We start from the raw sequence: 70,258 nt of genomic DNA, 5'->3' as shown, positions 1-70,258 counted from the left end.
AACAGATGCAACGTCTAAGGTCGACCCAACATGAGCATTGAAGCGAGGGTCGATGGTGCAGCTGTATACCACGCCTCCCAAGGTAAAATCATCTTCTACCTACTAATTGGTCTCAGCACTCAATTGTGGTACGATGAAAGTAATATTTCTTAACAAAGCTCATACAAGATATCCCAACAAAAAATAGACTCATAGCAACAAACGAAAATAGTTACCAATACCTAAAGAAATCATGATCTAGGCTTGTTGCCAAATTGTGGACTAAGTTTAACTAGAAACCATATCTAACATGTCCAAGCCCAAATCTGGTCCTTGAGAGGGCCGTTAAAACAGACAAAAGGTGTCGTCATGGGCCCTACTACCAATTCAACACTATAAGGCCCAATATGAGACGACCCGCCCCGGATTTCACTCTCATGAAATCTGTAGAAAACACTGCCAAAACCCGTAAAAAGAGACTACTCAAAACCTGTAGAAAACACATTTACACTTCTAAATAAACCACCCTTATTCTCTTGGAGCCACCCTGCTCCTGAAATCACAACAACTCCAGAATAGTCAACTGAAATCCGAACTATAACATGTTCCAAATACATAAATATCACTCCCAAATTATGACTTTATCCCACAGGTTATCAGAGCAATTTAAAAGAAGAAAATGAAATCAAAATACAAGTAGGTTAAAAAAGTAACCTACAATATGGAATACAATAGCAGCAAATGTTGTACCCCGAATTCTACTAGGCCGAAACAGCTACTCTGCAGACTTAGCATTTGAAACTGAAGGGCCCAGGGGGAAAGCATGTAAAACGTTAGCGTGAGTGGAAAAAAATAAATACTTGTAATAACTGAAATAAAAGAAGAATTTATACTTTCCCACATATTTAACTTATAAAGCCTCGATGCATGCAACATTTAAAAAAAAAATTTCTTTAAATTAGAAAACTCATAAAAGCAAACCAGCCCCGCTAGTTAAGTAAAATCGGACTAGCCTCGCTAGTCAAGTAACAATAGAGTATGGGAAAGAAGAAATTACCATATGACAAAAGAGCCTCCCACGTTCTATCCTTGACTTCGACCCACAAACACAAAGTAAGTAAGGAGAAGCCTCGATTGCAACTCATGTGAGGAGGAGAACTAAACTAAAGCAACCCAAGTATGGTGAAGAAAAACATTTGAAAACAGAAAAATCCATAAGGCTTCCTCAAGATCTCGCGATAAAGGCACACGTACTATTCCCAACCGTACCTGAAAAATCTCATGAGAGATCAAATAAATCAACATGTCACACACACTAAAAATATTCTCAATTCAATAAACAAATAGGCGAGATTAAAGTAAATTCATAATTCCAGTAATAATAGTATCAAACAAAATAGTAACACAAATCCATTTCCGAAATCATAGCTGAGATAAAATCACAATCCATGAGATAAATCATCATTGAAGCAATCCACGAGATAAATCGAAATCGAATTCCAAAAACGAATCATATGCTCAAATTATAATTAAAATCAATCTTTTAGGAAAATAATTGCATGCGTATAATTGTTAAAATAAAAATTCACTCACAATATACAGCTAATGTAGCCAACTGTATGGATTCTCGTCGAGTGATGGATCAATACCTCGTCCTGTACAAAATTATAATTTGTAAACGATGATTCAAAATTAAATACAATTCTAAAACGAAACCCGAAAATCCCTCCCACAAGTAATTCTTCGAATATCCTAAATCACATTGGAATCAACCCACACTTCAAGGGTTTTGCCAACTTAATTATTCCAACATGCCAATGAAAATTGAAAACGATCCAATGGTTAGATCTCCATCACAACCCAAAAATCTGAAACTTTAAAAATTCCGATCAATTCCCAAAACTTCACCAATCCCATCAAAAAGCATATCAACACTTCATAACATTAAGCTCTATCCAACATACTAAGGCAGACTACCAGAAAAGGCCAGACGTGCCCCCACGCGCCACAACAAATGGCTGAGTGTAGGCCCCACTTGCCGCCTAGTCAACCCCCAAATTGGGTCACAATACCTATGCTAAAATCTTCCTCTCAACAACCTCTTCCATTCCTAAAACTACAACAAAGTCCAGAAACTAATGAATTTACCAGAAATTACCTCGAAAGCTGGAGAAAAACCCTAGAATCCTAATCTTTGATTCTTCCTCCACCCTATGAATTGGTGCAATTAAGAAACTTGTATGGCTAGGAAGAGGATGTTGGCAGCTCCAAAATTTGACCGGTGGCGCAGCTGGAGGTGGCCGGAAAACAGATAATCGGTCAGAGAAAGAGTGGAGGCGTATGGGCCCCATGTGCCGCCGGCCAACACCCGAATTAGGTTACAATACCTATGTCAAAGTATTTCTCTCATCCTCCCAAACAACATTCACAAATACCACAAAGTCCAATTTGAAGCACAAAGACCGGAATTTACCTCAAAAGTAAAAGAGGGAGATTTGAAACCCTAGATCATCAATCCTTAGATTCAGCCTCCACACTTCAAATTGTAGTAAGAGGCTTGAAGGGATTGATGTGTGTTCTAAAAGCTCCAAGACCCACTAAGTATTATTGCCGAAGGTGGCTAGGAACCCCAGTTCCGACCAAACCACCCTAGAATTGAAGAGGACGGTAAAACATTTCCAAAGGTACCATCGGCGCTCAAATTCATAGCCGAACGGAGGAGAAATCGCCGGAAGAAAATAGACGAGGTCAAGGTTGATTTGGTTTGGGGAGAGAGAAAGTGAGCAGGGTAAATGGTAGTTTTGAAAATAGTAAGTTTTCGTGGACTTGGTTTAATTTCCTTTACAACTTTCATAAAGAAAATTTTCTCAAATTATTATCCCATAAAAAGTCAACTCTTAGGACTCTTAATTGGTAAAACGAAAATCGAGAAAAGTAAACACTATGCCAATAATAGCTTCAGACGACAGATATCATATGTCGTCTGATATGCAAATTATCTGTAGTGTATCTAGCTGTCATCTCTTATGGCATCAGATGACAGATATCCTCCGTCGTCTGTCCTCACTCAGACTACAGAAGTTCGCAAGGCTCTGTCGTCTGAACAACCCAACTTTGAAGGATTTGGAACTTTCTGTAGTTAGTAATCACATACAACGACACATTAATGTTGTTGAAATGAGGTACAAAATACAGTTTTAATAAACCTCTATCATCTGAAAATAAATAAGGAAACATCTATATGTTGTCTGAAGTTACCAAAATAAAGACTTGTTTGACAATCTATTGTCTGAATGCATTTTTAAAAACATTTAATTGTTGTTTGTAAATCACTTATAATTGGGTAAATTATGCTCATCTGTCATCTAAATAGTTGTAAGACTTTATTTTTATGTCTTCTGTCTTGTATTCCAACAACAGTTTTAAGTTTTTATGTTGTCTGATAGAAAATAAAACTATATGTAATCATGTAGTTATGTAGTTTGATTGAGTTCAGAAATTCACTCTTCTGTTGTGTGATAATTAAATGAACTTCGCGTTTCTGTTGTTTGATAGTGAAATAAACTTCAGTTTTCTGTTGTTACTATATTTGTGATACAACATTCATAAACCTGCATTTGTTGGATTTGAACCATAGCAAACCTCATTCTGTACAGTAGTCATCAAAAAGGCAGATTAATTATAAGATCTGAAATCAGCAAATTCCTCATTGCATAAATTAACCCACCAAAATACATTTCCATCAGTAGCATAATACTAAACTAGCTAGCATGCTAGCCTTTACATTAACTAATTTTAATTAGAGCCATTGTTGCACGGATCCTAATCTAACTAAGACAAAAACCTAGTAGCATCCATAGAGTAGTTACAGCAACTGAATGCATTTGTTCAACACTTTCCATCAGTTCTGTCAAAATGCACAAAAGCAGTTCCTAGACACTACTACTGCTCATAACCTACCAGAAACAAAAGCATATATATAGGCTGATCGATACTTAATTTTCTGGGAACTTCAAAACATGCTTAGCCCATTCCGCTCGGATCTCATCAATATCCTTGTCTGTGTAAACCAAATTTGACCTCGTTCCCCACTGTAATAAGGAAATGCAGCAAATTAAATATTAAAGTTATATGCACAGAGCATGTACTATATCATTAAACTATAAAGTCCATAGGTAAGCAGTTGATCAATTAATGCAGCAGCAATGACTTGGTTAGAAAAGAAATATCCGCTTTGGAAACCTAAGATTAAGCCCACCCCATTTTGGTCCAAAGGAAAGTCTCCATGGTAGTCTAAGGGTCTTGTCAGGTTAATTTTCAGTTTTATGTAGAATAATTATGAGCCTAGTGCTTTTAAGAGTATTAAAATCTTAGGGTGAGTATTCAAGGGTCTTGAGTGTGTCTTTATGTCTATTTAATAAGTATTGAAGAGTCTTATTATTAATAAGTCTTTAGTAGTCTTTTGGTGTGCTAGGAGTCTAAGGGTTGTGTTTGGAGCCTATAAATATGGTTATCTATTGTAAGCCAAATCAGATTGGAATGAATTAAAGTTACATCCTTTTTGAAGGCTTGTGCCTTGGTTTCTCTCTCCCCTTACCCTCCTCGCTCTATTTCTCCCTTCTACAGCTAAGATCCCTCTGTTTCTTCTAAAATCATTCTGCTTTCTGATTCTCTCAACTCTCCTAAACCACCCAAATCATACTCTCACCTACTGTTGCTCTCTGCTGCATCAGTTTTGGTATCAGAGCAAAACATCCTAACTGCTCATTCATATCCCTACACTTAGATCTACAATGGTTACCAGCGCAGAGCTTTCATCCAAACTGGACAGTTTGTCTCAAGAATTTGAAAGTTATAAGAAGATGTTCAAAGAGATGCTTGAAAAATTGAATTCCTTGGAACATGGTTTTCAATCTATGTCTGCTTTGGTTAAAGAGAAGTCAAAAGATGGTGAAAGCAGCATAGGCCAGCATTCATTTTCATATTCTAGGCACGAAGACTCAAGACGATCTGGTTCAGCAAAGGGTGTGAAACTGGATGTTACTGATTTTAATGGAGACAGCAATCCTGAGTTGTTCATTGATTGGCCACATAGTTTGGAAAGTTACTTCAAATGGCATCAGTTGGCAGAGGAGCGAAAAATCTCTTTTGCAAAAGCTAAAATATTGAAGGGGACAGCTAGAGTTTGGTGGGAAAAATACCAACAAACTCATTTTGCGGTGACTAGAACTTGGGAAGACATAAAGATGACTTTGACACGTTTCTTTGTGCCACCTAATTACAAGCAATGGGTACACTTGCAATTTGTAGAATTGGTGCAAGGAAGCCTATCAGTGGAAGAGTATACAAATAAGTTCCTTAGTTTTGCTGCAAAATCAAATTTTCCATGGAATGAAGACATCATGATATCGATATACCGCAAGGGCTTGAATCCTCATACTTCTTCGGGATTAGCAGCAAGTCGAATTCTATGAATGATGCTGTCCAGATTGCATGCCAAATAGAGGAAGAGTATAAGAAGAAATCGTCCATGTCAATTTCAAACAAAGGGAAGACACTTGACAAATCTTCTGGAGGATTCACATCTACAACTAGCGATTCAGATGAGAAAACTCATGGTGGTTCCTCATCTTCCAACCAGTTAGTGAGTTCTACTCTTAAGAGTGCACAAAAGGCCGCTGGTCCTGCCTCTAATATGAGGAGTGAAATTAGATGCTGGAAATGTAAAGGCTTTGGACACTTGATGGGACAATGGCCAAATCGGTTAGTTGCTTTTGCAGATAAGGAAGATCCTATTGCATCCGCCAACCCTGAACAAAAGGCAAATAAAGTTGTTGAATTGCAAGCTGAGTAAGAGATGTATGTAGAAGTGTACGACCCATGCTTAGTACTACGTCCGGTTCTCACTACGCAAAAAGAGCATGAGGAAGATTGGAGAAGGAGTAACATTTTCCAGACCCGTGTTCGGTGCAATGGTCAGTTGTGTACCCTAGTTATAGATGGAGGGAGTTGCTCTAATGTCATTTCTGAGGAAGCTGTTCTCAAGCTTGGTTTGCCTACCGAACCATATCCAAGTCCTTACAAAGTGGCATGGGTAAATAACACAAATCTCAAGGTCAATGATCGTTGTTTGGTGACATACTCTATTGGGAAATTGGTTGACAGCGTGACCTGTGATGTGCTGCCCAGGAAAGTGTGTCATATTCTTCTAGGTCGACCATGGTTATATGATAAGAAGGTACAGCACTGTGGCTATAACAACACATATTCCTTCAAAGATGGAAGTTCTGAGTTCAAATTCGTACCAACTAAAGGTTTGTCAACCATAAAGCTTAAGAAGACAGCTGCCACGTTCCTCTTTAAACAGACTGAAAGTGATGATTCTATACTTGGTCCAATTCCAAACTCGACTAAGTCGAGTTCTTTTCAGAGGGGGAGAATTAATGCAGTAGCAATGACTTGGTTAGAAAAGAAATATCCGCTTTGGAAACCTAAGATTAAGCTCACCCATTTTGGTCCAAAGGAAAGTCTCCATGGTACTCTAAGGGTCTTGTCAGGTTAATTTTCAGTTTTATTATGTAGAATAATTATGAGCCTAGTGCTTTTAAGAGTATTAAAATCTTAGGGTGAGTATTCAAGGGTCTTGAGTGTGTCCTTATGTCTATTTAATAAGTATTGAAGAGTCTTATTATTAATAAGTCTTTAGTAGTCTTTTGGTGTGCTAGAGTCTAAGGGTTGTGTCTGGAGTCTATAAATATGGTTATCTATTGTAAGCCAAATCAGATTGGAATGAATTAAAGTTAAATCCTTTTTGAAGGCTTGTGCCTTGGTTTCTCTCTCCCCTTACCTTCCTCGCTCTATTTCTCCCTTCTACAGCTAAGATCCCTCTGTTTCTTCTAAAATCATTATGCTTTCTGATTCTCTCAACTCTCCCAAACCACCCAAATCATACTCTCACCTACTTGCTGAACCAATCCAATTGCGATGGCAATTCCCATTTGAGAGGTAAGTTTTCAACTGTTCAGTGATCACAATGAGTTCTATTTATATGCTTTTGTTAAATAAGTGTGATATTAAATGCTTTTTTGGAGATGTAGGAAGATGCATAATTTTAAGGGCTATGTTAGAAACAAAGCTCGTCTAGAGGGTTCAATAGCAAAAGGGTATTACGATAGTGAATGCCTTACGTTCTGCTCTATGTATTTTCATGGTATTGAAACAAAGTTTAACCAGGCAGACCAAAATTTTGATGGAAGAACTGAAAGAATGGAGTCAGGCTTATTTGTTTTCAAGCAAAATGTTAGGCTGTTTACAGGAGGAGTTGATGATGTGCTTAGTCCGACAGACTTTGAAATGATTAAGTGGTATGTGCTACACAATTGTGATGAAGTGCTACCATATATACAGTAAGTGAACTATTTCATTTAAAAGCATAATTTATTTAACTTAATTATTTTCTGAAAATTATTAGGGCTGTTATCCATTTACATGTAGGGAACATAAAAAGAAGCTAGAGAGGCAAAATATTAGAACTATAAGCAAGGAGCAAGAAAAAACATTTGCCAAATGGTTTCTCTGGCGGGTAAGTATCCATATATTGTATAGCATCCTTTATAATTATGTATTATTGATATCAATATAAATTTCATCTATATGATTTTTCTAATAGTTCCAAGTATATATGACTAGGTCCAACGGATGCACCAAGAAGAACCAATCAAAAATATTGAATCCTTATTAAACTTGGCTACTGGACCCTATAAGTCAATTGCTAGACATAGTGGCGGTATTATTAATGGAATAAAGCTTCATACTCGAGATCTTGATGCAAACAGAAAAACCCAAAATAGTGGGGTGGTTGTTAAAGGAGAGCATCGTGGTAAGAGTATCGATTTCTATGGCGTTTTGATAGACATTATTGAGCTATCATATCTTGGAAGAAATCAAGTTGTTGTTTTCAAGTGCGATTGGTTAGATTTCACTCAAAAGAGGGGTATCCAAGTTGATGAACATCAATTCATTAGTATCAATATCAGTAAAACATGGTACACAAACTATCCATTTTCTTTGGCATCTCAAACCCAACAAGTGCACTATTTACCAGATATTAATGTGAAAAAAGAATTTGATATTAATGTTAACAGACGCGGATATCTTTCTAACCATTAGATTACATCGAGGTTGGAGATTGTTGATGTTTAAAGTTCAAAGATAGCTAAACCTTTGTTAACGCTGATCCGGTGGGTGGACCGCTATCTATGATACTCCTTGGAGCTCCCGTTACCTGTCAAGTGAAATACAGAGAGCGTCAAAGGGAGACCATGTTGGGTGGTCTTCTCTTCTCCGATGCCTAAGTTAGTCAATGTATTTATGTTGACAAAGTAACAGTAGGTAAGTATTAAATGCGTAATTGATGAGGAGAGAGGACAGAACCTTTTATAGGTGAGGAGAGAGCTGATCTTCTCCATGTTTTCGATGTGGGACTGATAAGTTTTAGTCCTAGCTTCTGGAGCTTCTGGTGCTATCTTGGCAACGCGCGTGGCGGCGTGTCAAGGGTGATCTGGGTGCACGCCGGAGCTCAGGAGGTATCTTGCTTGGCTGTGTTCCTGTGTGTCACTCCCTTGGTGGGAGTTGGTACCACTAGCGATAGCATGAGCGTGGCTCATTATAGCTAATTATGCTTGCAAATGCCTATGTAAGTACAAGTCCCCCAAGTCCCTAGTCAAGGAGGGCAATCTTGGTTGGGGAGTTGCCTAGCTGTTCGAAGCGTTGCTTCCGCCAGTCTTGCAAAAGCATAATTAGCGTCAGTGCATTTTCAACCATGGACCTACTGAGCAAACACTTTATACCCTTCCGGGTGGGCCCCTGCTAGGCCCCCTAGGGAGTCCCCCACTCCCCGGCTAAGATAGACCTCCGTTTGGCCGGTGTATTGTTTGTTGAGGGGAGCTGCACTGAGCAGAGGGTGTTGGGTAGCGAACCCAATCTTTGATACCCAAGTGGCGGGGGTCAACATGCCTGATCAGGGCCGTCGAAGACTGTTGACACATCCCCCTACCTGTCCCGGAGGACCATGTTTTGACTGCAGCGCCGCGTTGTGGTAGTTGTCAAAGTGAGGTGTTGCCTCGGGAATCTCCGCTGGCGGAATTCCCTCCGCTGATGATAAGTGGCCGGCAACGTCACAAGGACCTGCCTGGCGGCAGCCTGGTGTATGGCGTTGCGGTCAGCGGTGATGATCTTCCCAGGTGTTTGAGGGAGAAGTTCTGCTAGCAGAGTTGTGCTAAGTAGAGACCATCTTGCTTGCAAGATGGAAAGAGAGAAGTTCCGCTAGCGGCGTTGCGCCTAGCTATGCTTGTAGCTATGCTCAGTATGCCTAAGTAAGTCAATTGTACCGCTATCGGTAGCATGAGCGTGACTCATTATAGCTAACTATACTTGTAAATGCCTATGTAAGTACAAGTCCCCCAAGTCCCCAGTCAAGGAGGGCAATCTTGGTTGGGAAGTTGCCTAGCGGTTCGAAGCGTTGCTTCCTGCAGTCTTGCAAAAGCATAATTAGCGTCAGTGCGTTGTCAACCATGGACTTACTGAGCAAAGGCTTTATACCCTTCCGGGTGGGTCCCTGCTAGGCCCCTAAGGGAGTCCCCCACTCCCTGGCTAAGATAGACCTCCGTTTGGCCAGTGTATTGTTTGTTGAGGGGAGCTGCATTGAGCAGAGGGTGTTGGATAGCCAACCCATTCTTTGATACCCAAATGGCGGGGGTCAACATGCCTGATCAGGGTCGTCGGAGACTGTTGACGCATCCCCTCCCTGTCCCGGAGGATCATGTTTTGACTGCAATGCCGCGTTGCAGTTGTTGTCGAAGTGAGGCGTTGCCTCGGGAATCACCGTTGGTGGAAGTCCCTCAGCTGATGATAAGTGGCCGGAATTGTCGCGAGGACCTCCCTGGCGGTATCCTGGTGCATGGCACTATGGTCTGCGGTGACTGTCTTCCCAGTTGTTGAGGGAGAAGTCTTGCTTGCAAGATGGAAAGGGAGAAGTTCCGTTAGCGGAGTTGGGCTTAGCGGGGACTATCCCGCTTGCACGATGGAAAGTGAGAAGTTCCGCTAGCGGAGTTGCGCTTAGCGGAGACTCTCGCTTGCAATATAGAAAGGGAGAAGTTCAGCTAGCAGAGTTGCGCATAGCGGAGACAATCTCACTGAGTGCTTCAATGATTGACGATTTTCCTTTTCGATGGTTACCTTGGACAGACGCTTCGTGTGATGGTGCCAGACGTGTCGCCTACATGTATTGGATTAGCGTGTGCGATAACGTCTCCTCAGCACGCCCGTCGCCTCGCCATTAATGTGGATAATTATTGATTTTGTAACTGAGGTGTTGCCTCGATTAATCCGGAGAGTAAGTGCGCTTGTGAAGCACGTGTACGGTTGTAGCGTGTTGTCATTTTTCAGCGGAAGGCCTAGATTAGTTTGACGTTGACATAAAAGAGAGGGAAACCTTATGTTTTGGCACTTCGTACTTTTTTACCTTGTGTCGTCGTCTTCAAGCTTCGCTTTGCGTTCTGAGGAGTGCTGCTGAGATTCCGTGAAGATATCCCGTTTTTGGAAGCACGAAAATCTTCTGCCGTGAAGAGAAGTTTTTTCGGTCACACTCTAGTCTTCATCGTTGTGGTTGGTACTCTGAATCTCATCCCTATTTTATTGGACTTTTTGCGTTTGCTTTTTGTCGATTTCTGGGTTTTTTATTTATTTATTATTTATTTGTGGTACTGTGTTCCTCCCCTGTGTGCTCTGAGGGTGTAAAGCAAGTTTTAGGGATGGGTTTCGGTGTTTGGTAGAGGGTTGGGGTCTGGGGTCTGGGGGTTTGCTGGATGGTCGAATCTGGGTTTTTGAGTATATGGGTATTCTGTTCTTGTTTTGGTGTTTTCTGGGCAAGTGTTCTTGATGCTTCTGGATGTAACCAATAAAGGGCTAGCCTAGATCCTGTTCGAACTGACTAGTTTAGTTTTAGGGTTTTTAGGATGGCTAGCGTCATAGAGATTTCAAGCGGTGAGGATTCTGGGTCTAACGAGTCGCTCCACGTGGCAGATAGGGTTTTAACTGACTCGTTGCGTCCTTCTGCCCTCGCAGGAATTTCCTGGTCCGAACCGCTAGACATTGCACCGCTATAAACCATACCTTGGGAAGTTGCCATGGGTCGTGCTGGTCGTCCCGAGAGTTTTAGGGCAGGGGAGGATGCCGCTGCTCGCAAGAGGCAGGAGGATAGGCTGGCGAGCAATAACGCAGCTAGCGGCTCCGCTAATGGGGTGAGAGAGGCTGGCTGGGAAGAAGTTGAGTCGGCCTGGGTTCTCCGTGAAGGTACCGCTGTAACGAGGCGGGAGGGCCGATGACGGTGGCCGCCATCAACCGCGTGAAGCGGGTGTTCCGCCTGCCAGGCGTTGTGAAACTGCGACTGCCGCTGAAAGATGAGAGAGCCTCGTTCTTGCCAGCGGGGCATGCCGTCACGGACAAGGCGATCTTCCGCCAGGGAGTGACAATCTCGCTGCTGTCAAACCTCCAGATTTTAGTTTGTGAATTTGGCATCGCTTTTGGGCAGATTTGTCCTAAAATGTGGCGGTTGCTGATGGCACTCAACTTACTTTAGTGTCTATCCAGTTGTGAGGGTCAAACCATGGTGGAGGTGCTGCACTTCTATGAGTTGGTGTACGTGAAGCGCTAAGGATGTAGCGGGCATGTGAATCTGAGTCACCGCCAGGGGGCGCCCAAGCTAATCGAGAACTTGAAGGATTCCATGTCACCCTGGTGGGGAACCTTTTGCGTTGCTACCACCGGCTGGGAATATCAAGCGGGGATGAACGATGGGGAACCGACCTTCAGGATTAAGTCGGAATTCCAACCTATCCGAGGTTGTCGGTCTGCTGCTGCTAGAGTTGATTTTTGTTGCGTAATGCTTCCCTATTGTAATGACCGCTTCATTGTTGTTTTTTTTTTTTTTTTTTTTGTAGCGGGCCTGCGCTATAGCTTGACTCGCAATGAAGAGTGCCGCTTGGCAAGGATCCGCTGTTGCTAGCAGAACAGCAACTTGCTAGATCTCCGCCTATTTACCGACTGGGAGCTGCTGGTCTATAAGCAATTGACATGAGCCCTTGATAAGTACCTTCTGTTGATGTGTGCCCTAGTTTGATTTCCGTCAAGCTAACCCGTTGCCTTTGTACAGATTATCTGCCGGGAAACAGAGCGACCCGCGAGGCATTTGCGAAGGCCATGGATCGCGCTGAGATAAATAATTTCCTGGAAAGCATGTATGCCTCTGGGCTAGAGGCCCAAAAGACCACCGTCGACCCTCAGACACTAGCGCTGAGCCCATCTGAGGTTCCTGTGGTGCTGCCGATGCCTCATCATTCGCATCTCGGCCCCGACGGCTCGCCCTTGGTGCAGGCGGGAACTGGCGGAGGCAATGTCCCTACTACGCCAGTGCAGCAGAAAGAGAGAGTGTCCGCCATTAGGCGTTGGTCGAAGGAGAGGGCGGCGGCCGCAAAGGGACCGGTGACCATTGCGGGGCTGGAGCCGCAGACGGGAGCTCTCCCCGTCGCTGCTGGTGTGGCCATGGTGGTACACCAAGGGAATAGGCTACAAAACAATCCAGTCGATGAGGCTGACGCGGATGATGTAGAGACCATTGGGGTCCATCGGCGGAAGAAGGCAAAGCAGGCCTCTTGGAAGGCGACAGTTGCTGCTGGGCCAGAGGTGCTGATGAGAGACCTCAACTCTTTTGCCGCATATGCTGAATTTTTTACGGAGCCTGAGTGGGAGTTTATCTTCCACCTCCACAAGCTGCTCAGGTTTGGCAGCTTGGAAGGGATTGTGCACTCAACCACCGTTAACCAATCGTCCTTCAGCTCGGCCTTTGGACATTTCTCGGTTGGGCTGCATGAATTGTTCTTGGTGGCGTCGGCACAGCCCCAGGTTGAGCGGGAGCTCAGGGAGGAGACCAAGGGCCTTTATGTGGAGCTAGGGTAGGCTAAAGATAGACTGGCCGATGTGGAGCGATGCCTGGCCAAAGCAGACTGTGATGCGGCGAATGCCCGTGGCAAATTGGCTGTCGCAGTTGAGCGGGACCTGGAGTGGAATGATCTCATCTCCAAGCTAGAGCAAGATATAGCCTTGCTGCGGGATCGCGTGGCGGCTAAGGATAAAAAAGTTGAGATCCTTCAGCTGGAAAGTGCCGGTAGGTCCGTTGAGGTGAAGAAGCTGGAGAGCGACGTCGCTCGCCTGGGAGCTGAGGGAGAACGTGCGGCGGCCGCCGCTGTGGAGACGTTTAAACAGTCGGTGGAATACAAGGCCATGACTAAGGCGGCGAAGGCCGGTGCCATGTCCAATATGGAATTGCTGAACCAGAAGGGAGCTATCGATTAGGTCAAGGCATTCCAGCCCGCGGGAGGTGTGGTTCCCATTGAGGCTGAGGGAGCCCGCTCAGGTAGCGGTGAGAGCAGTATACGTCCGGCGAACGACTCTCAGCAAACCCCACTGCCTACTCAGTCTTAGGTCTCCCGTGCTGGCTTCCTGAGTGCCCACACCAGCGAGGACGGTATCATTATAACGCTGAGCCCTATCGCTCGTTGGTCGGATCAGACGAGCCTTCAGTCTGAGCAACAACCACCGCCGAAGGGCGAGACTGTAGTTGATGCTCAGCCATGAAGATACTTCCCCATCCTACTGTAGTCCGCTGAAGGCTTTGGTCCCTCCTTTCTTGTTTTTTTTTTTTTTTGGCCCCTCTAAGGCCTATTATAACTGAACAATATTCTTGGGCGGGGAGTCCTGACCCTTAATATAAAGTTGGTATTTTGCTTGAGATTTTTTTTTTTTTTAAGTATGGATGCCTTTGCTGATTGTATTGTTTGAATACTTATGAACCGGTAGAGTTTTGTCTGCTGTTTTGCGACTCAATGAAACATTAAAGGGATTAAAATTGTTCCAAGTGCATGATGTAACGGACGTGGTCCGCTGAATATTGTTGGCATTGCCAGTTGATTCTTATGCTTGGACTTGGCGATAATGGTTTGAATAATTCCTCGTTTCATTGATAGTTTATATGTCAGCGTTTACAAAAAGCAGGGTTGTACCCATTGGGTAGCTTCCCTTAGCTAAATATGGAGTCAAAAATTTAGCTAAGTCAAGATGCTCTAGGGTAGCAGTATGACTATTTGTAGTAATACCGAAGGTGTTCAGCATTCCAAGGGTGGGTCATTGTGATACCATCTTTGTTCATCAGGTAGAAGGTGCCGGGGATAGCGACTTCCACTATTTTGTATAGACCCTCCTAAGTGGGGAGAAGTGCCGTTGGCGGTGGAATGACCTCCTTCATTACCCAGTCCCCCAGCTAGAGGTTCCGGGCCTTGACCCAGGCTTTGTAGAAACGCGATACTCACTGCTTGTTTTGCAGATTGTGCAAATGGGCCTTGTGTTGTTTTTCCTCTAAGAGGTCTCTGTTGAGGTTGACGCCCTCACCATTGGTCTCGGGGCAATAGCTCTCGACCCTAGCTGTAGGTTGGGTTACCTCAATGGGTAGGACAACCTCAGTTCCGAACATCATGCATAATGGCGTTTCACCGGTGGTAGAAGTTAGGGTAGTTCTTATGGCCCACAAAACTTCCAGAAGCTTCTCCACCCATAAACCTTTAGCGTCGTCGAGTTTCTTTTTTAGCAGTTTCTTGATTATCTTGTTTGCTTCTTCGACCTGGCAGTTGGTTTGTGGGTGAGCGACAGATGCAAAACTCATCTTGGAGCCCAAGTTAGCGGTGAAGGAAATGAGTTCCTTGTTATTGAACTGTGTGCCATTGTCTGTGATGATGGTGTGGGGGGCACCATAGCGGCAGTAGATATTCTTCCAGAGGAAGTGAGTTACCTTGGCGGTGGTTCTGCCTCGATCCACTTGTTATTGTATCGACAATTATGTACTTGAACTGGCCTTTGACGGTTTGGAATTTCCCATCAGGTCAAGGACCAATGATGATCGACAGTGGTTCCGCCGGGGCATGTGGGAGATCAGCATATTGTTAACATTTGTGGCAAGATCTTGATATCCTCCTAGCGTCGTCGCCGAGCATGGGCCAAAAGTAGCCTTGTCGCATTGTGTGATTGGCTAAAGACCTGGCGCCTGAATGGTTGCCACATTCTCTGCCGTGTATCGTTGCCAGCACGATCTTTTCCTTTTCTGGGGTTAGGCACCAAAGGTTGGGGTGGGTGAACCCCTGGCAGTAAAGCTTGCCATTCTAGATGTTGTAAAGGGTTGCTCTCCGCTTGAGCTGTAGTGCTTCGACCTTGTCTTCTGGCTATGTTCCGTTGCGCTTGTATTCGATGATCTCGTCCATCCAACTAGGATTGACCTCAATGTTGAAGATTTCCGCTAGGGGTTTTGTGATGTTAGGCTTATCAAGACATTCCACCCTTGTGTCCGCTGGACTTTGATGTGGCTGGGCTGTTACTAGTCTTGCCAGTGAATCAGCCTTGGCGTTCTTATCCCTGGGGATCAGAGTGATTGTGTGAAATTTGAATTTTTTGAGGAGCGCTTTGACATGCCCTAAGTACGCCGCTAACTATTGGTCCTAAGCCTAGAAACTGTCATTGACCTGGTTAACGACAAGTTGGGAGTCGCTGAATATGTTGACGCTGTCAGCTCCTGAGTCGATGGCGAGGATTAAGCCGGCAATGAGCGCTTCATACTCTGCCATACTGTTTGAGGCTTTGAAATTGAATTTTAACGCATATTCTACCTTTAGTCCCCCTGGCCCTGTCAAGATGACTCCGGCGTCGCTGGCCTTGGTGCAAGCGGAGCCGTCCACGTATAGGTTCCAGTCTGCTTTCTGGGGGCAGGCTCTTCAGTGATTATCATTTCTGTGCTGGGCTCTGCCTCTATATTGGTTCAACCTGCCGCTCAGTAAGCTCAGCAATGAAGTTTGCCAACGCCTGGCCTTTCATGGCGGTCCTTGGTTTGTTAAAACTTGAATTGTGTGGACCTGAAAGTACTGGCGGAGGCTCCTAGCAGCCACGGTGAGTGTAAGAGAGAGCTGTTCCATGAGTAGATATCTTGTTTCTGCCCTGTTCATGCCTCTGCCAGCGTAGAATAGGGGGAGCTCCGTCCCGCCGGACAATGGCGCAGCTTACCGCTGACAGTGATATCGCTAGGTATATATATAGTGTCTCCCCCTGGAACGGAATGGAGAGTCTACGCAACTACCTAACCTCAAAACTTAAGATAAGCCATGGAAGTCTCTTTAGTCTTAAGGTCCTGCAGAATTCATTTCTGAAAGAGATAGCAAGAGGGTTGGGGACAATACCCAGCATGTCCTTTCTATTTGGGGGTGGGAAGGGGGGAGGGGTCGAGTCTACGCAGCTACCTAACCTCGAAACTTAAGATAAGCTATGGAAGTCTCTTTAGTCTTAAGGTTTTGCATAATTCATTTCTGAATAAGATAGCAAGAGGGTTGGGGACAATACCCAGCATGTCCGTTCTGTTTTGGCAGGGGGGAGTCTACACAGCTGCTTAACCTCGAAACTTAAGATAAGCTATGGAAGTCTCTTTAGTCTCAAGGTTCTGAATAATTGTTTTATAAAGGAGAGAGCAAGAGGGTTGAAGACAATACCCAACATGTCCTTTCTGTTTGGGGGGGTCGAGTCTAAGCAGCTGCCTAACCTCAAAACTTAAGATTAGCTACAGAAGTCTCTTCAGTCTTAAGGTTCTATAGAATTCTTTTCTGAAGTAGAGCAAGAGGGTTGGGGACAATACCTAGCATGTCCTTTCTGTTTTTTTTTTTTTTGGAGGTTCGAGCCTAGGCAGCTGCCTAACGTCGAAACTTAAGATATGCTAGGGCATAATTCTTTTCTGAAAGAGAGAGCAAGAAGGTTTGGGACAATACCCAGCATGTCCTTTCTGTTTGGGAGGGGGTGGGGGTCGAGTCTACGCAGCTACCTAACCTTGAAACGTAAGATATATAAGCTATGGAAGTCTCTTTGGTCATAAGGTTCTACAGAATTCTTTTCTGAAGGAGAGAGCAAGAAGGTTGGGGACAATACCCAGCATGTCCTTTTTGTTTTGGGGGGGGGGGGGGGGGGGGGGGGAGTCTACGCAGCTGCTTAACCTCGAAACTTAAGATAAGCTATGGAAGTCTCTTTAGTCTTAAGGTTCTGCATAATTGTTTTATAAAGGAGAGAGCAAGAGAGTTGGGGACAATACCCATCATGTCCTTTGTGTTTACGGGGGTCGAGTCTAGGTAGCTGCCTAACCTCAAAAATTTAGATCAGCTATAGAAGTTTCTTCAGTCTTATGGTTCTGCAGAATTGTTTTCCGTAGTAGAGCCAGAAGGATGGGGACAATACCCAGCTTGCCCTTTCTGTTTTTGTTTTTGGAGGTTCGAGCCTAGGCAGCTGCCTAACGTCGAAACTTAAGATAAGCTATGGAAGTCTCTTTGGTTTGAAGGTTTTGCATAATTCTTTTCTTAAAGAGAGAGCAAGAAGGTTTGGGACAATACCAAGCATGTCCTTTCTGTTTGGGTAGGGGTTGGGGGTCCAGTCTATGTAGCTGCCTAAACTTGAACCTTAAGATATATAAGCTATGGAAGTCTCTTTGGTCATAAAGTTCTACAGAATTCTTTTCTGAATGAGAGAGAAAGAAGGTTGGGGGGTGGGGTCGAGTCTACGCAGCTGCCTTATCTCGAAACTTAAGATAAGCTATGGAAGTCTCTTTAGACTTAAGGTTATGCAAAATTCTTTTCTGAAGGAGAAAGCAAGAGGGTTGGGGACAATACATAGCATGTCCTTTATGTTTTTTTAGGGGGAGGCGAGTCTACACAGCTGCCTTTTTTTGTTTTTTTGTTTAGGGTACTAAAGATATATAAGCTATGGAAGTCTCTTTGGTCTTAAGGTTCTGCATAATTCTTTTCTGAAGGAGAGAGCAAGAAAGTTAGGAACAATACCCTGCATGTCCTTTCTGTTGGGGGGGGGGGGGGGGGTTGGTTGAGTCTACGCAGCTGGCTAACCTCGAAACTTACAATATATAAGCTATGGAAGTCTCTTTGGTGTTAAGGTTCTGCAAAACTCTTTTCTAAATGAGAGAGAAATAGGGTGTAGCTGCCTAACCCCTAAACTTAAGATATATAAGCTATGGAAGTCTTTTTGGTCTTAAGGTTCTGTAGAATTCTTTTCTGAAGGAGAGAGCAAGAAGGCTGGGGATAATACCCAGTAGGTCCTTTCAGTTTGGGAGGGGGGTTTAAGTCTACGCAGCAACCTAACCTCGAAACTTAAGATAAGCTATGGAAGTGTCTTTATTCTTAAGGTTCTGAATAATTCTTTTATGAAGGAGAGAGCAAGAGGGTTGGGGACAATACCCTGCATGTCCTTTCCGTTTGGGGGGTCGAGTCAACGCAGCTGCTTAACCTCGAAACTTAAGATAAGCTATGGAAGTCTCTTTAGTCTTAAGGTTCTGCATAATTGTTTTATAAAGGAGAGAGCAAGAGGGTTGGGGACAATACCCAGCATGTCCTTTCTGTTTAGGGGGGTCGAGTCTAGGCAGCTGCCTAACCTCAAAAATTTAGATCAGCTATAGAAGTCTCTTCAGTCTTAAGGTTCTGCATAATTGTTTTCTGTAGTAGAGCCAGAAGGATGGGGACAATATCCAGCATGCCCTTTCTGTTTTTGTTTATGGAGGTTTGAGCCTAGGCAGCTGCCTAACGTCGAAACTTAATATAAGCTATGGAAGTCTCTTTGGTTTGAAGGTTTTGCATAATTCTTTTTTTAAAGAGAGAGCAAGAAGGTTTGGGACAATACCAAGCATGTCCTTTCTGTTTTGGTGGAGGTCGGGGGTCCAGTCTATGTAGCTGCCTAAACTTGAACCTTAAGATATATAAGCTATGGAAGTCTCTTTGGTCATAAAGTTCTACAGAATTCTTTTCTGAATGAGAGAGAAAGAAGGTTGGGGGGTGGGGTCGAGTCTACGCAGCTGCCTTATCTTGAAACTTAAGATAAGCTATGGAAGTCTCTTTAGACTTAAGGTTATGCAAAATTCTTTTCTGAAGGAGAAAGCAAGAGGGTTGGGGACAATACATAGCATGTCCTTTGTGTTTTTTTTAGGGGGAGGCGAGTCTACACAGCTGCCTTTTTTTGTTTTTTGTTTAGGGTACTAAAGGTATATAACTATGGAAGTCACTTTGGTCTTAAGGTTCTGCATAATTCTTTTCTGAAGGAGAGAGCAAGAAGGTTAGGAACAATACCCTGCATGTCCTTTCTATTTTTTTTTTGTGGGGGGGGGGGGGGGGGGGGGTTGAGTCTACGCAGCTATCTAACCTCGAAACTTATAATATATAAGCTATGGAAGTCTCTTTGGTGTTAAGGTTCTGCAAAACTCTTTTCTGAATGAGAGAGAAATAGGGTTGGGGACAATGCCCAGCATGTCCTTTCTGTTTGGGCGTGGTGGGGGTCAAGTCTACATAGCTGCCTAACCCCTAAACTTAAGATATATAAGCTATGGAAGTCTCTTTGGTCTTAAGGTTCTGTAGAATTCTTTTCTGAAGGAGAGAGCAAGAAGGCTGGGGATAATACCCAGCAGGTCCTTTCAATTTGGGAGGGGGGGGATTTAAGTCTATGCAACAACCTAACCTCGAAACTTAAAATAAGCTATGGAAGTTTCTTTAGTCTTAAGGTTCTGCATAATTCTTTTATGAAGGAGAGAGCAAGAGGGTTGGGGACAATACCCAGCATGTCCTTTCTGTTTGGGGGGGTCGAGTCTAGGCAGCTGTCTAACCTCGAAACTTAAGATAAGCTATGGAAGTCTCTATAGTCTTAAGGTTCTGCAGAATTCTTTTCTGAAGGAGTGCAAGAGGGTTGGGGACAATACCCAGCATGTCCTTTCTGTTTTTTTTTTTTTTTTTTTTTTGGGCGGGGGGGGGGGGGTTAACGTCGAAACTTAAGATAAGCTATGGAAGTCTCTTTAGTCTTAAGGTTATGCAGAATTCTTTTCTGAAGGAGGGAGCAAGAAGGTTTGGGACAATACCCAGCATGTGCTTTCTGTTTGGGGGGGCTCAAGTCAAGGCAGCTCCCTAACCTTCAAAACTTAAGATAAGCTATGGAAGTCTCTTTAGTCTTAAGGTTCTGCATAATTCTTTTCTGAATGAGTGCAAGAGGGTTGGGTACAATACCCAGCATGTCCTTTCTTCTTCTTTTTTTTTGGGGGGGGGGGGGGGGTGCTTAACGTCGAAACTTAATTAAGATAAGCTATGGAAGTCTTTGGTCTTAACGTTCTGTAGAATTCTTTTCTGAAAGAGAGAGCAAGAAGGTTTGGGACAATACCCAGCATGTCCTTTCTGTTTGGGGGGGTCAAGTCTAGGCAACTGCCTAACCTCGAAACTTAAGATCAGCTATGGAAGTCTCTTCAGTCTTAAGGTTCTGCAGAATTCTTTTCTGAAGTTGAGAAAGAGGGTTGGGGACAATACCCAGCATGTCCTTTCTATTTATTTTATTTTTAGGGAGGTTCGTGCCTAGGCATCTGCCTAACGTCGAAACTTAAGATAAGCTATGGATGTCTCTTTGCTTTGAAGGTTCTGCATAATTCTTTTCTGAAAGAGAGAGAGCAAGATGGTTTGGGAAAATACCCAATATGTCTTTTCTGTTTCGCGGGGGGGGGGGGGGGGGGGTGGGGGTCGAGTCTATGTAGCCGCCTAACCTCGAAACTTAAGATATATAAGCTATGGAAGTCTCTTTGGTCTTAAAGTTCTGTAGAATTCTTTCTGAATGAGAGAGAAAGAAGGTTTTGGGGAGGGGGTGGGGTCGAGTCTAAGCAACTGCCTTATTTCAAAACTTAAGATAAGCTATGGAAGTCTCTTTAGTCTGAAGGTTATGTAGATTTCTTTTCTGAAGGAGAAAGCAAGAGGGTTGGGGACAATACACAGCATGTCCTTTTAGTTTGGGGGGGGTGTTGAGTCTACACAGCTGCCTAACCTCAAAACTAAAGATATATAATCTATGGAAGTCTCTTTAGTCTTAAGGTTCTGCATAATTCTTTTTTGAATGAGAGAGAAAGAGGTTGGGGACATGCCCAGCATGTCCTTTCTGTTTGGGCGTGGAGGGAGCCAAGTCTACACAGCTGCCTAACCTCGAAACTTAAGATATATAAGTTGTGGAAGTCTCTTTGGTCTTAAGGTTCTGCAGAATTCTTTTCTGAAGGAAAGAGCACGAAAGTTGGGGACAATACCCAGTATGTCCTTTCTGTTTGGGGGGAGGGGTCGAGTCTACGTAGCTATCTAACCTCGAAACTTAAAATAAGCTATGGAAGTCTCTTTTGTCTTAAGGTTCTGCAGAATTCTTTTCTGAAGGAAAGCAAGAGGGTTGTGGACAACACCCAGTACGTCCTTTCTGTTTGAGGGGGGAGGGTCGAGTTCTGGCAGCTGCCTAACCTCAAAACTTAAGATAAGCTATGCAAGTCTTTTTGGTCTTAAGGTTCTGCAGAATTCTTTTCTGAAGGAGAGAGCAAAAAGGATCGGGACAATACCCAGCATGTCCTTTCTATTTGGGGTGGTGGGGGTCGAGTCTACGTAGCTACCTAACCACGAAACTTAAGATATATATTCTATGGAAGTCTCTTTGGTCTTAGTTCTGCAGAATTCTTTTCTGAAGGAGAGAGCAAGAAGGTTGGGGACAATACCCAGCATGTCCTTTCTGTTTGAGGGGGGGGGTGTCAATTCCACACAGCTGCCTAAACTAGAAACTAAAGATATATAAGCTATGGAAGTCTCTTTGGTCTTAAGGTTCTGCAGAATTCTTTTCTGAAGGAGAGAGCAATAATGTTAGGGATAATACCCAGCAGGTCCTTTCTGTTTTTTTTTTTTTGGGGGGGTGGGGTTCAAGTCTACGCAGTTGGCTAACCTCGAAACTTAAGATAAGCTATGGAAGTCTCTTTAGTCTTAAGTTCTGCATAATTCTTTTATGAAGGAGAGAGTAAGAGGGTTGGGGACAATACCCAGCATTTCCTTTCTGTTTGGGGGGTCGAGTCTAGGCAGCTGCCTAACCTCGAAACTTAAGATCAGCTATGGAAGTCTCTTCAGTCTTAAGGTTCAGCATATTCTTTTCTGAAGTAGAGCAAGAGGGTTGGGGACAATACCCAGCATGTCCTTTTTATTTTTATTTTTTATTTGGGGGCGGGGGGGCGGGGGGTGGGGTTCGAGCCTAGGCAGCTGCCTAACGTCGAAACTTAAGATAAGCTACGGAAGTCTCTTTGGTTTTACGGATCTGCCGAACTTTTTTTGAAAGAGAGAGAAAGAAGGTTTGGGACAATCCCTGCATGTCCTTTCTGTTTTTTTTTTTTTTTGGGGGGGGGGGGGGGGGGGGTCGAGTTTACGCAGCTGCCTTATCTCGAAACTTAAGATAAGCTATGGAAGTCTCTTTAGTCTTAACGTTATGCAGAATTCATTTCTGAAGGAGAGAGCAAGAGGGTTGGGGACAATACCCAGCATGTCCTTTCTGTTTGGGGGGTCGAGTCTAGGCAGCTGCCTAACCTCGAAACTTAAGATAAGCTATTGAAGTCTCTTTAGTCTTAAGGTTCTGCAGAATTCTTTTCTAAAGGAGTGCAAGTGGGTTGGGGACAATACCCAGCATGTCCTTTCAGTTTTTTTTTTTTTTTTTTTTTTTTTGGGGGGGGGGGCCTAACGTCGAAAGTTAAGATAATCTATGGAAGTCTCTTTGGTCTTAAGGTTCTGCAGTATTCTTTTCTGAAAGAGAGAGCTAGAAGGTTTGGGACAATACCCTGCATGTCCTTTCTATTTCTTCTTTCAACCATAAAGACACCGCCTAATAGTTTGAAATCTTTAATTAGGGCTAAGAGGCGTAACTAGGTTTAAATACAATTAAATATTTATATATAACATTAGAAACTGTTCACACCCTTTGGGTGTAGAGAAGTGGGTGGTGACATGTATAGAAGTGGGTAGTTAGTTTATGAAAATAATAGACTTTCTTATTAATTATTTTTTTAAGGTTTGACTTTTTTATCTTCAACAATTAGAAAGATATATAAAGTTGTTTAATATTTTAGGGATATAATATATATGAAATTTTCTTTGAATACCAATTGTAAAGAAATCTATTAATAGGTTTCAGAAAGATTTCTAGATCCGACACTGATTTTATGTGTTTTTTTTTTTTTGGGGGGGGGGGGGGGGGGGGGGGGGTGTCGAGTGTACACAGCTGCCTTATCTCGAAACTTAAGATAAGCTATGGAAGTCTCTTTAGTCTTAAGGTTATGCAGAATTCATTTCTAAAGGAGAGAGCAAGAGGGTTGGGGACAATACCCAGCTTGTCCTTTCTATTTGGGGGGTTGAGTCTGGGCAGCTGCCTAACCTTGAAACTTAAGATAAGCTATGGAAGTCTCTTTAGTCTGAAGGTTCTGCAGAATTCTTTTCTGCAGGAGTGCAAGAGGGTTGGGGACAATACCCAGCATGTCCTTTGTGTTTTTTTTTATGGGGGTCGAGTCTACGCAGCTGCCTAACCTCGAACCTTAAGATATATAAGCTATTGAAGTTTCTTTGGTCTTAAAATTCTGCAGAATTCTTTTTTGAATGAGAGAGAAAGAAGGTTGGGGACAATGCCCAGCATGTCCTTTCTGTTTTGGGGGTGGGGTTCGAGTCTACGCAGCTACCTTATCTCGAAACTTAAGATAAGCTATGGAAGTCTCTTTTGTCTTACCGTTATGCAGAATTCTTTTCTGAAGGTGAGAGCAAGAGGGTTGGGGACAATACCCAGCATGTCCTTTCTGTTTGGGGGGTCGAGTCTAGGCAGCTGCCTAACCTTGAAACTTAAGATAAGCTATGGAAGTCTCTTTAGTCTTAAGGTTCTGCAGAATTCTTTTCTGAAGGAGTGCAAGTGGGTTGGGGACAATACCCAGCATGTCCTTTCTTTTTCTTTTTTTTTTTTCTTTTTTTTTTGGGGGGGGGGGGGGGGGGCTAACGTCGAAACTTAAGATAAGCTATAAAAGTCTCTTTGGTCTTAAGGTTCTACAGAATTCTTTTCTGAAAGAGAGAGCTAGAAGGTTTGGGACAATACCCTGCATGTCCTTTCTGTTTCTTCTTTCAACCATAAAGACACCGCCTAATAGTTTGAAATCTTTAATTAGGGCTAAGAGACGTAACTAGGTTTAAATACAATTAAATATTTATATATAACATTAGAAACTGTTCACACCCTATGGGTACAGAGAAGTGGGTGGTGACATGTCTAGATGTGGGTAGTTAGTTTATGAAAATAATAGACTTTCTTATTAATTATTTTTTTAAGTTTTGACTTTTTTGTCTTCGACAATTAGAAAGATATATAAAGTTGTTTAATATTTTAGGGATATAATATATATGAAAATTTTCTTTGAATACCAATTGTAAAGAAATCTATTAATAAGTTTCAGAAAGATTTCTAGATCCGGCACTGATTTTATGTGTTTTTATTTTTTGGGGGGGGTGGGGTGGTGTCGAGTTGGGCAGCTGCCTAACCCGAAAACTTAAGATAGGCTATGGAAGTCTCCTTGGTCTTAGGGTTTTGCAGAATTCTTTTATGAAAGTGAGAGCAAGAAGGTTGGGGACAATACCTTACACATCCTTTCTGTTTCTTCTCTCCAATACAAACGCTACCTGGTAGTTTGAAATCTTTAATTAGGGTATGAGCCATAACTAGGTTTAAATACAATTAAATATAAATAACATTAGAAGCTGTTCACACCCTATGGGTGTAGATAAGTGGATGGTCACTAGGAGTGGGTAGTTTTAGTTTATGAAAATGATAGACTTTCTTATTAATTATTTTTTTAAGTTTTGACTTTTTAGTTTTTTTTATCTCCAACAATTAGAAATATATATAAAGTTATTTAATATTTTAGAAAATTTTCTTTGAAATCTAGTTGTAAAGAAATCTATTAATACTCTTGAGAGAGATTTCTTGATCTTCCACTGATTTTATGTTTTGGGGTCGGGTGGGGTTGAGTCTGGGCAGCTGCCTAACCTCGAGACTTAAGATAAGCTACGAAAGTCTCTTTGGTCTTAAGGCTCTGCAGAATTATTTTCTGAAGGAGAGAGAGCAAGAGGGTTGGGGACAATACCCTGCATGTCCTTTCTGTTTCTTCTCTCTACCAATAAAGACGCCGCCCCATCTAGAAGTAGGTTGCTAGTTTATGAAAATAATAGACTTTCTTATTAATTATTTATTTAAGTTTTGACTTTTTTTATCTCCGACAATTAGAAAGATATATAAAATTATTTATTATTTTAGGGGTATAAGATATAAGAAAATTTTCTTTGAAAAGCAATTGTAAAGAAATCTATTAATAATCTTGAGAAAGATTTCTTCCGCCACTGATTTTATGTGTTTTTTGTTTTGTTTGTGGGGGAAGGGTTGGATCCAGTCTAGGCAGCTGCCTATCCTCGAAACTTAAGATAAGCTATGGAAGTCTCTTTGGTCTTAGGGTTCTGCAGAATTCATTTCTGAAGGAGAGAGCAAGAGAGTTGGGGACAATACCTTTCTTCTCTCCAATAAAGACGCCGTCTGGTAGTTTGAAGTCTTTAATTAGGACTAAGAGTCATACTTGGTTTAAATAAAATTAAATATAAATAACATTAGAAACTGTTCACACCCTATGGGTGTAGAGAAGTGGGTGGTCACCCATCTAGAAGTAGGTAGTTAGTTTATGAAAATAATAGACTTTCTTATTATTATTTATTTAAGCTTTGACTTTTTTTTTATCTCCGTTAATTAGAAAGATATATAAAGTTATTTTATATTTTAGGGATATAAGATATAAAAATATTTTCTTTGAAAAACAATTGTAAATAAATCTATTAATAATCTTGAGAAAAGTTGACCTAGAAACCACTGATTTTATGTGTTTTTTTTTTTAGGGGAGGGTGGGGGGTGGGGTAGTCGAGTCTAGGCTACTGCCTAACCTCAAAACTTAAGATAAGTTATGCAAGTCTCTTTGGTCTTAGGGTTCTGCATAATTTGTTTCTGAAGGAGAGAGCAAGAGGGTTTGGGACATACCCGGCACGTCCTTTCTGTTTCTTCTCTCCAATAAAGATGCTGCCTGGTAGTTTGAAATCTCTCTGTTTTTTTTCTTTCTTTTTTTTAAGTTGAAAAAGGTCATCCATTATGCACTTCAGCAAGCAGTACAATGCTAACTTGTTGGTAAAGACAGTCAGAAAAAGCCATCACAAAGAGTACACATCAAAATACACCCACAAACGAGCATACAACTACGCACACCCCTAGCACACCCACGTTTTAGGATTATGCGCAAAAATAAGAGAAAAAACTACACCAAGAAAGAATAAAGTAACCAAAAAGAAGTTTAAACTCTTGTCGATCTCTCTCACTCAAATAGAAATTGAAACTACAGATATGTCCTCAGAGGAAGTAGTGACATCCTCAGCTAGAACAGAATCAGATGCCTCCACCCTTGGATCACACACCTCTGCCATACCTATTGTGTCATCCTTTTCAACAGATTCATTGTTCAAACCCATTAAATCCTCGGCTACCATTGGAACTCCAAGTGGTTAGCTTCTCCACGAGCATCCTCCTCAAGCAATCTGAGAAATCTTTTCCAACCTTTCACCTTGGCCCGACTCTTTGCCACAGTCTCTTCCTTCTTTGCAGATTTGTGTTTATTCTTGGAACCCTTAGGTCGACCAAGCTTGGTCTTCTTTAGAGAGATTAACAGGCGGCCTTGCACCTGGGGTAATGCTAACTCAATATCTTCATTCACCAATAACGCAGGTATAGGAGGCAGCAGAAGACGCTTACCCGGTTTCAGCAACACACTATCAGTAGACCTTTTGTGACCACTGATCGGTGCAGATATCGCTGATGCCAAGGTCAATAGGGATCTGTTCTTCAGAAGCCCTAAGGCCTAAAAGCTAGAGTTCAAATGGGAAAAGAAAGTGGCTTGGTTCCTATGATTGAGCGCATGAGCTGCTGCATTTTGGGATAGAAACCCTAGATCGCATGTGCGTCTAGGGTTGTTGGAAACCCTAGGATTGCCAGACACCCTAGTTGCAGTAGGACGAGATTCTTCCACCACAAGTACAAGGGAAAGCATCGCCATCTCACAAACCGGACCCCTTGCCTGCACCTCTTCCTATTCCTTGACAAACTTGAGGTCACATCCCTCTACATCATGAATGAACAATCCACAGTTCTTGCACAGGCCTTTCACCTTCTCATAAACAAATGATCGATCAACCACCACAGTAGGGGAGAAAGAAAACTTACGATACAACCGAAATCGACGTCTTGTATCAATCACCAATCTGATGCATTGCTCTTCATCCTTACGACAAATTTCGACCTGATCAAATTTCTCCACTTTCCCGGTTACATATCCAATCATCGACAAGGCCAGTTTGTTGCACAATTTCGAAGCAATCCTCGTACTGCCATCCAGATCTCCATGTATTGGAGAGGAACCGAGTCAATGGGTGACACCCCATCATACGGCGAGGAGGAGCATCGTGTTTCGATAAAACCAAGGACCGCCATGGAGATATTTGCTCTGATCTGATTCACGATCAATTGGAATACGAATCTATCCCCAATAGCATGGATAGAGAGCCCTTGTCGCATCCTCCAAATGGTAGTGATGGATCCAACCAATCCAGCAATATTAGGGTTTCGAGTAAGAAGTCTGCCCACCATATAGTGGTGTTCCGCCCCCAGATCAATATGCGCCTCATCAGATAGAGTGAAAGGCAGCAGCCATCGTAGAGATGGAATCAACCATGGAAAATGGTAAGAATTGTCGAAGACGGAGCCGTCAACGATAAAACCTAGTAGAGACTATGCTAGGTCAGAATTTGGTAATAATAAATGTGCGTTTGGACATTAGCAAGAATCAAGTGATTGGATAAATTGCTCTTGTAGTTTGAAATCTTTAATTAGAGCTAAGAGTCATAACTAGGCTTAAATACAATTAAATATATATAACATTAGAAACTGTTCACACCCTATGGGTGTAGATAAATGGGTGGTCACCTGTCTAGAGGTGCGTAGATAGTTTATGAAAATAATAGACTTTCTTACTAATTATTTATTGGGCAAATTAATTATTGGTCACACCCTCATCTTTTTGGGATTCGACAATTCAGTCCCTCGTATCGTAATTTTATAACTCTTCAGACATTCAAATTTCACACAATTTGGTCCAAAATGACCATTTTACCCCTCACTTCATTTTTTTTTTTTTAATTCTTCTCTCTCTGTGTGATACGAATCTACAAACCCCCTATGTGATACGAATCTACAGACCCCCTCTAAAGCTCCAATCTTTCTTTCCCCAACTATTTCTTCTTCGAATTGCAGCAATTGATCCCTATTATGAACAAAGACTCAGAGACGAAGTCATTTACCTCCACTCTCTCTGGCACCAAGGTCCCCCTAATCGCCGAAACCCCATTCCCATTCCCTTTCCCAATTCCACAATCCGAGCCACCCCAAATGGCGGAAACCCCCAATTGTCATACCCGATCGCCGCCCAAGAAGGGCCCACCACCAAGAGGAAAACAAGAACCGAAATTGAATTGCCCAGCAGCAACAAGAAGCCCTCCCAACCCGAGCCGCGTTGGGAATGCCCAAGTCCGGCCTTGAACGATGACTCAACCTCTGAGTGGCCCTCGTCTAGGTGGACAGTGACTTCAGCCAAGCTCAATTTGGCTCCGGCGTCAGCGGAAGAGCAGTTGAGGCACCACGCGCTTCGGCTACACAACAAGGCCTTGGAGGCCTGCAACGGATTCTTTAAGGGCAATGCCGGGTCGGGTAGTGGGTCCGAGAGTGAGGAGGAAGAAGAGGATTGCAAGGTTGGAGATGAGGAGAATGAGGAGTACAAGTTGTTGTTGAATTTGTTTGTGGAGGAGAGTGGGTTGAGGAGTTATTACGAGGGGAATTGGGATAGTGGTGATTTCTATTGCTTGGTGTGTGGTGGGTTGGAGAAGATGAAGAAGATCAAGGGTTGTACCGGGCTTGTTCAGCACGCGGTTTCGATAAGCAAGATGAAGAAGAAGAGAGCTCACAGGGCTTTTGCTCAAGTTGTGTGTAGGGTTTTAGGGTGGGATTTTGTCCGGGAAAAAAAAATTAGAGAGAGAGAGAGAGAGAGATATAGAGAGAAGAATTAAAAAAAAAAAAAAAAAAAAAGGAAATCAGGGGTAAAATGGTCATTTTAGACTAAATTGTGTGAAATTTGAATGTCTGAGGAGTTACTTGTTAAAATTACGATACGAGAGACTGAACTGTCGGATCCCAAAAAGATGAGGGTGTGACCAGTAATTTGCCCTTATTATTTAAGTTTTAACTTTTTTATCTCCGACAATTAGAAAGATATATGAAGTTGTTTAATATTTTAGAGGGATAAGATATAAGAAAATTTTCTTTGAAAACCAATTATAAAGAAATCTATTAATAATCTTGAGAAAGATTTATGGATCCGCCACTGATTTTTTATGGGGTTCATTGTGATTAATATTTTCTGGTTTCAGCATGTGTGTGTGACTCTGTAATGCACATGAGGGTAGATAATGAATTCTTTTTTCTTTTCTTTTTTGGGTACAAATAAGGAAAGGGACTGGGAAGTTTTAAATTTTAATTTGTCTGCATTCAGTTTTGGTGGGTAGGTTAGCTAGGGAGGAGGAATGTGTTGCCTACTTTTAATTTTTTTACTAAATGAAAAACTGTCACATGGTTGAGTATAGCTCAGACACAGCCACACTCAGCTGAGTGTGTGTATATAGCACTCCCCTTGGCTTATTTCTTTCCTCAATCTTAACAGACTGAAGAGAGCAGAGTATATATCTTGAAATCTGCTCAGGTTCAACCTTTAAATTTTCCTATATTTTGCCGAAAAGTTTTACAGTGTTCTCTATATATGCTCCTAAGCAAGTACAGATACATTTCTCTAGTCCTTATCCCACATGCATATTCATGCAGGAGGATTCGAAGTAGAACTAAGATAAGTGAAAGATGAAAGTGGCAGTGATTGGTTCTGGTATTAGTGGTTTGGTCTCAGCCTACGTTCTTGCAAAAGAAGGCGTTGAAGTGGTTCTATATGAGAAAAAAGACTACCTGGGTGGCCATGCCAGGACTGTCACATGTGATGGTGTTGATTTGGACCTTGGTTTCATGGTCTTCAATCATGTAAGTACACTGGTTGTTCTCTGTGTCTCTTCCTTAATTCTCTGCAATTATATTCTCATTATCCGAATACTAACCATCTGCTTGTCTTGGTATACTTTTTTACTTCAATCATGGAACATAATGTAAATGTATGCACACAGTTAGTTCTATATGTTAGATCAGCTGTGCAACTTCTATAAACACAATCTTTAAGCACTAGACAGTTTATACTAATTAAACTCTAAACAATACAAAAGAAGCTTCAATGATCCAGCCTTCTTGACTAATTGGTCAATGTTAATTCTCCTCCTCATCCTCACAAATAATCTATCAATTACTACAAAATAAAATACCTATGAATAATGTTAATGTTGCTTTGTGGACTTGTGGAATGAAAATTTAAAATTGGAATGTAGGTGATATATCCAAATATGATGGAGTTCTTTGAGAGCCTTGGAGTTGATATGGAGACATGCGAGATGTCCTTCTCAGTGAGTTTAGATAAAGGACGGGGCTGTGAATGGGGTAGTCGAAATAGTTTCTCAAGCTTGTTTGCAGAAAAGAAGAACTTGTTCAACCCATATTTCTGGAAAATGCTTCAAGAAATCACCAAGTTTAAGCATGATTTGATCAGGTAAGTAACTCGAATGGTTTCTGAAATGCATGCCTCAAAATTCAGGTAAGTTTAAGCATGATTAATATGATTTGATCATGTCTCAAAATGTCCTATTGAGGTGAGATGTCATGTTGATGTCTGTATTCGGTGTTTCTTGCAGTTATCTTGAGGTGCTTGAGAGTAACCCAGACATTGTCCGGAATGAAACCTTGGGGCAGTTTATTGAGTCACATCACTACTCTGAACTATTTCGGAAGGCTTACCTTGTGAGTTATGCATGAATTCAATAAAACGTAGCTGTAAATCTGTAATATCTTTAATTAGAGCTTTTTCTAAGTCACTACCTAATATATCAGTTAAGTTTATCAGTTACTTGGTGGCTAAGTAATGTGATTATTCACCTGCAGATTCCAATATGTAGTTCAATCTTGTCGTGTCCTTCAGAAGGAGTTATAAGCTTATCAGCTTTCTCTGTGCTTTCGGTTTGTCGCAATTATCAACTACTTCAGGTGCATTTTTGATCTCCTTTTAGCTGAACTTAATTAAAAAGCCAATATTTTTTGAAAGTAGCATGTATTGTATGATTAATCAGAACTCAGAAAGCTTAATTATTTTGATGTTTTAATTAATTTCCATTTTAATAACTTGAGAGTTTTCATGTCTATATTTACATACTTTCTTGGCCCTGGCCTAATTTATCCTGCAGCTATTTGGCGGCCCACAGTGGCTTACCGTCAAATGGCGTTCACAGTGTTATGTGAAGAAGGTACTAGTCTTTATTATCAATATTGCCTATAAGTTTATATACCTGATGCCACTAGTGGAAAAAAAATAAAAAAAATAAAAAAAATAATAATAAATAAATAAATAATAACCTCAAATAAAAAAAGAAAAAAGAAAAACAGTTTCAGGGTCTCAACTGAAAGTAAATGGTTTCTCTAGCACTCTAGTCTCTAGCTCATGTTTTGTTAACAATTTCAGGTGAAAGAAGTGTTGGAGACTAGGGGTTGTCAGATAAGAACCGGCTGTGAGGTACATAAAGTTTCCACAACTGATGAGGGTGAGTGGTTAGATGGATAGTTGAGACTCCCTTTTTCTGATCCTCTAATTAATTGTATTAATAGAGTTTCCATGAGAGATAGCAGGTTGCACTGTTTTTACTGGAGATGGTTTTGAGGAAATTTACAATGGATGCATTATTGCTATCCAAGCCCCCAAAGCCGTGAGAATATTAGGAGATCAGGCAACGCCTGATGAACTGAGAATACTTGGCGCCTTCCAACATGTGTACTGGTATACCTTTGTATTATCACTTGTACCTCTTCAAATTAGTACCTGTAAGTCTGTAATCTTGCTAGCTATGTCTTGCTAGTAAGTCTGAAAAATAATCAACTTATAATACGCACCTGATCATTTGCTTTGATTTACCTACCTTTTCTTATTTTGGAAAAAAGGGTAAATGCTGAAGTTGGTTTGCTTTTTTGGTCTCCTAGCTAATTCAATGAATGCATAACATTGTTCAACTCTATTGGCAGTGATATTTTCCTTCATCGTGACAAAACTTTTATGCTCCAAAATCTAGCAGCATGGAGTGCATTAAACTATCTTGGAAGTACTGAAAACAAAGTATGTTTGACATACTGGCTCAATCAGGTTCAGGTATATTATGTGTTCAGTAAGAATTTGTGGAACTTTCCTCTTTGAAATTGCTTCCCTCTTCTGTTGAAGACTTAACTATTCCTGGAATTTTTGAATGTGCAGAACCTCAGAGAAACACGTCAACCATATCTTGTGACACTCAATCCAGATCATACACCAAACCACACCTTGCTTAAGTGGTCAACAAGCCATCCAGTCCTATCTGTTGCTGCATCGAAAGCTTCGCTGGAGCTTCCTCATATTCAAGGAAAGAGAGGAATTTGGTTTTGTGGAGCATACCAGGGTGAGATTCAGAACTACCTCAATTTTCATTTCTCCGAGCTGATATTATCCTATGTTGCTAAAACTATGCTTTAGCTTTTATCAATCATCTGATAGTCTATCATACACTTTTTCAGGTTATGGCTTCCATGAGGATGGGCTAAAGGTATATATAAAGGAGTTAGTTATTAGATCATATTATTGTATAACTGATACATGTTATGGTATAAAATATGAAAGAGTGATTGACCTCCTCGGTAATTGTTCATATTGATGAAGAAGTGATTGGTAAATTAGTTGAATTAAGAAGCTTAATACATTGGCAAAGTGGAATTGCAGGCTGGAGTGGCTGCAGCATATGGTATGCTTGGGAAAGGTTGTGCCCTGTTGGGAAACCCAAAACATATGGCTCTTTCATTGACAGAAACAGTGGCACGCCTATTTGTTACTACATTCCTTAGACATTATATATCTACCGGATGTTTAATGTGAGTAATACTATGTTCTTGAAATATATGTATTCTACTTCCTCAACTTGGATCATGTATGTGACAAGCTTACTGTTACCTGCATTGCATGTGCCACTTGTTTTTTCTTTTTCTATCTTCTATGTCAGCTGTTTTACTACTTTTTTTTCATTTCATCATCTGGAATAAGTTTCATCAGATATGAATACAATTAGTATATTTTAAATGTCGTTTCGTATGCAGCTTATTAGAAGAGGGAGGCACAATGTTGACCTTTGAGGGAAGCAGCAAGGACTGTTCTCTAAAATCCGTTCTCAAAGTTCACAGTCCTCAGTTTTACTGGAAAGTATGCATATACTTTTAACTGACTTTAATTGACACTTCATAATGTGAATCCTAGTTAAAAAGAAATGGTTTCTAATTAAAGCTCAGGAAGACATTATATCGGATCATTGTAAATATGAAAACACCATTAAATCCTCACGAACTTTCACTGATTAGGAGAAGTTTTAATTTCACAGGTAATGACACTGCAGGCTGATTTAGGCATTGCAGTTGCATATATCAGTGGCGATTTTTCTTTCAATGATAAGGACCGAGGTCTTCTAAATCTTTTTATGGTAAGATAATTGAACATTGCAATCTCATTCTCATTACTATGCAGATTTTGATAAAATTTTGCCTTGCTGTCTCTTCTTCCAGTTTCTCACTGCCAACAGAGATTCTAATGCCTCAAAATCAAACAACAAAAGGTGCAATGGGCAGATTATCTTAAACTAGAATTGTGATATAGCTGATAATAATCATCCAGGTCTCATTACATTGTTGGTTTTATGTAGAGGATGGTGGCAGCCTTGGTTTTTCACAGCCACTATAGCCTCAGCCAGATACTTCTTTCAGCATGCTTTTACGAAAAATAGTCTTGCACAGGCTCGAAGGAACATTTCTCATCATTATGATCTGGTATACAATTTATAGAAATAATAGAATTTTCTTAAACAAATTAGCCTCTCTATTATCAGTTAGTATGTATTGGAATAGATTTTACTCTTTAGTAGCTATTTAAATGACATGCTAGCATGAGACTTGGTTTTTTGGCACACCGAAGTTCACTATTCGGTTTTTATGTGTTGTAGAGTAATGAACTATTTTTGCTGTTCTTGGGCGAAACAATGATGTATTCCACTGCAATATTTAAGGTCAGAATCACCAGCTTCCAGTCAATTTACGACAATAAACAGTGCATGGAAGAAAGTACATTAATTGGAATGTAACTTATATTTTTTCTTTCTGTGTCAAATTGTCATTCTTAAGACAGAAGATGAGGAATTGAATACTGCACAGCTTAGGAAAATCTCTACTCTCATTGATAAGGTGAGTTCAGTTTTGAGAATTCTGTCAAGGGTTTGATTTCTGTTTTCGTCTCCTATTTCAAAGTGTTTCTTCTTTCAATTAAACTAGGCTAGAATCGATGAGAACCATGAGGTTCTAGATATTGGTTGTGGTTGGGGAACCTTAGCTATTGAAGCAGTTAAACAAACGGGCTGCAGATACACCGGCATCACTCTATCTGAGGAACAACTTAAATTTGCTGAAAAGAAAGTGAAAGATGCTGGACTTCAGGTACCAAATTTTAGAAACTTTACAAACTTATTTATTCCAAGAAACTTGATTTGCTATTTGAATTAATTTATAACAGCACCGGATCAAGTTCCTTCTGTGTGACTACCGCCAATTGCCTTGTGACCACAAATATGACAGAATCATTTCTTGGTGAGTACTTTTCCCTTACCAACTTGAGTCCATTCATTATACTCCTGAAAATCTCTTGATTAGTGGCTGCATTTTTAGCGAGATGTTAGAACATGTAGGCCATGAATTTATGGATGAGTTCTTTTCTTGCTGTGAGTCTTTACTGGCAAAAAATGGGCTTTTTATTCTCCAGGTAGTGTTTGACAATTTTGACTCCAAGTTGCTTAACTATTTTGACTAATAAATTTGACTGCTATAAATGATGGCATCGAACATATTGCTAATGGTGATTGATTTCTTAGTTCACATCTGTGCCGGATGATCGGTATGATGAGTACAGGCAAAATTCAGGCTACTTCATAAAGGAATATATATTTAGCCATGGCCGCTTCTTCTGGATGTCTGGTATGATCTGTTATCAGCCATGTCTACCTTCATTAAGTAGGGTAACATCAGCCATGGCCGCTTCTTCTGGACTCTGGTATGATCTGTTATCATGAGATGAGAACAATCTCATAATTAGGTCCGACATTTTGTCATAATGTTTTATTTCTAACTTATGAGAATTTCATTTTGCAGTGTGGAGCACTTGGAAAACATTGGAATTCATTATTTCCAAACACTAAGATGTTGGAGAAAGAATTTCTTAGAGAGACAGAGGTAAGAAGATAGTCGATCATGTCTTTAATTAGTCTGATGGCAATATAAATAAGAATTCTATGTATAATGCGGTTGACATGCACAAGTTTATTTTGAATTTATGATATATAGCATATACTCTCAAGTCTGTATATAGATCAAAAATGATAGAAGCCGCGATGGGCATAAATTTTCCAAAAGGAATAAGTGCACTTAGAAAAGAATGATGAAGTTCTAATATAGTCTCTAATCTAAAAGTGGGGACACCAACAAAATCTAAATGGGAGAATATTAAAAACAAGAGTTGATAAAAAAAAATTTAAAAAAATTAAAAACTCAACAAACGAATAATGTTCAAGAAGTACAAACAAATTTAATTGCACAAAAATATTTAGCGAAAAACAGTTTATCCTACATAATTTCGATAGAATGTATGTTTACTTATTGAAGGGTACTCGTAGTTTTAATATTCCGCTGTGTAGTGAGAGTAATGAGTCTGTTTACTTATTAAATTGTCATTCAATTTAATTTGTAAACTCTTTGTAATTAATATGTGACTCTAAAAAACAAGTCTGTATTGATGTTGGTGAGTTCAATTTGCTTTATCGCTTAATTTTAATGAAGAATTTTCTATGTATTTTCTTGTATTAATTAAGTTATCGCGTTTCGGATTTGAATTTTTTTATTCGATGATTGGTCTTTCTTTAGTTTATATTATTACTGGATAAGCATTATGAAGACTATAGGCCACTCAATAAAGGAATATATAATTCCTTGTGGATGTCCAATCTGTAAAGTAGGGTAACATCAACCATGGCTGCTTCCAGACTTTGGTATAATCTGTTATCATAAATTATGAGAATTTCATTTCAGTAGAGCGCGCACTTGAAAAACATTAGAATTCATTATAATCAAACATTAGGATGTTGGAGAAAAAATTTCTTAAAGAGTCGACAGAGTTAAGAAGTTGTAGTCTGATGGCAAATTTCTGTGTAATAGATAAATAAGAATTCTATTTATAATGAGGTTCTTGAGGACCATGACATGCAGAGTTTATTAATATTATGATATGCATCATATACTTTTAAGTCTATATATGGATTGAAAAGGATATAAACAATGGGCATAAATTTTTCATTGCAACTTTCTTGTCTGAACATGGAACTCCCTACTTATTAATTAAGCTCACTATTGCTCTTTGTTCTTTGCTTTTCATTGAACATATACTCCAACAAAAGTCTTCATTTACATGTGTGCGCGCGGGTGAGTGTCTATATGTGTTTGCGTGTGCGCGCGCATGTATATATATATATACATATATATATATATATATATATATGTGTGTGTGTGCGCGTGTGTATATATATATATATACATATATATATATATATATCAAATGAAATTAAATGGAACATAATTTATGACGGCTGCAATTTTAGCTTTTAATACAGTGCAATTTCTCTTTGGTGTTTATAGTGAAATACTCGCTCTTGGATTCAATGAAAATTTCATCCGGACATGGGAATATTATTTTGATTATTTTGCTGCTGGTTTCAAGTCATATACACTTGGAAATTACCAGGTAACTTTTATACTCAACACATTTTTCGAATTTCCGTTGTTGGATAATATACACTTAATCTTGCATAACAATATACACTACATAAAATAATATGATCATCGCTATGATATGATCTTCGCTATGATCTTTTTAAGTATTATGTGTGCCTGAGTCACACGTGCTTCAGATCATCCAATTTAAGTTAATAATTTCATGCAGATTGTGTTTTCATGTCCTGGTAATGCTCTCACATTCAACAATCCATATAAGGGTTTCCCTTCAGCATATTGATGATTATGCCCTATGAACTGCTAGGAAGAATAAGGCGCATAGTAAACACATCTCCATTTGAATAAGTGATTACAAATCTACATATTCATTTGAGATGTATTATTGCTTAGATTGCTTGTCAAACATGTAAAGATTTCAAGTTTGAATAAAAGAAGCAAACAAAAAAATGGAGTTCGAATAAATATTTGTGTGTAATTTAGTAAACTACATTTTATATAATGTTGGTGTGTTTTTTTTTTTTTTTTTGAGAATAAGATCCTTTATTAAAATGAAACCAAATTACATAACACGGGAATGACCGGTGGTGGACAAGAATTCCCCACTCTCCTCCCTAAAACCTAAACCAGTTACGGGTCCATCACCATAGATGACTTCCATGAGCCGAAAGGGCCCAACCCCTAACCACATATACCGCCCAACACCTCGGGCTACCGAGAATCCCGAGAATATCGATACCACCTCATAGACAACCGCAACAACAACCAACGCCCTCTTCCACACCGTGTCCCAAAGATGCCAGACCACGTGCAAGGATCGCTCGTCAGCACATTGACCATAAGATAAAACCGACAATAAACCAATTCGTCCCCAGGAAAAACACCACATACATGGTACCTCAATTTGACCCAACCCTAGCTCAACAGAGTAGGGACATGCTAAAAACCAGAAAAACCTAACCAAAACCCTAATCGAACTCCTAACCAAGAAAACTACTTTAAACAAAAACATAGCCCAGCCGCCGCAATCATCTTCCTCCACTTCAGTTGACCTGCCTGCAGACCACAACCATAGATCTGTCCCGTCGAACTCGCACCGCCGGAAAGACTCCATCCACGCAGCAAGCCACACCAACCTCACCTTTGGTCGGCCAAATCCAGGCATAAAGCCAGATCTCGATGAGCCCACACCGAGTATCAGTGAGAAACTCGTCGTGCCTTGACGCCCGGCTTCATCCAACCGCCAGAAAGTTCGACACCCTTGCACTCTTCGCCAATCGACCAAACTCGGAGAAGGAATCAGCGCTGTACGATCCATGGCAAACCGCCGCCACGATCCAGCCTCTGACCACCTGCTCCAACCCTGCGCCGACCGCCAACCAGCCATCCTGCCCGCCTGCACCGCCGCCTGAGAGGAAAGAAACGTCATACGCGACCAAGAAGGTTGAACCGGATACCAAAACTTGGAGCCCCAAGACCCCACAATCCCGTCCGGCAACACCCGCCACTCATCGATGAGGCCTGGACCTATGATCGACGCTGGGGCGCCGCCGGACAGGCAACAACCTCTTCTGTGCTTTTCCAAAACCCTAGTTGCTTCGCTCTAGTGTGTGTGTGTTTTGCTCGATTTCTAGCTATTATCGGTACTGAGTCAATGTATTTTTGAAAACCTTTAATGTTGGTGTGTTGTGTTTGAACTAAATGAAAACACTTTTTTCATAGAGAATTAACCGCTGATTACTAATGTCTTCCTAACAGTTTGGACCATCCCTTTAAAGAATTGTCACTAATGAATATGTGTATCCAATATATTTAAAAAAAAATATAATAATCCTTAGCCCACCCCACCATTACATATGTCAGAGAGAATCGAATCCATGACCTTTACAATATTGGAATTATAATTTACCAATAGGTCATAGCTCACCGACCTATATGTGTATCCAATATATCTTCTTCAATAGAAAAATGACACAAATTTTTGCAAGAATATATCCTTGCCCAAATTGGTGTTGTTGCTACTCTCTATGCGTCCTTCCACAATGTTAAGTTGTTTTTTTTCATAGAGAATTAACGGCTGATTACTAATGAATATGTGTATCCAATATATCTTCAATAGAAAAATGACACAAATATTTGCAAGAATATATCCTTGCCCAAATTGGTTTTGTTGCTACTCTCTATGCGTCCTTCCACAATGTCAACACTACTAGAAAAGAGGGCTATGGGGACACATATGTAGGGACAGATTTTGTTATGTGTCCCCAAAACTGAAAAAAAGGCACACTTGTGCTCATATGTGTCTATTGACCTACATATGTGTCCCCAAAACTGATAAAAAGGCACACTTGTTCTCATATGTGCCTACTGAAAATTTTAGGCACACAATAAGTGTCCCCATCCAAAAACAAAGCAGACCAATTCATACGAATACGTCTTTTTTTTATTTAGAATGCCTGCGAATACGTCCTCTCACTAAACTCATATCACATACGCGCACTCTCTCTCTCTCTCTCTCTCTCTTTCTCTCAGATCTGCTGCTACCCTCTCCAGCAAAGACTAACGGTAGTCTCAGCGGCGACCACCCATGACTCCTCCTCCAGATTCGTATAACCACCGACAGTTGTTGCCCTCTCTCGCTCTGTCAATATCTTTTGAAACTAAAACACCCATATGGAGACTTGTCCCCAAAAGTGTCTCAATTTGCCATATCTTTATCGAACCACAGTCCCACTCTGTTCTTCTCAAAGCGTTTCGGTAGGGTATTTGGTGCTGGGCAATGGCAATGTTTAAGAATGAAAGACTGATTCGGCGCCATCGACCACATCAGGTACTTCAATCTCTTCCTCAATTATTGTTTGTGTGAAGTTGAAGGTCTGGGTTTCAGTTTAATTGTCAAGGGTAGGTAGTTTCTGCATTGAATTGAGTAATTGGGGATTTTAGGGTTTGAATTGAGTAATTGGTTATTTGATTGAGTAATTTAGGGTTTACAATTGAATTGAGTTCTCCCCCATTCTCTTGGGAGTGATTCGCTTGGAGCGTATGTGATTTCCATGGCATCTAACGTATGGCATACGACTTTCATTATTGATTCGTATTCCAGCTTTGCATTTACAAGACGAAGAAACTGTTTACTGAGTTCGTTCTTTATTATTTATGCAGTTGCAAAACACGTGGTCAGAATGCGTTTAATTGCCCGGGTCATTTTGGTTAAATTGACATCGTTTTGCTCGTCTATATTCCCTTGTTGTTCAGTGTTCTTTACAAACTTCTACAGAGAACCTGCTTCTTCTGTCACCATTTTCGAACAAGCCAAGAGCTGGTAAGTGAAGCTTGGTAGAGTAAAATTAGCGCTTTATGGGCTTAGTTTGTTGCTTTAAGAAGTTTATGCCTTTCTCGTTGACGTTCTAATTTCTGTACTTTTTTTGGGTAGTTTAAAGTTGAAAAATGTCCTTTGGCCTTACATTTAAGTAATGTCCTTTGGAACTCGTGATGAAAGGTGATGTTGCATTGGTAATATCTTCTTGTTTCAGATGGTTGCATTGGTTTTATCTTCTTGGTGATGTTGCCTGACCAGATTATTCAACCAGATATTACCAAATTGGAACACGTGATGAAAGGTGATGTTGTGGGGGAATGATAGAGATTTTGCAAATATCTTGTTTCAGATAGTTGCATAAAATATCTTGTTTCAGATAGTTGCATGGTAATATCTGGTTGAATCTAGTTAGGCAACAAACATGTTCAGTGCTTAATGCTTCTTTCGATTCCACTTCTATGAATCATTCTGTCACTTTAAATAAGCAAATATTTTTGACTTTGATTTGAAGGTTGTTTTAGACACCTAGAAGTCACTTACAATTGTGCTACTATCATGCAACTTTTTTCTTGGCTCATTAGCCTTTGCTTATTTAGCACAGATGGGGTGGGGAGAGGGTAGAGGCCATAGGTTTACATCTTCATGTGAAAAAGAAGAAAGTAGTATTTTAAAGATTAAAAGAGAAGGAAAAAAATCCAGCTTTTGTTCTTAATGGCCCATAGATTACTTTGTTAATATTCCTCTTACCTTTCTATCTCTGTTTTTTTCCTTCCTTTATTTCTAGGCATTTAGGAAACATTCTCTAGGGTTTTCTTATTTAGCACAGTGACAGACGCCTCAGGATTATGATGTTCTTAGTATATGTATTGTTTATGTATATGTACCTGATGTTCTTAGGTAGGAAGATATCTACTATTTATGTATATGTATTGTATTTAATCTTTAAAACCCATAGACTAGTCTATATATATCCTATATTTTCGTTTGCATTGCTGGGTACTGGATTTATTATTAGTTATTCTTTTTTATTGGTTGATGGTTGTAGACTGGTGCCGGCAATGCTAGAGAAAATGTTATCAGAAGATGCAGGTAATCTCAGCCTGGTGGATTTGGGAGTGTTCACTGATACCAAATTCTTTCTCAATTTCATATATGTTCTCCTAATGATATTATTATTACTCTCTTAAATCTAGAACATGCCTTTCATGTCAACAAAAGACCTGAGCATGAACTAATCATAACTTTGGCATATATTAGATCTCTGTTATACATAACTTAATTTACTGTAATGGTGATGGTGTTGGCAATTCATGGGGCAGTAACTTATGTTTTGAGGGAATAAAGCAAGCCTTGGTACTTAGAATTAATTACTAAACTGTACAGAGACATTGATGAATAAGCATGACTTAGTTTTGTAAAGTTTTAGACCATCAGTTTACCCTTCACTTCGATCTTCTCTCCCTTCCCTGTTCTTTTCTTTGGGTTTGCTGCCAGATTTCATGATTAGATTGCAAACTTTAGATTATTGTTTATGTAGAATTTATAATGCTGATACTGTGCTAGCTCTTCTACAGAATTATATCAACTTGCCTCTTTCTATTGCTTCAGGTCATAAAAGATGTCTCACTTTTATCTAGGTGGATAACTATTGATCTATATATTCGACAAGTTGATAGCATGAAATTTGAACTATCCATGAATAGGTGCAGCGATAGCTTGTCAAAACTGGAGCAAGGTATGGGATATTACAGTTCAATTTATTTTTATTAGATGATGACAATACTTGTGAATCATCTGCGGTTATTTTTAATAATGACAATTTATTTTTAATCTATGCAGTTGCTTGCCCATTTTGTGGTGTTTCAGTCTATGATAGGTCACTGCTCAGGTGCTTTTGGGGGTTTGGAAGCTAATGGTAGAGTGAAATCCATACAACCAGGATGGCTCCATCATTCCCTAAACCAATCTGTATGTCTATACTCAGAGTTTCTATGTTTGGTGGTTTTTATTTATGGGGTTCGGAAGCAATTCACAAAGCATTGTCTTAGGTTAATTTCCTTTTATCTGTTTGTTGTTTGTTTATTACTATAGAAATGGCTTCTGATATATGGCTTAGTCATTCCTTAAACAGAAATATTATAGCTAGCAGTTTTGTTTGCTTATCATTATAGCTAGCTTAGTCAAACACACACCTTTCTTTCTTTGTCATGACCTGAATGAATATTTTGGTACCTACTGGGGATTAGATTCCAATTAACTAAGTTCATGAACTGATTTACTTGGGCAGGCTTTGATCATATAATTCACATACTTGTGCAGTTTGCTGGTCTGCTACAATCTCTATTCAGGAAGTATGTGTATAAAGGTAGTTGATTTCATATTGGAGCGGGTCGGACTGTTGGACCAAGTGCTGCTGAAGTACTTAGCCTTTTCATGTATTAATGATCCACTGAATTGTAGTTTCGTAGTTGGATATGGTAACTTATTCTATTGTAACATTGAAATACTTATTCATTAATCGGATTGCGATTACTGTTTTTATTCTTTGATATGGTTTCTACTGCATATTGGAGTACTTTACTGTTGGAATTGTCAAGGATTAATTTGAATCTATTATGGTCAGGGAACCGGGGGAAAAAAAAAGGTCATTGGCACAGATTAAGTGTCCCCAAGAGTGAGTATATTTTTCATGTATTTGTACTAGTGTAGTAGTGTAGAGAGACCCATGGGAGCTACTTTTTTATTTGGGGACACTTGAGCTTGAGATATGTGTGCCATTTAGCAATAGGAACACAAGCAATAGGCACACATATGATATATGTCTCTATAGCTCAATAGAGACATATATTTGTCCCTATAGGTATCAAAAGGCACACATATTATTAGTCCCTTTTTCTAGTAGTATAAGTTGGTGTTGCCATCTACTGCTTTCTTTAGCGCAACGTCTTGTTGAATACATGCTTTACACAAAGCACAAACATTAATTACTTAGTTTAATTTGGTGATAAATAGAATTAGCTAAACTGATGACATAACTAGGGATACTTTGATAATTACCTTGTTTTATCCAAATATTAGTCTATATGAATTCTGAGTTGGAGATGGTTCTTGTATTTAAGAAAGAAAAGATATGCAAATGCCCAGATGTGGTTGTCCATGAAAGCTTCGCTCAAAGTAGCGTGGGTAGCTATTCTTCAATGCATAACTCAATATAAATATACCCGAATTGAAGTAAAAAAAATGTTACAAGATTCGATACAAATATTCACAGATCTTATTTTCTTAGTGATGATTGCAAATATGATTAAGTGGTAAAATGTCATTCATTAGAAGAAATAGGATAGAATCCTGGTGTGCCAAACAAAGATCAATTAAATCTATACTTATATGTGTTCGACACTATAAGTATAGGTGAGATCCGTTATAGGATGGGCGCCGAGTGCCATTCCATTGAATTAGGCAATAAATGCAAGTGAGGGATATGTTTGAGCCCAAAATAACATTTTTTCCGACATGGGGGACTTGAAGAAGACCGGGCCAATATCGGTGGCCCAAGCTATTTATTTTCGACAAGGTCAAAATATATTGTCTAGAGGCTAAATAAAGCCTACTTGGAGATTAAACAATCTCGAAGTAAATCTGGATTTTCTTGATTTACTATTAATTATCAAATATTTGATAATTAAAGAGTTGGTTTGCCTGCAAAGATTGTGCAAGGGAGGGAGATTTTTGATGTGCGGCCACGTTATCAGCAATATCATCATATATTGAAGTTGAGTAATTAAGGAAGGAAACAATTATCCTTCGTTGTCCTTCAATACCAATATACATGCAAATAGTTAAGATTCTCATGCAATTAATGACATGGTGGACGTGTAGAAGGAGCATGCAATGGCAATCATCAAGGAAAGTATGATTACATATATATATATATGTATATATATATATATATATATATATATATATATAGTTTCCCATGCAATTGAGGAAGGTCTTTGGTCGTGCTTCTCTACCTATATTCAAGAGTCGTCGTGCAAATAGATCATATGGTGGGCCCATGTCATGCAAGCAATCAAGTTTATGCAAATAAGGATTCATGGACGTGGTACAATTCAGGAAGCATGCAATCATGGTTAATTGCGATTATCCTTTCCTTAATTGCATACCGCGAGCTACGAAGTCTCCGCGAAGGCAATTGAGATGTGCATACCCTACCGCATCCAAGAGGAGGATTACATCCAGGACTCTAAAAGGTAATTAACCTTACCTAGAAGATTGCTATGACAGAGTCAATCTCTTATCGCTTACGATAGTTATCAAAACTATTAAGAGTTTTGATTTGATTCAAAGGCCAATAACTATGGCCTAAAATATAATATTTCATTCATATTTAGAAAGTGAATCTGCAGCAGCCTATATATAGAGGCTAAAGACGATACAGAAAAGGACCTCTCTCGAATCAATCAATCCCAGCGATTACAAAGCCTCCCCGGAGCAAACCTTCAACCTCGTTGAAACCCAGTGACAGCCAGTCAGTCCTAGTCTCCTTGCGAGCCGACTGTCAGCCTCACCAGATCAACCCGGCGACCGTACTTCCAGTCCCAGTCTCCTCGCGAGCCGACTGCCAGTACTACTGCCACCGATACACCCAGCGAAGCAAGGGTAACGCCCTTGCAACCCAGCGAAGCTAAAAATACGCTTTAGCAAACCCGTGCTTTCTCAGAACTTCCCAGTGATTGCTCTGCTCAACCTACAACATTGAGTATCGATTTTGGTGACCGAAGAGATCACAACCGAAGTCCTTATCCGTAAGGCAAAAGTCCTTTCTCGAAAGGCAAGAGAAGAACCCTGTGACGAGGTTGGCTCTCCTCGTCCACAGTGCTTGAAGAAGAAGTCAGGTCAAGGGACTACCCCAACGACTGCACCCTGCGGTGCTGGCACGCCTGCGCAATCACTCGCTCAAAAGAGACAGTTTGCAAGCCAACTGGTTTTAGAGCCAAACAGGATAAACTTTCTTAGTTCGCCAGGAGATTCTGAAAGAAAGAGATCTAATAATTAGAAGACATTCTACTACTTTTGTAGGGTTGGAGGAGAAAGAACATATAATGGCTGGCGACGAAGGAAGCTTAGACCATCTCCAACGGAGATGTCAATTGCCATGTGGAAGCCCAATGTTAATATTTGACAGCCCAAACTCTTCTCCAACCCGTCTGTTTTTTACACGTGGATTAGACCAAACTCTCTCCTCTGTCAAATTTGACAGCCTCTTCTCTTTCTGTCATTTAATTTTTTATTGTTTCTTACTTTCTCTCGGTGCATCGACTCTCTCTCCCCTTTCACCGTTTTTCTTCCTTCATCTCACCCAAAACTTCAAACACTTTGCATGTCTGCAAATTTCTTCTCTCTTCTTGAATTACTGGAACATGGATCAAAGATGCTCAGATTCATCTTCAGATGCTGCGAATGAAGAATTTTGGAATCTTGCCAATTCATCATCAGACGAGGAATTGATGAATTTGCAGATTATTGCTATACAAGAGAATGGAAGAAGAAGACGTCGGGGCTCAGTTCCTGGTCGCAGATTATTGATGAATTTGCAGATTATTGCTAGTTTGATCAATACTGTATCTGATGCAGTTATTTCTTTGCTGAGGTCTTTGATTTTTTCAGAAATTTTTTCCTGATTGTATTCCATATGAATATTCTCCTTATGATATTCCCATTGGCCATACATACTGCTGCACCACCGCCCCTGCTTTCTTTCTTTTGTCTACATTACAATCTCTTCAATGCTCAAGTCTTATTTGTGGCTGTAAGTTCTCATTGTCTGCAGAATCGTGTACCTCAACCAATGTTGATACTTAAGTTGTGAATGTATATTGGCTTTCTGAATACGTTTTGCAGGGTCTGTGTTATGTTTTCCCTCTTGTGTTTATAATTGTCAAGATGGTATAAATGATTTAGTGCCTAGATAGAATATGGAATATTTATCCTTGCAAGTGTTGCTACAAAGCTTAACATATGAATTAGGAACGGGAAATCATTTTGCTTGTTTCTTTTGCTGATTGAGTAGTATAGTTGGTTGATTCAAGTAATGAAGGAAAGTGCATATAGTGAGAAAAGATATGTTATTTAAAGTTTGCTCGCAAGTATTGCTTTTGATAGGCTTTAGGGGATAAGAAGATTGTTTGCTTTATTCTGTAAAATTTTGAATACTCCTATCAAAAAGGCCTTCAAATAATAATTTGAGAATGATACTGTTTTACCAACAACACTTGACTTCCAGGCGCATTAAATTTCATGTTCAAATGTATCCAGAAAGCCTACTGTTATGACATCTCTTCTATTGAAATCTGACCTGCATTTGTCTTTGTTGTAATTTTTCTTATATTGGCCAGATTTTTGTGATTGATCCATTGATTAGTTTGTCTACTGCTGATTTACTTTTTCCTAAGATTATGCATCAGTTTTGATTCTGTTGTTAATGTAATACTTGTAACTGTAAAATACTCACAGCTATATAATACACAGAATGTAATAGCTTAAATTAATCAAGGAATATCAATTTCTACATCACAATTGTAAAGGCACCAATTTTCATAGTCCTAATTAGTGCAAGGAATGAATATTCTTGTGTGTTAACATAATGGTGATTTTTGGTAGCTTCTAGACATTATAAAAACAATAGTTCTCCAAAATAGATTTTTTTGAGTTTCTGCAAATTTTCAGTTTAGGATGCAGTCACCAAATTTGTTTGCTTGTTTTGAGTTGCTGGTTTTGTAATTAGACGTGTAGGACCATACAACATTGATTTTTATGTTCTTGAGTTAAATGCCTCACTCAGCTACATTGATTTTTATGTTCTTTTTCTGCAGATGAGTTAAATGCCTCACTAGATGTGCATGGTTTTTGCTCAGTTCAATTGACGTTTACCTAAAGACTGCAATGAGGATTAGACATTCAGCAGTAAATGTGCAGAATAGACTTTGAGTTTATTATCTGCAATGCCTACAAGGTAATAGGATCATTCCTCAGTTTCATAACTCTTTCATCAGTTTATTATCTGCAAAGCCTGCTCATCACCTACCACAAGTTTTTATCATATATTTATTGATTTCAGTTGGTGTGCATTAAATAGGATTGCTGTGCATTAAATAGAAAGCCTTCAATCCATTTTAGTTTGTATTAGTTTGTTGCTATATATCAGTATATATCAGTTTATATCAGTTTGTTGCTGGGATCTCGAGTTTGTATCAGTTTGTTGCTATATATCAGTTTGTATCAGTTCGTTGCTGGGAAGACGAGTTTGTATCAGTTTGTATCAGTTTGTTGCTATCAAATTCAAGCTGTTTCTGTTTGTTGCTAGTTGACTGCTAGTTTTTTTGCTGTTTCAGTTTCTGTTTTCTACTATGTATTCCCATCTTGATGTATTCTCATAATCTCAATTGCATATCTTTTCTCATAATCTCTTCATGCATCTCTTAAATGGAACCATTCATTGTATGATCTTAGATTACAAGTAAAAAAAAAAAGAGGAAAAACAACATAAATAGAATTTTATATGTTAAAGTAATATTCAAATTTGACATCTCCATTGGAGCTAGAAATTGTCAAAAGGTTGCTATATCAAATTTTCCATGTCATATGTCAAATTCAAATTTGACCAAAGCCAAATAACAAAGCCATTGGAGATGCTCTTAAAGAACAAGTCGCTTTGAGAGAAACTGGCCTAGAGTTACTGACAATATTAAATCTATCAAATTGAGCCACGTGCTAGCAGCACATAATGATGATGAGAATATACTAGAGCTAGAGGAAGAGCATTTTAGAACTGGTCCGACAACTGTTGTTCCCCGACTCTTTACATCCCATACCTAAATTTATTTGTTTATTGGTCACTTAGACGGTAAAAAAGGTAAAAGATTACAATCTTTACTTTTCACCTTTGTTTTGATCTTTTTAGGTGGGTTTCAAGAATTTTTCTTTCTTTTGTATTCAAAATTGTAGAGGACATTAAACCAAATTTGTGGACACGTGGGAATCTCAAACCAGAATTCGTATGAGGAAGTTATGATCTAAAAACTAAACTTACCTTTTTCAAAAACCCTAGTATAAATAGGTAGTTACCCTCTGGTAACTTTCCATTTCACTCGAAAATCACTAAACCCTAATCCCAAATTCTCTCGCCGTGACCCGAACATCAGACCTAACCAGACTTGGAGACCCGACGGGTTCTCCTTCGTCCGGCCACCTCCAAACGTTGCACCAACCGCGCTCGACACTTCTTCTCAAGCCGGTGATGTTTCCAGCCTTACCTCCTTTCAATTGACACCCAGCGAAGCAAATCGGAGCAAGAAAAGGCTCGGCAGGCCGTGCTTCTCAACCCAACCAGAGCTTTGTCCTCTGGCCACCTCAAGCCGTGCCACCACCCACATCTTGAAGCCCTTGCCGTCATAGTTCAAGCCCAACAAGCCATCAGAGGCGAATCAATCAAAGGAAGGAGAATCAACAAATTGAAGATTTCAGATTTCAGAAACTTCCAAGGTAAATTTTAGCTTCTACACTTATAATTAGACTTTGTTGTAGTTAAGAAAGTTCTTGGGCTTGTTGTTTTGATTCGGTTCGCACTAGTGTTGCGACCTAATTCTAGATTGGAGTCGGCATTGCGTAGGTCCCATTCACGGCCACTTGTGGTGTCGCATGCAGCCTCTTCTAGCCTTCTGCTTTGGCTCGTTAGCTAGGGCTCGATGTATTGTAGGTGTTGGTGAAATTTGGTAGATTTTAGTGAATGTTATTGATCGAGGATTTCCAAAAAAGGATTTTCGGATTTTGATTATGGAATAGGGAGGGAATAGAGAGAGAATTGGAATGTAACGTAGGGGTTTCGGGGTTCATTGTGATTAATATTTTATGGTAGAGCATTACATAGTTACACACATTCTCTATTGGATAAAGACAGCAAATGTAATACCCCGGAAATTTGTTATTAATTCCTAATGGTTTTCGAGAATTAATAAATTGTTCGTTAGTAGGAGTTCGTTGTTTGACAGTCGAGTGAAAGTGTTTCAGACGAATAATTACTCGAAACGTTTTATTTTCGAGGGACAAGGGGTTGACTTTTTATTTCTTCACGAAAGTCGTAGAGTGCGTTGATATGAATTCGTGCATATGTGGAACACAAAAATCAGAGTTCGTATGAAGAAGTTATCGCATTCGGAAAAAGTTTCCATTTTGGTTAAATAAGAAAAAAATCCAGAAATTTCAGAAAATACCAAAGTTTCCATTTTCAGAAACTTTTTCTCTCTCCTCTCTCCCCAAGCCCGCTCGCGGCTCCTCCCTTCACCGGCCAAATTCTCCCTCCTCTATCCACCATAGGACGCGATTCAAAGTGAGTTTTGCTCGCCTCATGCAATCCCCTCTAGAGGTCTGTGGAAGAATTGAAGCAAGAAAAGAGCTGTGGAGGGCACTGCAAGGCCGAGAAGTAGGGCGACCAAGCTGCAAATCGCCTTGGTAGGAGTTGAAGATTCCGACCACTAAAGGTGGAATTTCTTGAGGGGTTTTGTTGCCCAGAGGCTGGGGAAGGATTCTCCCATGGTAGCTTGCAACGATTTCACTTGTGGAGGACGAATTGAAACTCTGAAAATCTAGGGTTTCAATCCAGCCAATTTGTTCTAAGGTAAAATTCGATCAATTACATTATAATTTGGCTTTGATGTAGTTGGGTAAGTTGTAATTCGAGTTGAGATGAAGATTTTTTTTGTTTGGGAAGTTTGGCCAAGTTTCGACTTTAGATTGGCAGCGGCGCCACCACTATGGCAGTGTTTTCGGACCACCTCAGGGGCAGTTTCTGCTCCTCATTGTGATCTACCTATCGATACGAGCATTTCGATATATAGTTTGTAATTTTTAGAAATCGCATGATTAAGTTATGAATTTTAGGCTTTTCAGTTCGATCAGTTTTCGATCCGTGAGGATTCAGCCGTCCGATCGACTTGAACTTTGATGTTTTGATTGTAGAAGTATTCCGGAGACCTCGGGTTGTCTCAGATGAAGTTTCGCCTCTATTGGCATTACTTTCAGGATTTTAGTTCAAACGGGAGGTTCGAACTTTAATCATCTTTGATTTGTGTACTAAGTTAAGATCGTATTTTACTTAGGTGATTGACGGAGTGTATTCGATACCTTATCTCATCTATAAGAGAAGACACAACGGGATTTAGAGGTGAGTAAATCTCACGGTGTTTCGGTTGATAAATTAGTTATGTTTTAATTTAATAGATTTAATTGCTAGCATGAAAAATCGTATTTATCGAAACAAATTATTTGTTTTAAAATATACGAATATGATCGACAACAGTTCATGGGTAAGTTAAATCAATGTTTTGATATAGTGTAATTTTCGAGAAGTATAATTTGTAAAACTATAGTTGGTATTAGTGGCATCCCTGAGTGGAAGACTACGTGTGTGTCTGTGTATATATATATATATATATATATATATATATATATATATATTTACGTGAAAAATATATATCTTGGTGGAATTGGGCGTGTTGTTCACTTTTGTTGTGCAATGTGATGTTGAAATAAATGGAATTTGAAAGAAAATAGGTTTTTGTCGGTTTGAGCATTGATTGAAATGTGTACGATTTTGATGATGGTTTTGAGATGAGAACATATTATTTTGGAATTGGTTTCGCTACTGTTTTGAGGCTGTTGGAAATGAGGAATTAATATTATGTGATAACCTGTGTGGTGACCTATCACTAGTACAAAAAGTTAATCACACAACACTAATCACACAACGGAATACAAATCATCTGTTGTGTGTTTAAGTCAGTTTAATCATACAACGGTGCTGGTTGAATTCTGTTGTGTGAATGCCAACAAAGTGATAACTTTTTTATAGGAACTACATTGCACAACGGAAATTAAGCATGGTCCGTCATCTGAGCCTTAAAAATTTAGCGGGAGATTTCCCTCCACTTCGGAGTTTCGGATGGATGTTGAAAAGCTGAAATCTGGGCTACTAGGACAACGGGTTTTATTATTGCCGTTGTGTGATTGAAAAACTAAGCACCAAAGTTGAAGGATGCTTGCTTGAATGTCTTCACCGAGATAGGGCTAGTGCAAGCTACAATAATCATACAACAGATTTAAGGTTTTCCGTTGTGTGAACATGCAACTGGCGGTAACATTTTAACCAAAAATATTGAAGGCGCCATGTTTCCCTCCATGATTTCACATTTTATACATTCAGACGACAGTGAGATATATTTCCGTTGTGTGAATAACTTAAGAAAATTTTTAGCTAGGTTTTGATTCCCACATCGTGTCTAAAAGAAAGAAAGAACTCAGCTCTCTCTCGACTACATCGACACTCAGCTCTCTCTCTCTCTCTCTCTCGACACTCAGCTCTCTCTCTCTCTCTCTCGACTGCATATCCCTTACACTTAGCTCTCTCTCTCTCTCTCTCGACACTCAGCTGTCGCAAAGTCTTTTGTCAATTGCAACTGCTGGAGGTGCCGTCGCGTTACAACACGGTTGTGAAACTTATCCACTCCAATTTAAAAAAACTGATACTCTCTCTCTCTCTCTTTGAAGCCTTCAGCTTTGTTCTTTTTCATTCTGGATCTGATCCGTAGCCGCTCTCTCTTTGAAGCCTTCAGCTTTGTTCTTTTTCATTCTAGATCTGATTCGTAGCCGCTTAATCTCGAGGCCCCGATCTATCGTTAGCTGAGGTTAGATGTTGCTCGGGTTTTGGCAATTAAAAACCCAAGCTTGAGCCCTTCGATCTCTCTTCGTGAACTAAAATCCCATTCCTAGATGCCAAGTTCTCTGCTAGTTTAGTTCCTGTCGAATCTATGCCTTCTCTTCTCTGGCAGAAATTGCCGTGTCCTAAATACAACCCTACTTTTGGTCAAATGCAAATAAGGGCACTTTTCTATTCTCATTGCAGAGCATTGGTATCCAAGATTATGAACTTCCTGCAACGAAGGTAAAGTTTTCAATCGACATCTCAATTTGCCTAGATGAATTCTTTATCAGTAATTTCTTATTTAGATTCCATGCCTTTGTTGTTTAACTTTACAACTTTGCCATTAATGTTGTGCATTTTAGTTTCCAAATTAAATCCCAGATCCTGGCTAACTTGGTAGCTTAATTTTGCAGCAATGGCTCCTGGGAGTTTTGCAGCTTGAATCTTCTATTGCATATTGTAAGTATCTTGTAATTTCAGTTTTGTTTTTTGCTTGATTATTGGAATTTTAGGATTATTTTAGGGTTCAATCATCAATTGGGTGACTGTTTGAGGGATTTGGGTTATGCCTTATTGAACCTTGATTGATATTCAATTGGGTAATGGTAGTGGATAATCCTCATTCTGATATTATTTTTTCATTCTAGAACTTGCAACATTATTAGTGTTTGTAAACTTAAATATTCTCATTGACATGGTTAATGGAAGTTAAGCGTAACAACTGTGTGTCTCGGATATTTATTTCATAGCCAGACTACTATTTCAAGCTCTTGGGGGAAATTTCTACCATGTTGTTATTATTAGTTTCTCTTTCTGTAGTTACTTTGCATGTTGATTGTATATTTTATATGGCAATAAAAAGGACGTTGGCAGATTATTGACTTGGAGCCTGTTGGTTCATCAATGTATTTATAGCAGCAGAATGGAGCAGCAAATTGCAAAAGAAAAGCCTGCAATTTCTTTCGAGTATGAGCTCTTTCAAGACCCTGATCATCTAACAACTGTTGTAGCTACACTCACTCCAACTAGTCCCCGGATCAATCCTGCCTCATTGAACTTTAAGTACCGAATTGGACAGGGCCCCTTTGGTGATGTATGGTTAGCAACTCATCACCAGTCAGCAGATGATTATGATGAATATCATGAGGTAGCAGTTAAGATGTTGCATCCTTTGATGGAGGAGGACAGAGAAAAGTTTCTGCACAAGTTCGAAAAGTTATTTTTCAAGTTCCGCAGACTGTGCGGTGTTTGTTGGTTTCATGGTATCTCAATCATTGATGGAAGGGTGAGTCCCATGGCACATCATTTTGCAATATATTTAGTCATATTTTTTCGTTTTCACTTTTAACTGGACGAATTCTGTTATTTGTCCCGTGCCTTTCTCTTTCATAGCATTGATATTAGTAGTACCTTGATTAGTGGTCATTCAAATGTCTTGGCAGATCTGCATCGCTATGAAATTTTATGAGGGGTCAGTTGGTGACCGAGTTGCTAGGTTGAAGGGTGGAAAACTTCAACTTTTTGATGTTTTAAGGTTAGTTATATATCTTTTCTGTGTAGCATATAGTTGGTGTTATTAGGAAATCATAACCCATTGTTGTGAATGTTTACAGGTATGGGATTGAGTTGGCAAAAGGAATTTCAGAATTGCATTCACTAGGGCTTCTGGTGCTAAATTTGAAGCCGTCCAACATCCTTGTAGATGAACACGGCCAGGTGGTCCTTGGAGATTTTGGAATCCCATTTCTACTTCTTGGGGCTTCATTGTCTAATCCTAATATGGCTTTTAGACTTGGCACTCCGAACTACATGGCTCCAGAACAGTGGGAACCAGAAGTGAGGGGTCCTATATCTTTAGAAACAGATTCTTGGGGCTTTGGATGTTGCTTTGTAGAGATGTTGACTGGTAGTCAACCCTGGTTTGGGAGTTCAATTAAAGAGATATATCATTCAGTTGTGATCAAGCGAGAAAAGCCACCTGTTCCAAGTGGTTTGCCTCCTGCAGTGGAGAATGTTATCAACGGCTGCTTTGAGTATGATCTCCATAATAGGCCCTCAATGGAAGATATCATACGTGCATTGGAAAGGTATACCCACTACCATTACCCACTACCATTACCCAATAATGGTAGAGGTTTCAAGGTCCGTCATACTCTAACTTTCTCAGTTTCATCCATTTCATTGTAGCTGGTAGTTATTATGATTATAATGTTATATTAAATTCATTGCTGGCTTAGTGTTAGTGTGCTGCTGCTGCAGGTGAGAGTATCACTAGGTCCTTAGCTATAGAGGAACCTGGAGACCATGGAGAAGCACACTTAGTAGCTCTGGGTGAACTAGAATTACAGATTCAAGGTTTGTATGCTTACCTTTGTAATTAATTTAACTGTAGATTAATGATGGCGCCCACATTTTCTACGGTTCCTAACTTAATTTTTTGTTTGTTGCCTTTGGTTGATGGGCAATGTGCTATATTGTTTGCCCTGCAGATGAGGAGACAAATGGTTACTCGGCACAATATTCGTCAACTGGTTTTACTGATATGGGGAACACAGGTAATGAAGGTATTTACAGACATTTCATCTATTTGCTTTTATTCATGGTGAGTGGTGAATGCATCTATTTGTACTCCTCGAATTGATGGAAAGGAGTTTGGACTTGCATTTTTACATTGGCTTTGAATTGCATTGTTTTGAATTGCATTGTTTTGTTTTGTACATGCTCACTAATTCTCAGTTCAGGCCTAGACATTCCCTAGCTGACTGCCTTAGCAACTGAAATGTTCTGTTTGATAAATTAGTAATATCGAAAACTTCCTCCCTCTCTTGAGAGCTACTTAAATGACTGAACAGAGAGAATATTGTCAATTTTTATCCCATCAAAATTCCATTTAACTGCAACTGCAACCTGGAAGATTTAGTAATTGTGAAAAAAAAAAACCCTCACAGACTTATATTCCTGCAGCAATATTATCTACCTTCAGCACGAGAACTATCAAGATTGGAGTACGCAAAGCTCCTGTGATACAACATTGTGCCGAAACAATTTCAGGATCAACTACTATTAGGAGCTTTGACCAGCATACTGGTTGTTTATATATGTGCTTCCTCATATATATGCTCAACTCCTTATCAGTTTTAGCCGGCTTTACTCCTTCGGCTTGAATTTCTTCAAGATATAGGTAATTTCACTGTTCTGAGTTTTATGCCAAGTCTCTGGACCCCTTAGAGAAGCTAAGTCGCTTATATACAGAAAATGATGATTCACGGCCATGTGAATGGCTGAAAGGATTGCTGGTTTGTAATTTATTGATTATCTTGTGTAATTCATTTTATAGATAAGTCCTCTAATTATATCTATTGTAGATGAGAATCTATTATCTATTTATTGATTATCTATTATCGATTTCCAAGTATAAAGGTCTTTTCCTGTAGGAAGATGAAAGTTATGTTAAGCTGATGTGATTGATTTGCTTCTGTGTGCAGATATTGAAGTTCAAACCAGATGTTGTGATTACAGAAAAGGGGCTCAGTGACCTGGCATGCCATTATCTGAGCAAGGCCGGTGTTACTGCAATTAGGAGGTTGAGAAAAACAGATAATAACAGAATTGCCAAGGCTTGTGGGGCAGTTATTGTCAACAGACCCGATGAACTGCAAGAATCTGATATTGGTACTGGGGCTGGATTATTTGAGGTTAAAAAAATTGGAGATGAGTTCTTTACATTCATCGTTGATTGCAAAGATCCCAAGGCATGTACAGTACTCTTAAGAGGTCCGAGTAAGGATATGTTAAACGAAGTGGAAAGAAATTTACAGGTATGTCTGTTTTATTTGTTTCCCTTTTTTCCCCAAATTTGTAGAATAAAACTATAGAATGCTGAAATATCTTATTTAATCATGTTCTGTTCATAGGATGCCATGGCAGTAGCAAGAAATATCCTGAAGAATCCAAAACTTGTTCCTGGTGGTGGTGCTGCAGAGTTAACTGTTTCTGCTACACTGAAGCAAAAGAATCCAAAACTTGTTCCTCGTGAGAGGCCAAATGCCAAGTCTCTTGTGACTGCCCTTGTTCTTCTTCAAAAGGAAACTTCGTTGAAGCGTAAAGATATTATATCAGCTTTTGTTTCATGTATAGGTAGTTAGGAATGATTTCTTGTTTGGTACATTATCTATCTTGAATGTATGGATGTTTGAAAAATGGTGATTGAATGATATGGATTAGAGTACTGTTTATGTGTTAATTACTATCTAATATTCAGTCATGCAACTCTTTAATGCAAAACCATGTGTTGTATGATGATAAAAGAGTTCAAAATTTAGGCTTCTCCTACAACAGTCACTGGTTGGTACCCAATTGATTACAATATTCACACAACGGATAATCAAATATAGTTGTTGTGTGAACTAACAACCAACAACAAAAGAAAACAAAATTCTGTTGTGTGAGATTCATAACACACAACAGAAATAAAATGATCACTGTTGTCTAAGTAATTAACAGACAACGGAGATAATTTTACTTCAGTTGTGTGTTACTTACCTCAGACAACCAATATTAAGTTATATCCGTTGTCTGTTATTAGTCTCAGACAACAAATAATGAGTTATATCCGTTGTGTGTTATGAATCTCAGACAACAAAGAATGAGTTATATCCGTTGTGTGTTATGAATCTCAGACAACAAAAAATAAGTCATACCTGTTGTGTGTTATGAATCTCAGACAACGGCAAAATTTCATCTTCTGTTGTCTGAATGTGCCGAGGCATCGCCGCGCATGCCATGCCAGGCACATGCTGCGCAGAACTCACACAACGGAAATAGGCATTTCTGTTGAGAAAACTATTATCACACAACGGTGAAATCACCGTTGTCTGATTTTTCAATCACACAACACTCACTTAGACCACGGTCAGCTTGGTCATCAGACAACAGAAATCCACCGTCGTCTGATGACCTTTTTGTAGTAGTGTATGTGATGATTTTGTATAAATGATGTAGGTTGTTGTAAGTATTGATGTTGTGGTGATTGGCGTTATTAATATATGTTTTTAGTATTGTTTTCTATTTATTTCTATTATTGAATTGTTTGTTTTCTTGATAATCTCCTGAACTAAATTATATGCAAGGATTACTGTTTTCTGAATTGATTGGTTTTAATGTAATTCCCCGAACTAAACGCTATGCATGGATTGCTATGATTTTTATTGATTGTTTTAATGTAATTCCCTGAACTAAACTCTATGCAGGGATTACTATGATTTTATTGATTATTTTAATGTGATCTCCTGAACTAAGTTTAAATGCAGAGATTACAGATTTTACTTAATTCTTATTGTGAGTACAATTATGGTTTGTGATCTATAGTGAGTGTGAAATGAGTTGTGATGTCATAATTTTGGCAAATGCTTTATGTTGGGAGGCAATGAGTGAGATTTCGTAGTTGTGTCATTGAGGCAAATGAAGGATGATCTGATAGATTGTAGTGATTAAAAATATTTAAAATGTTGTTGGAGTTTAATTGTATGATTGAAGTTGTGGGAAATTAGATACATGAATCGAGAGACAGAGCATGTGGGTTCTAGTTTGAGTTAAGTTACGTGAGCATGTTATTTTAGGATATGAACTTAATGTTTTTGTTGTGATAATTGCATATTGATTTTGCTAGGCTGAGATGGTTTAAGCATATATTATGTGGTTATTTAGGTTTACTCATACGAGCTTGCAAAATCTTACCGGGTTTGTTATTTCAACCCGGTGCACTATTTCATAGTGTACGGATTATTGTGCATGTCGGAGTTACAGTCATCGAAGCTGAATTTTTATAGTTTTTGTAGCTTGGATACAGAAGTGTTTTGGTTTTAGTCTTCCGCTGTGTAGAGATTTGGTGAGCGTGTTTACTCATTGAATTGTTATTCAGTTTAATTTGTAAACTCTTTGTAATGTAATATGCGACTCTAAAGAACGAGTCCGTATTACTATCGGTGCTTGTTAAAATGAAAAATTTTCTAATGTGTTTTCTTGTGCTTGTTAAGTTTTCGCGTTTCGAAATTGAATTTATTTATTCAAAATTCGGGGTGTGACAGCAAACATATTTGGTCCTACCTGCACAATTACAACTTTATGATTCATGACAGTGGTACTGAGATACGGGAGAAATAGGGAGAGAATTGGATCTAAGGGGAGTGTTATATACACACTCAACTGAGTCTGTGTGAGCCACACTCAGCCATGTGGCAGTTTTTCATTTGGTAAAAGATTAAAAATAGCAAACTCATTCTCTCTCCTCATGCGCAAATTTTGTATGCCCGTTTTACCCTCTCTTGCCACTGTTTACCTTTTGTCCTCTAAAAGCTCCATTGGAGTGATTCTTCAACAACCACAGCCACCACTCGCCTGCGCCACCGCCTTAAACCTAACAGACCTAACTTCGAGATCCTCTACCTCCTTCTCAGAGCCCAAGCTCTCAGATCACTTGGACATCAATGCTCTGTCACACCTTCGTCTCGATCAGTGACGGAGGAGGTATGGGAGGCTACGACTTCCGCGTCAGAAGTGAAATACTGGGTACCAAAGAGAAACTTCAATTTGGCTATCTCGTTTTGTTATTAATCGCAACAAGCGCATTGAGGTGTGGTGATTGTGGTTCGTTGAGAAGATTTAAGGAAGCTTGCGTTTAGTGGAAGTTTGAAGATTTTGAGCCGAGGTGGAAATTGTTAAGATTGCGGCTCAAAACTAATTCCTTGGTAGTTTTGGATTCTTTACTTCATAGGACTCTTGGATATTTTCCTTAGAATTAAAGGTTTAGGATTGAAGATTCTATTGGGAGTCGGATTAATTGTGAGCCTATAAATAGGCATTCAGGGATATTGCTTTGGTGTGTGCTTTCGGAGATTGAGAGACACCTTTAGAGAAGATGTGAGGGTTTGAAGATTCTCGCATTGTGGATGTGTGGGTTTGAAGATTCTCGCATTGTGGGTTAAAAGAGACTCATTCTAGGAGGTGCCATTGTGGATTGAAAGAGGCTTATTTTGGAGGGTGTCGTTGAGTTATTCTTTAGAGAGATCCGTGTGCGGATTAATTCAGAGCTTTTAGAGAGTTGCAAGCTTTGAGAGATATGGTGTATTTGGGAATTCTCTGTTGAGAATTTTGGGTTGTGAGGAGAGAGATTATTCTAGAGTGGGAATAACCAAAATATTCTTCAAGTTGTAATGCTCTTCTTATCTATTAGATCGGCCATTATCATCACCCAGGGACGTAAGTCAACTGTTTGACTGAACCTCGTTAACAACTTCTTGTGTTTTCTTGCATAGTTTGTGATTACTGTCTTCATTTGATTTCGGTCTTGGGCTTAGGAACTGTGAAGGTGGCCCAAATTTCCTAACATGTAAGACCTGTTTACAAATACTTAAAAAAAGCTTTTCTCCTTTCACCTTGTTTTAGTGGCAAGTTCTATCGTTTCAGATTTTCTGTTTTCTAAACTAGACTCCTACCCTGATCGAGGTACGTTGCTGATAATGATTGCTTTTTCTATCTTTGTACGTGTAATGCACTAATGCCTGGTTTTAAAGGGGAAGGAGCTTATAATTAATTTAAGAATTATCAGTATAACAGAAAAATAAATATCATCAATTCGGTTCTAGTAGAAAAGAACACTTTGATTTTAGGGTTTTCAATAATAATACTATTCATCCCACAAAGGGTATATATACAATGACAAGAGGAGTAGTCTAACCCTAATAGGAAACAATCATTCCTATAATTACATGATAACCTAAATAAATAAGAATCATAATTACATAAGATTTACAGCTATTCTACACTCCCCCTCAAGTTGGTGCATAGATGTCTATCATGCCCAACTTGTCAACTGAGCTGTCAAATATCTTCCTGGACACTCCTTTAGTAAGAACATCAGCTAGCTGCTCTTCTGAGTTTACAAATGGAAAACGAATAACCTTTCTGTCAAGATTTTCTTTAATAAAATGACGGTCAATCTCCACATGCTTTGTCCTATCATGCTGAACTGGATTATGTGCAATCTCAATTGCAGCTTTATTATCACAATGCAAATCCATAGGTTGTCTAAGCTTGTAACCTAGATCTTTCAGGACATTACGAATCCATAACATTTCACAGACTCCATGTGCCATACCTCGAAATTCAGCTTCTGCACTTGATCTGGCCACAACTTTCTGTTTCTTGCTACGCCAAGTGACAAGGTTCCCTCCTACAAAAGTGAAGTACCCAGATGTAGAACGCCTGTCAGTTTTATCACCAGCCCAATCTGCATCTGCGTATCCCCCAACTTCCAATTCATCCTTTTTCTCAAACAGTAATCCTTTACCTGGCGCCATCTTCAAATACCTCAAAATCCGAAAAACTGCATCCATATGATCTTCACTAGGACAATGCATAAACTGACTGACAACACTCACAGCATAAGCAATATCAGGTCTAGTATGTGAAAGATAAATCAACCTTCCTACAAGACGTTGATACCTTCCTTTATCAGTTGGAATTTGATCAGGATAAATGGCAAGTCTGTGATTCATCTCAATGGGTGTCTCAATTGGACTGCAGTCCAGCATCCCCGTTTCAGTAAGTAAGTCAAGAACATACTTCCTCTGTGACAGTGAAATTCCCTTCTTAGACCTCGCAACTTCAATACCCAGAAAATACTTCAGTTGCCCCAGATCCTTCATTTCAAACTCCTTTGACAGATACTTTTGTAACTCATTCATCTCTTTCGGATCATCCCCTGTAACAATCATGTCATCAACATACACAATAAGAGCTGTAATCTTACCATTCTTGCGCTTGATAAACAAGGTATGGTCAGAATTGCTCTGTCTGTACCCAAAGGCTTTCATGGACTTTGAAAATCTCCCAAACCAGGCTCTTGGAGATTGCTTCAGGCCATACAAAGACTTCTTCAATTTACACACCTTGCCAACTTCACTTGGGTAATTCTTAACACCTGGGGGCACATCCATGTACACTTCTTCTTCCAAATTCCCATTAAGAAACGCATTCTTCACATCAAACTGGTGTAAGGGCCAATCTTTGTTTGCTGCAAGTGAGATTAGAATCCGAACAGTATTGATCTTTACCACAGGTGCAAAAGTCTCCTCATAATCAATCCCATAACGTTGTGTGTATCCTTTGGCAACCAACCTCGCCTTGTATCTATTAATAGTTCCATCTGCATTAAGCTTCACAGTAAATACCCAACGACACCCTACAGTCTTCTTTCCAACCGGCATAGGTACTAGTTCCCATGTTGCATTCTTTTGAAGAGCTTCCAATTCTTCATTCATCGCCTTTGTCCATTTTGGATCCGTCAATGCATCCTGCACGTTACTAGGAATAGATACAGTAGATAATTGATCAATAACAAGTGCATGTGACCCAGAAATCCTATGGTTAGACATAAAATTAGCTATAGGGTATTTAGCTTTGGCTTTGATATCTGGTTCATATTGTTTCTTAGGAATTCCCTTAGTAACCCTTTGTGATTTCCTAGGTTCGACACTTTCTAACCCAGAAGATTCATTAAAGTTTAGGGGTACCTGAGGAGGATCATTCTGACCGAGATCTTCAGTTGGTGATGTAGAAGGGGGAATATCTTGTGTGTGAGCTTCAAATACGTCTTGATTTTGATTCAAACTATCCAGAAAAGTCGTCTCTTCTGTCTCGGAATTCACAACACTCTGTTCGGCAGTTACATTTTCTGTTTCGGAATTCACAACACTCTGTTCGGCAGTCGCATTTTCTGTTTCGGAATTCACAATGCTCTGTTCAGCAACTGCATTTTCTGTTTCCAAATTTTTTCTACCCTCAAATGTATCCTCCAAATTTTCCAAGTCTTCAAAGACATCAAAATCAATAATAGAACTCCCTTCACAACCTCTCTCCCCCTGAAGGGAAGACTGAGAAGCTCCCCCTGAGTAATAAGGCTCGGATTCACGAAAAGCAACATCAAGAGAGACATGTAAAGTGCCAGTAAGGGGATCATAACATCGATAACCCTTCTGGAAGTCAGCATAACCAACAAAGATACACTTACGGGCACGGGGATCAAACTTGTTGCGTTGAGGCTTGGGAATATGAACATAGGCTGTGCACCCAAACACCCGGGGCTCCAAATTAGGCATAGAAGGGATGGTCAAAAATGTATGAAGCTTCTGATGAGGATTCTGAAACTCAATCACCCGTGAAGGAGTACGGTTGATAAGATATGCTGCAGATTTTACGGCTTCTCCCCAATAGGATCGAGGTACATTCATGCCAAATAAGGAAGCACGAACAACTTCCATCAACTGCCTGTTCTTCCGTTCTGCTAACCCATTCTGTTGAGGAGTATAAGAATTGGAGGTTTGATGACGAATTCCATGTGACCGGCAAAACTCAATCATAGGGCCATTCACAAACTCTCCACCATTGTCAGACTGAAACACTCTGATGAATTGTTGATACTGAGTTGCCACCATTTTGTGAAATTCGATAAACATTCCAAATACATCACTCTTATTCTTCAGTAATGACACCCATGTCATGCGAGTGCAATCATCAATAAACGTTACAAAATACCGAGCTCCAGAAAGAGAAGGAATCTTTGCAGGACCCCAGACATCAGAGTGAATTTTCATAAAAGGAACGGGACTTTTATTAAGACTTGGTGAATATGAAATACGGTGGCTCTTGGCCAGTTCACAAATGTCACAATGGAAATCCAAATCACTGACAATCGAAAACAAATGAGGTTGCAGCTTCTTAAGATAACTAAAAGATAGATGACCTAAACGGCGATGCCATAACCATACTGCTTCCTTTGCATTCTCTACCCCATTAATCTGATTAGCTTGCCCCAAAAGATGCTTCTGGTTTTCTCCAGTCTCTGTCAGATCCAGGTAGTATAATTTTCCCCTTCTAACACCATAACCAAGAATCCGCCGAGTCAGAATGTCCTGAAACACACAGAAAGATGGATAGAAGGTCACAATACATGCAAGTGCTAAAATAATCTGACCAACAGATAGGAGATTATAAGCTAGTGAGGGAACAACTAGGACAGATTCAAGGGTTAAGGTATCAGATACAACAATAGAACCTTCTCCAGTGACCGGAGTTGGAGTACCATCAGCAGTAGAGACAATATTTTGAGAGGAACGTCTAAGGTTTTTCACAAGACTAGGGTCATTGGTCATATGATCAGATGCACCTGTATCAATTATCCATGTATTATTCAAAGTAGCCTTACCCTTCATACCTGACTGTGCTACATTAGCGGAGGCATTGTCGAGATGCTCTTCCTCTGTAGTAGCAATAGCCGCCTTGCCCGGATTCTTTCGCGGTTTCCTGGTGAAGTCCCACCAATCAGGGTAGCCAATCACTTCATAGCACCGCTCCTTGGTATGACCTACTTCCCCACAGACAACACATTTTTTGTTTGCGTATGGGTTTGGTTTGTCATGAGGACGGCGTGGAGAAGGACCTGAGAAGCCTGGAGGAGGACCTGGTCGGCGTTGAACGGCCATAACAGAAGATTTGGTAGGTACCGAACGCCCCATAGCTTGTTTCTCTGATTGCACCTTGCGAATGTAAGCATAGCTCTGCTCCAAGGAGAATTTAGGCTCCTTGCGTAGGATTTCTCCACGCACCTGATCATACTCTGGGTCAAGTCCACTCAAAAATAAGTGAACACGCATCCGGGACATTGCTGAAGTTTCTTGAACGACAGCTGCAACATTATCATGTTGAGAGGCCACCCTTTGATCAATCTCCTGGAACATTGCCACTAACTCATTGTAGTAGGTCGGAATGGGCCTTCCATTCTGCTTTGCTTCAAAACACTTTTTATTCAACTCAAAGATTCGGGTTTCATCAGAATCATCATAAAAGGTTTTCTCTACAGCTTCCCAAATATCTTTCGCAGTAGGGAGACGAATATACCGGTTCATGAGAGAGGATTCCATGGAGTCAATTAGCCAACTTTTCACCTTTTCATTGTCCGTGGCCCAAGCTTCATACTCTGCAGAATTCATGGCGGGTTCAGCCTTTACTCCGGTCAGATAACCAACCTTCCCTCGTGCTCCAATGCGCATTCTCATAAGAGGAGCCCATATGGTGTAGTTGGATTCATTCAAGACAACACTTGTGGGGAAAGCAGAGTTGTCTTGTTGGGTGGTGTAGTGGTGATGGATGATTGGTGAGGATGACACCATTGTCTTCTCGGGATTTGACTGTTCGCCTTCAATTGCAGGTCCGGCCATTGAGGAATTTGGGGTTTGTTTGTTTTTTTTCAGGTTTGGTTTTTCTAGGGTTTCAAAAATTCAGGGATGGCTTGATTTTAATGGTGGTGGTACGCAGCGGTTTGTGGTGTGCTTTGGGATTCAGGATTCAGGATTCAAAGGATGCAGGCAAGTTTAAAGGATTGAACCTGCTTTGATACCAAGTAGAAAAGAACACTTTGATTTTAGGGTTTTCAATAATAATACTATTCATCCCACAAAGGGTATATATACAATGACAAGAGGAGTAGTCTAACCCTAATAGGAAACAATCATTCCTATAATTACATGATAACCTAAATAAATAAGAATCATAATTACATAAGATTTACAGCTATTCTACAGTTCTTTTGGCTAACAACTAATCACTGGTTCATTAAAAACGAAATTGTGAATGTAACCGCAAAGAATTCAGTCAATGTATACTGACTTACGCAGAAAAAAAAAATCCATATTAATTAAGACAGACTGTATGAGTAAATGTTTGTATGTATTGATGGGGCAACGTGAAGGATCATCAAACCTTTTCCGTTTGGGAGTTCAGTCAATCAAGCCTTAAAGTAATTAAGCTGGTACCCTTCTTTTGCAGGTTCAATAATCTCAACAACATCAGGACAAATTGCTGTTACCATCTGTTTGGTATGATGTGAAATCCCATATGGTAACAAAACTTCTTGGGAAAGTACTGGAGTTGATATTGGCAAGAATGTATTGTGTTCATCTGAAGCTGAGGACTGTTACTTTACAGGACAAGCATCAGAAAGATTGTCAAAATACTAATTTGAAATCCCATGGAATTCTTTGTTTACCACTCACCCAACCATTAAGGTTCCACTAAAGTGGATTTAAAAGAAAACGAGAACATTGTTTCCAGAATTCGTGAGATAATAGTTTCTAACTCTTTGTTGCTAGCTTCATTATCATGCATTATGTCTGATCAGGGGCGGATCCACATAGAGCCTAGTTTGGGCACTTGCCTAGACTGGATTTTTGATTTTACATTGATTTGGTGTAGGCAAAGGATGTGAAAATGGCAAAAATAGGGCAAAACAAGGTGAATGAGGGAAGAAAATGGCAGAAATTGGGCAAAATCAAGGCAAAAACAGGGCAAAATCAAGGCAAAATCTTCACAATTGCCTCCAAAATCTACAACTTCTCTCTAATTTTCCTCCCTTCCCCTCCTGCCATTGACTTGCCTTACCTAGAAAAAATTTCTGGATCCGCCCCTGTGTCTGATGTATGCGTATTAGAATTTAGATCAAGACACACTTTCCTCTTTTTGTTGTTTGATAAATACAATTGTATGTATATAAAATATGGCATACTGGTACTAACACTAGAGTCCTATATCGCATATCTCTTTCTATTGAGGGGTAAAAGGAAAGGAATCAATGAAATTTACCCAAGGACGGAGGATAGTGCATAGGTAACTGGGCAATAGCCCAGGCAACATTTTTTTTTTAATGAGATAGACTTAATTATCATTAATAGACCCAGTCAAAAAGTCAAGGCTAAGAAGTAAGGACGCAGAAGTCATAGGCTGTTTGAGCCTAGCCTAATAAAAATCCAAACCCTATTTTCTTTTTGGACAAATATATATCCAAACCCTATTAGAAGTCTAACAGTAGGAAATTTCAAGGGAAAATGTCAATTTACCTAAATTTGAGCTACATTAACCTCATTTACTCAAATATCTTATAAAATTACCTACTTACCTAATAAATTACATATTTTTTGCCCTAATACCCAATTAAGTTTTTTTATTATTTTTTCTATTTTTGGGACAATTTTGCCCATCTCCCTTTGTCACTTACTTCACTGGATTCCAATCACCGACCATTGGACTCTAATCACCGATCGCCAGTCGCTGGAATTCGGTCACCGGTCTCCTGAAACCGACCACCAAATTAGAGAACCGGTGACCGGATTCCGACGTCCGGTTTTATTGCCCCCCAATAAAATTATTATTGACCTCCAATAATACCCAATAAATTTTTTATTGGCCCCCAATAATCCCCTAATAAACTTTTTATTGCTCCCCAATAAAAATTTATTAGGGGTAAGAGTCTCTGACGACCTCTTTGCGAATTTCCGGCAACCTTCGGACCGATGATCGGAGTCCGACATCCTGTTTTATTGCCCCTCAATAAACTTTTTATTGTCAATAAACATATTATTGCCCCCTAATAAACTTTTTATTGCCCCCTAATAAATATTTTATTACCCCCAATAAACTTTTTATTGTTCCCCTAATAAACATTTTATTACCCGAATAAACTTTTTATTGGATATAAAAAATCTCACCATGAAATTCACACTAAGTTCCCCCAAGGAATTAACCATTTTATCTTTTGGATAGTAACCACTTCTTTCTTGGGAAACCAATTCATAACAAGTTGTATAAACTCACTCTCTTCTTCTCCATTCGTTTAAAACTGATAAAATCGCCATCACTTTTAAACCAAACGTGTCAGATAGAAACTCTGGGCCACTTACTATGCCTCTCTCTTCTCTGAAAGACCAAGAACAAGAAGCAGAACAACCATGGTCGCGTTCGTTCCTCTCCCATTCTCCACTCAATGCTTGGTTATAAATTGCAGTCATGTCCTCTGCATCCGTCCTTGATAACCACTTTTCAGATTTGTTCAAGTTCTAATTATAAAGCTAACATTCAATCATAGCATCCTCATCATAATCAACGAACTAGCATTATTACTATGCAGGCGATTTGGGAAATCAAAATTGAAGAAAGTTTAAATGCTTAATTACATGTCTGCTATACAAAACTTGCAAATTCTTATAACAGGTGACAAAAATCAATATCAATCAGCTTCAATTTGTAACAAAGGATAATATATCATTAAAATTAGACCGTGCCTGCTTGTATTGGAACTCCTCTGATTCCTCACGATTCGTTCGCAGATCTCCCTGCTTCTTCTTGTAATACAAACTCCTCTGCTTTAGTCTGTTCTGCTCCGATACAGGAAATTAAAGAATAGATTCGATTTGTCAACGCCGGAATCGTTGATCTAAATCCGACGCAAACGGATTATGCGTCTAATCGCCGCCGGGCTGGATCGAATTCGGTCGCCTGTGATTTATGAATGGGAAGACCTCGGGCTCGAAGACATGGACAACTAGAGATTCGGTGGGCTGATGCCATGGTTTGAGTCGCCGGAGGCCTGGGTCGATAGCCGGAAATCAGTTGCAGAGAGAGAGGCCGTCGTCCAAGTTAGGAGAAGAGAGAGTGGCAAGCTTGTAGTTTTATAATAAGTTTCGTCCAAAATAGTCTTTTTACTTTTAAGTGGGGTAAGTGGGCATACTAATCTCTTACTGGAGTAAATAGGTTCATCAGTTCATGTTGGCTCAAATTTGGGCATTTGGTCAATACCCCTTTCTTTAATACTAGCTCTTAACATGTGCTTCCCACATGTCAATTGGCTTTTGCCATCATAAAATACTTATAAAAAAATAAATAATAAAACTGAAAACCATGTTTATATAGGGGAGAGAATCTTAGGTAGGGCATGTGTGTCACGTGGCTGGTATGTCCAGCTAATCATTGCTCATGCATTAGGTAATAGAGGGTTATTTTGTTTTAATAAAGCATGAGTAGTTTCAAAATACAATTAACAGACAAAGAAACATGATTGGCTGGGCGTACCAACCGCATTCTTACATGTGCATTTTAAAAAGGAAAACTAATTAAGATCCAATGGCATTGTAAACCTGACTTTTATAACTAATGTCAAATGTTAGAGACACTATTCGCCACACCTTATGATAACAATTTTCCACTTTGACACTTGTTGATTTAAGAGACACCATGTGCTCATGATTTATGTAAAAAATTGATTAAAATTAAAGATTAAAATCAAAAACAAAAGGGGGAATTTTAAGAACAGTACATGAACTATTGTCACTGATAATTAAGGTTATTATACTTTCAAAATTATCATATTAGTATATGACTTTACAAATCCGATACACTTTTAGTACATGTCGTCAATAACACCGTTAATTTTAGGGAAAATGGTTCGTAAGATACCTGAAGTTCAAAAAATATCAATTCGGTATCTGAGGTTTTTTGCCCGACTGAAGATTGGTACATATCACCGCTAGATCTGTCTTGCCAGCTGGCAATCTTAGAAGGGCACTTTTGTTCATTCATATCTTAATTATTAATTTTTTTCTCTTAACATTTTTTCCTCTCTCTCTATCTCCCCCCTCTCTCTCCCCTTCTTCTTCTTCTTCAGTTGCACTACCAGAAGCTCTATCAAAATAAAGCAAGTAAATACAAACAGAAACCCAACGTTTTAATTTCAATTTTTTTCCCTTCCAAATCCATCACTCCTTTCAATTTCCTCCAATCTTGTTTTCCTTGATTCCCCTCTCATTTCTCTATCCCAATCTATTTGAATCTCACCATCAATTTCATGGGTTTTGGAGCGCCGCAAGAACCAACGGAAGAGGTTGAGGAGGGAGCAGAGGAGGAGGTGGAGGAGGACGAAGATGGTGAGGTAGAGGGCAATGGCAGTAATGGAGATGATAATCCTCGTCGTCATCTTCAGAATCGATGGCGGAGACTGGCTGGTGTCGGGATTGAAGCTTGATTCTTCTTCTTTTGTTGTCTTAATCATCCTTTGTTCTGCAGCAATAGTAATGAAGAAATGGTTCCTATATTTTGTTGAAAAAGCACAAGTCTTGATCAAGGTTATGCAAGAATTGAGGGATTTTGATTCAAGAAACTAGTTTTTTGGTTGCAAAAGGTGAAATTGTATCTTGTGGGTTTTGTTATTGTTTGAGGGATTTTGATTCAACATGGCACTTTGAATGATCTGGGTCTTTGTCTTTCTTCCTTTCTGTTTACTTTTTGTCACTTTGAATGATCATTGACTCCTTGAGAAGCTTATGGAAGAGAAAGAGAGGGAGTGTGGGGGGGGGGGGGGGGGGGGGGGGTGCCATAGGTGATCTAATGGCGGAGGAGGAGGAGAGGGGGACATTGGTGCGACGAAAATGCCCTTAGAAAATTGTCAGATGGTAAGTTCCGTAACGGAGCTAATGGCCATATGTACCAATCTTCGGTCGGGCAAAAAACCTCAGGTACCGAATTGATATTTTTTAAGTTCAGGTACCAAAAGTTATAAGGAGGAAAAATTCAGGTACCGTACGGACTATTTTCCCTTAATTTTATTTTCATTTTTTGAAGGGTAAATTAGTATTTTTGCCTCTCTGCCGCTTCGTCTGATAGAAAATAGCTTTTATAAAAAGTAGTAAAACAAGAAGAGGATTTTCTGGAATTCAAAAGTACTTTTATTGACTGATCAGCATGGCTTAAATAGTAAGCCTACAACCAACTCTATGAAAAGAAAGCAACAGCTAGTCCACTACAATATGACTAGTCTACTCATCATGATAACAACTAAACTATGTCTCCTATTCTCTAGGGATATTCCTAAAGAATTGGTCTTCCTAAAGACTTGGTCATCACTAACCAATTCGGATAGATTAGGATTTCCACAATTATTCAAATAAAACAAACTCTTTCATCGTCCCCAACGCACGTCTTTCCTCTAACCCTTTGTGTGACCTTCCTCACCTGTAACTCTCCTCTCTCTGACCCAGCGTCGCACCTCATCATGATCCAGCACTGCACAAACTCCAAAGTGATGTGAAAGGTTCATGGCGCGACGTCCGACCGGGTCGATGTGAATTATACCAGAAGAAGAGTACATGAGGTATAGGATTGATCAAAAAATTTCCATTCCTCTC

The 70,258-nt window shown here is 39.7% G+C and overlaps 4 protein-coding genes and 1 long non-coding RNA gene across 20 annotated transcripts; all 5 read left to right on the top strand.

Moving 5' to 3' along the window:
* Positions 1–26,029: 26,029 nt before the first annotated feature.
* LOC112196850 lies at positions 26,030–37,585 on the top strand. 7 transcript variants are annotated; one of them, XM_040519194.1, is made up of 24 exons: positions 26,030–26,080; positions 29,968–30,174; positions 30,570–30,787; positions 30,930–31,035; positions 31,177–31,278; positions 31,476–31,535; positions 31,751–31,829; positions 31,915–32,062; positions 32,305–32,428; positions 32,531–32,711; positions 32,827–32,855; positions 33,029–33,177; positions 33,400–33,502; positions 33,678–33,776; positions 33,859–33,908; positions 33,996–34,119; positions 34,293–34,355; positions 34,471–34,530; positions 34,618–34,779; positions 34,856–34,929; positions 35,249–35,389; positions 35,488–35,568; positions 37,024–37,129; positions 37,328–37,585. In XM_040519194.1, exons 2-24 carry the CDS (start codon positions 30,001–30,003, stop codon positions 37,397–37,399), a joined length of 2,505 nt encoding a protein of 834 aa, XP_040375128.1. In that variant the 5' UTR covers positions 26,030–26,080; positions 29,968–30,000; the 3' UTR covers positions 37,400–37,585. The 7 variants fall into 7 exon arrangements, 6 of the variants coding, with proteins under 6 accessions (XP_040375128.1, XP_040375126.1, XP_040375127.1 ...); XM_040519192.1 differs by lacking the exon at positions 26,030–26,080 and adding an exon at positions 27,157–27,780; XM_040519193.1 differs by lacking the exon at positions 26,030–26,080 and adding an exon at positions 27,157–27,780 and having other exon boundaries at positions 29,810–30,174.
* Positions 28,012–29,540, top strand: LOC112198787. Its single transcript, XM_024339893.1, has 3 exons — positions 28,012–28,033; positions 28,351–29,072; positions 29,520–29,540. The coding sequence occupies exons 1-3, from the start codon at positions 28,012–28,014 to the stop codon at positions 29,538–29,540; spliced, it is 765 nt and encodes a 254-aa protein (XP_024195661.1).
* Positions 37,586–39,363: 1,778 nt separating the features above from the next.
* On the top strand, positions 39,364–42,998 carry LOC112196851. 4 transcript variants are annotated; one of them, XR_005810425.1, is made up of 5 exons: positions 39,364–39,946; positions 40,279–40,438; positions 40,650–42,170; positions 42,275–42,403; positions 42,723–42,998. It is a non-coding gene; the product is annotated as an uncharacterized LOC112196851 (long non-coding RNA). The 4 variants fall into 4 exon arrangements; XR_005810426.1 differs by having other exon boundaries at positions 40,279–41,524; positions 42,044–42,170; XR_002935410.2 differs by having other exon boundaries at positions 40,279–42,170; positions 42,755–42,998.
* An 8,796-nt stretch (positions 42,999–51,794) lies between these two features.
* LOC112196849 (E3 ubiquitin-protein ligase KEG) lies at positions 51,795–56,436 on the top strand. 7 transcript variants are annotated; one of them, XM_040519197.1, is made up of 10 exons: positions 51,795–52,433; positions 52,607–52,652; positions 53,056–53,478; positions 53,636–53,727; positions 53,807–54,280; positions 54,431–54,548; positions 54,683–54,748; positions 55,158–55,374; positions 55,679–56,011; positions 56,108–56,436. In XM_040519197.1, the coding sequence occupies exons 1-6, from the start codon at positions 52,300–52,302 to the stop codon at positions 54,474–54,476; spliced, it is 1,215 nt and encodes a 404-aa protein (XP_040375131.1). In that variant the 5' UTR covers positions 51,795–52,299; the 3' UTR covers positions 54,477–54,548; positions 54,683–54,748; positions 55,158–55,374; positions 55,679–56,011; positions 56,108–56,436. The 7 variants fall into 7 exon arrangements, with proteins under 7 accessions (XP_040375131.1, XP_024193085.1, XP_024193086.1 ...); XM_024337317.2 differs by having other exon boundaries at positions 53,807–54,335; positions 54,453–54,548; XM_024337318.2 differs by having other exon boundaries at positions 53,807–54,335; positions 54,453–54,548; positions 54,683–54,757.
* Positions 54,658–56,338, top strand: LOC112198786 (T-complex protein 1 subunit gamma). The gene is made up of 3 exons (XM_024339892.1): positions 54,658–54,795; positions 55,679–56,011; positions 56,108–56,338. Exons 1-3 carry the CDS (start codon positions 54,658–54,660, stop codon positions 56,336–56,338), a joined length of 702 nt encoding a protein of 233 aa, XP_024195660.1.
* Positions 56,437–70,258: the final 13,822 nt, after the last annotated feature.

Source organism: Rosa chinensis, chromosome 4 (assembly GCF_002994745.2).
Source record: "Rosa chinensis cultivar Old Blush chromosome 4, RchiOBHm-V2, whole genome shotgun sequence".
Lineage (NCBI taxonomy): Eukaryota > Viridiplantae > Streptophyta > Magnoliopsida > Rosales > Rosaceae > Rosa > Rosa chinensis.
Note: the sequence above shows the minus strand (reverse complement) of the source record. Positions and strands in the feature narration are given on the sequence as shown.

What these genes read in the sequence shown, in the direction of transcription:
- LOC112198787 (XM_024339893.1), top strand. Translation starts at nt 28,012, where the DNA reads ATGGGTGGTCACCTGTCTAGAG. An exon ending in GGGTGGTCACCTGTCTAGAG is followed by an intron (nt 28,034 to 28,350) that starts GTGCGTAGATAG and finishes TTCGAATTGCAG; the next exon opens with CAATTGATCCCTATTATGAA. An exon ending in CTCACAGGGCTTTTGCTCAA is followed by an intron (nt 29,073 to 29,519) that starts GTTGTGTGTAGG and finishes TTCTGGTTTCAG; the next exon opens with CATGTGTGTGTGACTCTGTA.
- LOC112196850 (XM_024337320.2), top strand. Translation starts at nt 30,001, where the DNA reads ATGAAAGTGGCAGTGATTGGTTCTGGTATTAGTGGTTTGGTCTCAGCC. An exon ending in TATTTCGGAAGGCTTACCTT is followed by an intron (nt 31,036 to 31,176) that starts GTGAGTTATGCA and finishes ATTCACCTGCAG; the next exon opens with ATTCCAATATGTAGTTCAAT. An exon ending in TGAAAGATGCTGGACTTCAG is followed by an intron (nt 34,780 to 34,855) that starts GTACCAAATTTT and finishes AATTTATAACAG; the next exon opens with CACCGGATCAAGTTCCTTCT.
- LOC112196849 (XM_040519196.1), top strand. Translation starts at nt 52,300, where the DNA reads ATGCCTTCTCTTCTCTGGCAGAAATTGCCGTGTCCTAAATACAACCCT. An exon ending in ATGAACTTCCTGCAACGAAG is followed by an intron (nt 52,434 to 52,606) that starts GTAAAGTTTTCA and finishes TTAATTTTGCAG; the next exon opens with CAATGGCTCCTGGGAGTTTT. An exon ending in TCTCAATCATTGATGGAAGG is followed by an intron (nt 53,479 to 53,635) that starts GTGAGTCCCATG and finishes ATGTCTTGGCAG; the next exon opens with ATCTGCATCGCTATGAAATT.
- LOC112198786 (XM_024339892.1), top strand. Translation starts at nt 54,658, where the DNA reads ATGTGCTATATTGTTTGCCCTGCAGATGAGGAGACAAATGGTTACTCG. An exon ending in TCTATTTGCTTTTATTCATG is followed by an intron (nt 54,796 to 55,678) that starts GTGAGTGGTGAA and finishes TTCTGTGTGCAG; the next exon opens with ATATTGAAGTTCAAACCAGA. An exon ending in AAGTGGAAAGAAATTTACAG is followed by an intron (nt 56,012 to 56,107) that starts GTATGTCTGTTT and finishes TTCTGTTCATAG; the next exon opens with GATGCCATGGCAGTAGCAAG.